Raw genomic sequence first — 72,089 nt, forward strand, 5'->3', positions numbered from 1 at the left:
TGGTGATTGTTCTCTCATATTGTCTATTCACTTGTGTTGGGCAGGTTGAAAACGTGTAAACGTCCATTTCCAAAATGCCAAACAAAAAAACGCGTAAGGAATACGTTTTGGGATATTATTAATAATTTCATTGAAGGAGAGTTCCATTTTCTTAATTTTGATGTAAGAATGAATTGATGTGTTTTAGGGTTCTCTTGCATTTACCTACTAGCTAGATGGAAAACGCGTTGCAGCCTAGCTTGGAAGATTTAAGTCATTTGTGCATGTGGGATTTGTGGTTCTATATCATAGAGAGCAACCACATGAATATTTCGGATGACGATTCATCATAGAGGTAAAAACTAGACAAGATTTGCTATATTTCTCAAAAAAAAAAAAAAGGACAAGATTTCCACTACGCGCTTCTGTTGGACATTCTTTCACTATCAGAAAAGGAGTGTAATACTTTGCCAAAAAAAAACAAGGAGTGCAATATATTTTTATTAGAAAATAATTCAATTTCATATGTGAATAGTCTTTATCATTAAAATAACAATCCAAAAAAAGAATTAAAAAAAATATAGGACATTCGCCGGCGGCAAAGTTGACCCAAAGGCCACATAATTATACTTTTATCGTTTAGCAGTGGCTAGGGCCTAGGTGTCTATCCTTTTTAGGTGAAAGAGATTGCTTAAATTCTAGAAATGAAGGAAATTCCCAGGCAATTGAATTCCTGGAAATTATTCGGTGCACTGAATCCTCCCCCTTGAATTGTGGCTCAAATTGTTCATGCACTCTTTCAAGAGTATACATGCAGTAAGGGCATCTCCAACAATGTAATCAAAAGCCAAAGCCATATGCAAAATTTGACTCCCCTAGTGTCATAACTATTCATTCAATTTTTTCATCTCCAACCATCTTTAGTCAAAAGCCAAAGTCATTTAATAAATTAATCATTTTAGAGAATTAATTAACTACATAATTATGTTATGTAATATATCGTCATTAATTGATTTTTAAATTTTTATGTATTTATTTTTGAAATAAAGCAACAAGTTTATTTCATAATTGAAAAACATAAGTGAAAAAGTACAACCAATAAAATATTTCTAATTTCTCCCCATCCATTGAGTCTCTTGAACTGGCACATAGAGGTCCAAGTTAGAGTCATCTTCACTATGTGGTGTATTTTCTTCAGGAGAAAAGGAGGGTTGACGAAATGCACCAGCACTAGAGCTTTGTTCCTCCCTCTCAATAATCTGTGTTTGCTTCCTCTCCCAATAACTCCTTTTTTTGGGTGTGAAAATTGACGGATCCACTGTCATTGTGCGAGCATCATCCGCGTGCTGCTAAGCTAATCTAGTCTCCTCCCTGAGTCGCAGCCTGTATTCGAGATCGCGCTCTCCTTGATCTGCAATCCTTTGCATTTGCAATAAGAGTTCACCTGTTTCGTCTTGCCTGGATTTTTTCTTAGCATCCTTCTGAGCTTTTTGACCTAGGGGGCGTGCATGCACATTTGAAGAGCTTGGGGAGTTACTCATGGGAGTGTCGTCCTCCAAGTTGATAGAGGTAGGAAAACTTGAGCTACCGACATTCATGCCTAGAGGATTGCTAAACTTTTTTGTATCCTTTAATATTGGCCAACAATGTTGAAACGTAAACTCCTCTCCTTTAGCTAAGGTACGATATATTGACTTAGCTTGTAATTCCTATAAATAAGAAGATATTAATCATCTACTATATATATTTATACGAAAGTCAATATACATAATATGCTAAAATAACCGTAAAATTAATTTTAAAAAGAAGAATTAAACGTCAAGAATAAGGATGATTACCTCGTCGGTGGCATTATCACCACTTCCTCGAAGAAGTGCCGCTTTGTTAAGAGCTTGACGCCATCAAGCGCATGCCGGTCTAATCTTTTTCCAACGACCGTCACACCCTCCTCCCAATCTAACCACGCCTCCGGCAGGCTTGCAAGTCTCGTATACTTCATGTATACGCTCCCACAATCTTTTTTTCTCTTGACTAGTACCCTTAGAGCCGTCTTCACCAACGGTAACTACAGCTATGCACAAGGCTATATCTTCAGCGTCCTTCCAACACTCTTGTCTTGGGTTAGGCATCTTCTAAAAAAATTGAAAGCTAGCTAGATGAAGAACAATGGTGAAAAAGAATGAAGTTTGGAGGAGATTGGAGATGTTTTGGAGTGAAAAATTATGAAGAAGAGGGTTGGTATTTATAGAATTTGTTAAAGTTACTGTTCCAACGGGCAAAAAATATTTTTCTGATTTTTTAGAAAATTTTCTTTTATTTTTACAATTTTTTTTGGGTTTAAAACACATTTACTTTATTATTAACCGTTGATTTTAATCCATACAATTTTTTGAACCGTCAGATTAGATATTCAGTAAATATATATTTACTTTTTCATTTTTAGAACCAATTAATCTCGGCCTTTCATTTTAAATTGAATTAATGATGCATGAATCTCGTCCGTTGGTTTGAGGACCGTTGGAAGCCCCAACGGCTTCTGTCACTGGAGGGGCCCAGTGTCGGCCACGGTACTGCGCGTGTAAGGAGCGTTAAAGGCTGACCGAAAGTTATTTTGTCCTTTTGCGCGTTTATGAGATTCAGATTCCCTCTGCGCGTTGCCTCTATCTTCCAACAAAAACCCATGTGCAGCTGTTAGCATTGAAGCCACCCTCAAGTGCAAGAGGTACAAGTTATAGAATAGGGGATTAAGTAAGGATGTCGAACCCACGAGGATTGGTAAATCCTTTCCTAGCTAGGGAAAACCTAAGGAAAAACTAGAAGAATATGCAAATGTACAATCACAAACAAAGGTTCACAAGTGAACCAAAGTTCATGGTGAGTATGTGCAAGATGGTGTGTAGAGATTTGATTTTGATTTTGAGATTGGTTTCTATTCAAATTGAGACAATGAAAGCAAGTAATATAAACTAAGCTAAACTAAACAAGTTGTTATCAAATGGATGGGAGTTAGGGCATCGGGTTTCACCTTTTGCCTCCCTTCCAAGCATTAAAGCAATTGAATATGAATGATGCAAAGCTAATTGTCCAACTACCCTCTTAGCATCCGGATAGGACTACTAAGGCTTAAACCTCTTTCATTTTATTAACTCACTAGGCCAAAAAACGAAACAGACAACAGACATTTTTCGTTGTGGGATATGGACAATGTCCGTTGTGTATCGGCGCGTTGTGTGATGAAAAATGGCACAACGGTTCTGCACCGTTGTATGACTTACAAACACTCAACATTTTTTTGTTATCAGCGTTGTGCCTTCTTTCGGCAGATGCCAGGCACAACTGTCGTGCAGCCATGCTGCGCATGGCAGGTGCATCCTTCATACAACAGAACTTGTTTACAAACTGTTGTTGGAAAGCTTAGTCAGACAACATTTTTTTGAATTTCACTGTCATCTGATTTCTATTCACACTTCAGTTGTAGAGTATGGTCGTTGCGTGACTTAGTTTTGGACAACATAGTTCAATTTTTACAGTTGTGTGATTGTAAATGAGAAGACATAATTTTTGTAAAACTATTGTGTGATATATAAAAATGCGTTCTATAGATACCCAAATTGATTGCCATTTATTAAAATTGGTTGTATGATCATTTTCATTTCCTGAATTTTGTGCATGATCAATGCTCAGTTTTACCTAATGAACATTGATCAATTGGAAACAAAACTGATTGCAAACATCAAATGATTAATCGAACTAGCTCATACTATAAACTTCAAATGTAAAAAAGAAGCATTTCCCAATCATCCAAACCAACATTAAAAGAACAAAAACATTCTAACCTAAGCATTCTAACCACAAGGGTCTTCACAATTGATTTTACATTCAACTTTTTGAGGTGTGTGTAGCATTGCCCACACCCAACAAACATGACCGGAGCTCCAAATATGTAAACCATGGAAAACGCAGCTCCAACCTACACAATACATTGATCCAGTTAATCATCATTTCAATTATATATAATCCAAGCAATGAAAGAAGGCATAAACTAATATCCAAAACTATTTACAGTTTACTTACCTCATCGTCTATAGTATCAAACGGTAACTAAGAAAAGTAAATCTTGTTATTTTCTTCAATGCTATATTTAATCTGCCACCAAACCTGCACTTAAGATAAAATCTGTAATTAAGACTGAATGTGCTTTCAAATTGACAAGAAAATTAGTAATTATGCCTCAACTTTTACAAAGCAGTATCAATGATCAGAAACAAGTCTCACCTTGCTGTTCATATACATTATCTAGTTCATACATCATATTAACTTGGGCACATAACACAAGAAAACTAAAGCATTTGATGTTGATGCACGAGACCAAATCTATCTACCTGTGCATTTAAAAAAAAAGTCATGTATTAACTTAGAAAGCAGGACAAGGTCTGTGCTGCACAATGTGGCTCCATGCAACATGAATCATCACAGGAAGCATTAAGCATATGAAAAATGCTTAAGAAAATGAGAAAGACAGAAACCTGCTATCAACTCTGGAGCCTACAAGGGACTGCCAAAATAATAACCCAGAATCTTATAAACTTATCTTTATCTATTGACCTGCAGGCATAAAGAAATTACGTTACTTTGGCTACAATTGAAAATCAACAAAATCATCTCTTATGAACTAATGAGTTTGTAACACTACAATGAATAGTCATAACAGATGACTTCATGCCTCTAAAACCAAGATTCCATTATTAATTAGAAAGCACAACATTTTAAAGCATATTGTCAAAACAAACGTCTAAAACATAAAGCCAATTGTCAATAAGTTCTAGCCTTCATTACGCTTCACAATGACACAAACCTAACTTTTCCATTTCAAATTTGAAAATGGAGCATAGAACAATTTAATGGCAAACTAACAGCAGAAGTAATCAAATAGATTCCTAAAGAAAATAACCTGGAAGGTCCTCTTGCCGTCATCAACCAAGGCCTTGAGCTAATGAAGCAGCTGCTGCACCATCTAACATCAATTAAAATTATTTCTATCAAAATTCCTACACAGACAAAAGAACTCAATCAGATGAAATTGATGCGTCTTCTTAGGCAGTTAGGAATTGGAATTGGAATTATACAAACCTAGGCATGCATAAGAAAAGATTCTGTATAATTACTATTTTTTATACAACACTTACATGTCTTATAAGTAAAAACCTTCAATTGCCTGAAGAAAAAATCAGGTAGATATATATAAGCGCATGCACAGCTTTGATTTAACACTTACACATTATCGAAAAGATAAGCTTTTCCATTCCTGCAGCGAAAAGACTGGAACAAAAGAAAATCATGGTGGTAGAATGTTTCCGTCATTGCTTATATCAAACATGACCAGTAAAAAGAGCATAGAATAATGTCTATCAGCAAGAAGTAGAAATATGTAAAATGAAAATAAAATTATTAGAAAATCAAAGAGATAAGACCTGTGCCTCTCTTATGGGGTGGATAATTAGAACATGTGCAACTTGGACCAAATTGTAGCATGAATTACAGATAATGCACTATTTTTAGCTAGTTATTCCTTCATGTGTAATTTTGTAATTAAACAATCGCATAGTAGTAGTTTTCCTACCTTACTGCACAATTTCTTTTTTACTTGATGCACAAGACCTGTGATACAACAAAGTCCAATAAACATTTCAACCGTCCAATATCGACATTGAGTCGATTAAAATCTGCAAATACAAAAACAAAATTTATAAGAAACATAAACATTATCATTATGTGTCATTTATAATATAATTAATGACAGGAAATCCAATTAGTTTCATACATTGTATGAGCCCTCTTTGGCTTATGTTTGTATTGAGTTGAAGAGTCATCAATAGATTGTATGTATATATACCTTGAAGTCCTGGAAAATTTCACGAATAAGCCTCTAGAATGGCAACTTCCTGATCAGGACAATTATTTTGTTCTTTTATTTTGGATGATTATAGAAAAAGGATTAGATGTTCTTCTATGTTAAGAAGAATATAATACTAAATCAAGAAGAAAGCAAAAGGAATATTGATAGATAATAAGCATTGCATTTAGATCAACACTGTCAAAACTCAACTTATATATCCTTCTCCTTCTTCTCCACCTATAATTGAGCAAGTTAATTATATGCATGCTTGAAGATTAAGGGAAGTAAATGCCCATGCTGTTGATACCATATATTTGTTGTGAGAAAACATGTTTTTGTCCTTGGACAAAAGCATAAATTAAAATCAAAGAAATTTAACCTGATTGTTTTGGTCTATCAATAGAAAGAATTTATGAATCCCAAGGCCTACATGTCTGATCTTTCCCTACTTCCATAGTTCCAAATTTAATCCCGTTTGTTCGCTGCTGCATTATAATATCAATGTGCAGCTACTTGGCTCTGACTCTCTGACCAAGAAAAACATGAACATGTTAAAAAATTAAACAAATCGATGCAATCTTGAATTTTAGTTGGTGTATATATATATCGGAGAGGATTCCATGCACCGTCGGTTTACTTGCACCAGCAGTGTGCAAGTCACGTGCACTAACAGTTGAATAACGACGTTAGTTGTTCTCTTACCTCTCTCACATTGCACAAGGGAATCTGAATTGGGAAGCTAGAAGGGTCTTCACCGATGAACGCAGGCGAGATCAGAAGGATCTCTAAGGCAGATAAACAGAGATTTAGTTTTATCTGGTTACTTGATCCAAAGAGAGATTTAGTTTTATCTGGTTATTTGGATCGAGTTGTGTATCCTGGATCTCGTCACCATCACAACCCATTCTCTCTGTTTCTTCAAAACTCTTTTTCAGTTTGAACTCAAAGAGTTTAGCCGGGATTTGATCGACTGAATCATTCAGATCTTGAATATACACAGGAAATCGAATTCCAATACTTGGCCAGCAAATCAAATATGGAACAAGCACAATTAGAGAACTGGAGACAAAATTGGGTGCGGACTTATATCCTAACCAGGAATTTAGTGGAAAAGATTTTCGAATTAGGAAGAGAACGTGTTGGGTTTCTTGCATGCAGTTGATGAATACCTAAATTTTGCAAAATCTCATCAGTCTTATTCAAATTCTGCAATACTCAAATTCGTACTTGCCTTTTGACCCAAAATTGAAGGTGAGACTTGTTCTGTTCTTTCCCCATTTAAGACGGAGACAGATTGGACTCTTTTATACTTCTCAGCAAGAGGAGCGACGAGGGAAGAACAGCTACTTGCAGTTTGCGGAGGAAGAAGAATTTTGCAGAGGAAGAAGAACTTAAAATTAGATCAAATGATTATAAGACAAAAAGTAGCCCGCTCATACTAGACAGCAACTTGGCATAGCGGTGGAGCCTATTATTAGTTATTGTGGGCTGTAAAGGTTCGAGCCTCGTAAATGGTTTTTTTATTTTTTTGTTCTTTTTCTTTTTCCGAAAGCTGCGTTTAGCTATCCAACCAAATTTAAAAAAAAAACAAAAAACAAAAAATCAGAAAGAGTAAGGCTAAAAAAAAATTTTCAGAAAAAGGAAGGCAATTCAGGTTCATGCATAAATTTTATTTATACTAAACACTAAAATGTGTAGCAAGTTAATTTCAATGGCGGATTATTTGGATTATTAGTTATTATCAATGAAACATCGAAATTATTTCCAAAGCCACTGAACCTCAAAACCCCCACCCCAAAACACAAATTGGTCACATTTTATTCATGAAAAGGGTTGGATCAGTATTAGGCAACAAATCCTAAACCCCAAACTCAATTTTTTTTTTTTTACACAGTATTTATTAACACGCTATAAATATATAGGTTGTCTCAATTTTTTTCGATTTCAAATTTTGATTATATTGATTGCACAAAATCCTTACATCTGCACTAATGTGATCTAACATATTTATTAGTTATATCGAAATGTATACCTTCTATGAGTAACAATGTGGAGGAAACAGACTTTAGCAAAATCGACCGTTGGATGCTATCATGATAAGAAGAAATTATTATAGTCAAAATTTCAACTATTTTTGTCGTTGTTTGGGTCTTGATCTATTAGGTCAACTTTAAACCCTAAACAGTACATAAAACTAATATGCTCATAACCACTCATTCGCACTTTCTTTTTTCGATCTGTCAGTTCTGATACTCTCGTGGGTATGAGCTATATCAACTAATGTAAAAATTTTGGAAAGTTTATATCCTCGTGGTTTAGCTCCCCTTAGGGAAGTATAAGCATATGAAGGGTTGATCACTTATTTGATGTCGGAATGTCGGCATATCGGGTTAATATTTTTACACAGTATCTATTAATACGCTATAAATAGATCGATTTCCAATTTCGATTATTTGGATCGCACAAAATCTTAATATGTCTACTAATGTGGTCTAATTTGTTTATTAGTTGTATCGAAAAGTATACATTCCATGAGCAACAGTGTGAAGGAAACATACTTTATCAAAATCGACCGTTGGATGTTATCATGATAAGAAGAAATGGTTATGGTCAAAATTTCAGCAATTTCCGTCGTCATTTGGGTCTTTGACCTAATCCTAAACCCTAAATACCAAATAAAACTAATATGCTCATAACCGTTCATTCATAACTTCTTTTTTCGATCTGTCAGCTCTCACACTCTCATGCATATGAGCTAGATCAATTAATGTAAAAATTTAGGAAATTTTATCTCCTCATGGTTCAGCTCCTCTTAGGAAAGTATAAGCGTATAAAGGGTTGACTGCTTTATTTGATGTCAAAATGACCGCGGACCGGGTTAATTTTTTCACACATTACCTATTAATACGCTATAAATAGATGACTAATGTTAAATTTATTGATTTTTAATTTCAATTATTTGGATCGCACAAAATGCTTATATGTCTACTAATGTAGTACAACTTGTTTATTAGTAGTATAAAAAAGTATACCTTCCATGAGCAACAACGTGAAGGGAATAGACTTTATTAAAATCGACCGTTGGATGTTATCATGATAAGAAAATATTGTTACGGTCAAAATTTTAGCTATTTTCGTCGTCGTTTGGGTCTCGATCTATTAGGTCAACCCTAAATACCACATAAAACGAATCTGCTCATAGCCGCTCATGCGTAACTTCTTTTTTCGATATGTCAGCTCTTGCACTCTCGTGGGTATGAGCTATATCAATTAATGTAAAAATTTAGGGAAGTTTATCTCCTCATGATTCAACTCCTCTTAGGAAAGTATAAGCGTATAAAGGGTAGACTGCTTCATTTGATGTCGAGATGACCGCGGACCAGGTTAATTTTTTTACACATTACCTATTATTACGCTGTAAATATATTGCTAATGTCAAATTTATCTATTTTCAATTTCAATTATTTGGATCGCACAAAATGCATATATGTCTACTAATGTGGTATGACTCGTTTATTAGTTGTATAAAAAAGTATACATTCCATGAGCAACAACGCGAAGGCAATAGACTTTATCAAAATCGACCGTTGGATGTTATCATTATAAGAAAATATTCTTACGGTCAAAATTTCAACTATTTTTGTCGTCGTTTGGGTCTCGATCTATTAGGTCAACCCTAAATACCATATAAAACTAATATGCTCATAACCACTAATTCGCAAATTTTTTTTTTTCAATCTGTCAGCTCTCACACTCTCGTGTGTATGAGCTATATTAACTAATGTAAAAATTTCGGGAAGTTTATCTCCTCGTAGTTCAACTCCCGTTAAAGAAGTATAAGCATATAAACGGTTGACCTTGTTTGATGTCAAAATCGAAACTATGATCAAATTGTCTAAATTTTTTACAACATGCATAAAGTATTCAAAATTCTTATCCAGCGGTTATTTTTTCCATTTTCGTGTGTCTCGATGGGGTTGTTATTTGAGGAATTTGATTTAAAGATAGGGTTATAAAGGAAACTATGGTTGACCAAGTAGATCAAAATAAAAACGAATACGAAATTGACTTAATTTTTTACACCAACATTAAAAATATTCCTAATTTCATATGTCTCGATGGGGTTGCTTTTTGATAAATCTAATTAATAAATTTAAGACCATGAAGGTAATTTGGGTTGACCAAAGGAATTGAAGTCGAAATATAAACAAAATTGAATGCATTTTGCACTAGAAGCCTAAAATATTATAATTCGAGTAAATGTGATGCAAAATATATATGCCAAATTTATTATCCGTTTTTTTTATTCAACTTTATCTAAGTAATGCAGTTATTTTTTAATTTAAAAGATAAAATAGGCTGAAAAAAATAATTATGGGATTAAATAAATGAAAAACATTGAAAGTGAGGAGGTCGAGCTTTCCCTAAGAATGCAGTTTCTTTTAATAATTCATATTAATTTTATTTTAGTAATGTAGTGGAAGGGCAAAAAAAAGACACAGAAAGAAATAATTAAAATAAGAACAACAAAAACGAGGTTGGGCCAGATCGAACTCACACAGCCAAGAAATCCTTAAGTCAGCCTTATCCACTGAGCCATCCCTTGTTTTTTGTTGAACTATTCTTCGAACTTGTATAAGAATGATCGATAAGACACAATAATCAAAATATAAATCTGATGAACTGTATACCCAGAATCCCACAAACCCAGACATTTAATCAATTTCTTCGACCTCCTCACCAATACAGTAGAGATTTGAGCGGCGAACAACGATGAGGCCATGTTCGATAAATCAAGAAACGCTTGAATAAACCTATGCAATTCCCTCGATTTCTCGGCTCCTCATCGCTAATGTCCGAGCAAAGATTGGAATCCATGAGAGACGAGCAAAGATTCTGTTCTTTGAGAAGAAGAACCTATACGCGCTCTATCCTTCCGCCTCAAACCCAGTTGACGGAAGGCCCGACGTTTCGTTTCCCGGCGGCCATGGAAGCAATGGTGCCGGCGGAGGAGATGGAGGGAGTCGCTGCGATTGGAGCCACGAAGATGAGGATGAAGACTGGAAACCCTCAATTCCCTCCCCTTTTCATTTTCGATCCGAGCAGATTTTGCGATAACCTCCTCTTCGATTGCTGCGTCCTACTTCCAGATAAATTAGATAAATTGAATATTTAATCATCTCATATGTCAGACACACTTTGATTAGCTTTTTTGAGGTTCAATTCCGTTAACGGCGTTAATATAATTGTTAGTGTCACGTGGACGGCTAGATTAAATGAATGGCTGAGATTGTATATTAACTGTCGGGTCACTTGCACCGTCGGTGCGTAGAATAATTTTCATATATATATACTCCTAAATATCTCTTTTTTCACCAAACTTCTATTTGTGGTAGTTATGGATTTCACTGCACAAACACAATTCATTGCCAAATAAGCAATTACACCAACAAAGAAACCCACAATTGAAACCAAGACACTGAAAACTTAAACTACTTAAAAAGAAACAATCAATCAACTCCCTATTACAAAACAATAATCATATTACCAATCAACATAAACAAAAGAATCGCAACCCATATAACAAACACAACCCAGAATTGCAAATTCACATGCAGCTACAAACCTTGGTGGCGAGCTGCTTCCTTAAAGCCTTTCCTCAAGTTGACTTACAAGTAGTTTGCTTAGTACAGGTCATCTGAAACACATAATCAAATTCGCTTTAATATAGATCATCAACAAATTACAAGTCCAAGCCATATCAAGAACAGATCTGAACCTCACCACAATAAACAATTACGGAAACGCTCAATAACCCAGTATTCTCCCTCACCCTCACCTCACACCCCTCTATCACAACATAGTCCTCCTCACACCTCCTTCTCTTTAGTCGTAACCAGCCTCCGCTTCTCTCTCTCCTCTGTGTTCGCGAACGGCGGCCTCCGCTGGTTGTTGCGAAAGTCGCTGAGATCGGCTTCAAAGCCTCTCTTCTTCCCAATACCCTGAACTAGCAAATCGAAGAACCTCTTTTTTTTTTTTTTTTTTCAGTATGAAGAACCCTAATCTCAAGTCGGGATACTGGAGAAAGGAGAATTACACACCTCTTAAAGTTTGAAAATTGGAAATCGAAGAAAAGAGAGGGTTAGGGGTTGCAACTCAGAGAATCGCAGAGAGGGAACTGAAATGAGAGAGAGGGGAAGTGTGGAAGTTTTTTAGCTGAAAACTCTCTAAGGCCAAAGTGGGAGTGGGAGTGGGAGTGGGAGTGAGAGATAGAAGGCTCGGGATTTTGCTCGAAGTGAAGAAAGGCTCGGGGTTTTGCTCTTAGACTTGAAAAAGTGTGTGTAATGGTGCCCTCGAGTTGTATAAGGCACCACGCATTAATTTTTTTTTTTTTTAATTACTCAGACAACATACAGAGTTATATATGTTGTTGAAGTGTAGCAAAGCTGAGGGAACAAAGATGGAAATTTCCCGCCTGTGCAATCAAAATTTCAGTTTTGGCGCTGAGGTTAGAAATTTCTCAATCACACAACAGAAATAGTTCATTGTGTTGTAGGAACTTGCAAGCATAACAAACCATTGAAGCCAAATTTACTCGAGAATGAATGCCATTTTGGAGACTTCTCCAAATTTTGCCACTCACTTGCTCGGCACATTAAAAACCATTGTATGATGATTTGCGAGTACACTCCTACAACACAAGTAACTAAACTATTGTACAATTTAGTGGCATCTAGGGTACAGTTTGGAGCCAAATTTGAGTCCATCTAGGAGGGAAATCCACCGCATTTTTTTTTTTTGATTCACACAACAGATTATTCTTGTAACCGTTGTGCAATGACCTTTTAAAAAAAAATTCAGAATTTTAACCACCTTATACAACGTAAGTTTAGTAACCATGTTGTGTGATTCACTTTCCCATATCACACAACGAAATTTTTTTTTTCGTTGTGTAAAAAGTGTTGTATGTTAAGGTTATTGGCCTAGTGACTCTAACCGGATAAGTCTAGAGCTAACAACCTAGAGACAAATTCAATTACCGGATAGGTCTCAATCCTTTGCCCCTAAATGCATAAAGCTTAGAGTTTAGGTAACCAAGCAAGCAAACCAATCCTATCTCTAGGTGATTTTAGCTCACTACCCTCACATGCACACATGGTGTGCTTTCATGCTCCCTTTTTTCCTAAAGGTAATCAATCTCTAGGAAAAACTTCATGTCATGGCAAACACATAACTCAAATTGATTAGGTCTAAGTAATGCATTCAACTAATGTGAGAATGACAACATGAATTTGCATCAATTTATAAACAAAAGCATCAATACAAGCAAGTTTGGCTAGGGCTTTCAACCCTAGCCCCAACTAGTTCACTACTCACACATAGTTAGATACACAAGCTTCAACATTCTATTAAACATCAAATACATAAAGAGATAGAGAGTAAAGGGTGACTATTGATGATGCCGGAAGATGTGGTGGAGATGGGTCTCCAAGAACATGATGTGGTGGTAGTCACCTCCTTCTCCTTGCTCCAAGCTCTTGATATTGGTAAGAATAGTGAAATTTGGGATCTCTAAGGTGAGTTGTGGTGTTGAGTGATGGAGGAAATGGAGGTTGTAGTGGTGGAAATGGAGGTTATAGAGGTGGAGATGGTGGTTTTAGTGGTGGAAATGGTGGTTTCTTCCCTAGAGAGAAAATGGATCTTGGATAGGATGAAGATGATTGAATGGAGTCAAGAATGCTGAAGAATTGGTATTTTGCCTCTCTTTGATCAGCTATGTGTGTCCTCTATGGTCCCAAAGTGTGCAAGAGATGCTCTTACACCATTGTCCCCCAAATGGTCCCAAATTGGTAAGGTGACAAAAGGACAAGGTGAAGGGAGATATTTGAATTTCAAGTGATGGGAGATTCTCACCACCATGGTCCTCCTTTGCTGGAGAAAAGACCCTCCATGAGTGGCGGCTCGCCGGAAAAATCAGCGGAAAAGTTGATTTGCAATTTTCTTCCAATCTCCGTGTCTTCTTCCCCTAGCTTCAAACCTCCGCATTTCAAGCCTCAAATAGTCATTTTATTCTCAAAGCAAGGTTTCCTACAAATAAAAGGAAATGGATTAAAAAGGGCAAAATAGCATGGAAGACAAATCAATTTTCATAATTATGGGCCACAATTGCATAAGTTATTTGTGACTCAACAGTAGCTGTGGCCCACCCTCTTCCGTCCTCAGCGAAAATGGCTTTCATTCCAGCAACCTTAGTCAAAATGACTCCACTTTTGACTAATAAGTCAAAATGGCTAAGCTTAGGTAATGGTTGGAGATGGCTTCCGGAAAAGCCAAAGCCATTTTGGCTTTTGACTACTACTGTTGGAGATGCCCTAATGTGTCTCTCCCAAATAGAAGTATAGAAACAGAGGCTTTCCTTTATTAAATAACACAGAATTGAATACAAGATCTCCTACAATTAGGGATGGCAAAAATCCCCAATGGGGCGGAGCTCCATTGGATATCCGCCCCTAATGGGGGGAGAATTCGGGGATAAATGGGGAATGGGGATGAGGATCTCCAATTCCCGCTATCTAAGATCGGGGATGGGGTGGGGATGGTATTATGATCTCCATCCCCAAACCCGCCCCAATGATATATACATATATTTAATTTATATATATACTAGCCCCTTAACATGTACTCCGCACATGTCGATTGGCTTTATTTTTATTTTTTAAAATTTAAAAAGTTACAATAGTTTATCTTCTGATGTTGAGAAAATTTCTCTTTTTTTCATGAGAAGTATTACAATTTTTTAAAATATGATATAGTCAATTGACTATCTTATCCTCATATAGAAATAATTTATTTATTAATATCTATATTATGGGAGGACATATATGGTAGTTCAAAAATTTAGCAATTCCATCAAGAATTGGCTTAATTATATAAGATATATATTTTAATTTATATATATATATATATTTTTAATATAAATTACAAATATATACATTTACTACTTTACTTTAATGGTGTTTGACTTTTGCACTCACTGAATTAATGATTTATGAATTTAATCATGTTTTAATTTTACTTGTTGTAGATTTTGATTTTAAAAAAAGGCAATAAGAGAAAAAAATTATTCTATTTTTTAAATTCTTATTGGGGATTTGGGGCGGGTTTGGAGACTTCGTCCCCAGTGGGGATGGGGACGGAGAATCTCCAATATATTTTTATTGGTGATTGGGGCGGGGATGGGGGTGGAGAATTACCTCGGGAATGGGGATGGTATTGTGATCCCCATCCCCAACCCGCCCATTGCCATCCCTACTTACATTGACAAAAACCTGAACTGAGTCATATATATAATTCTAATAAATAATGCGCCTTTCTCTACTATGGCTAGAGCACTCGGACTTGATATAATGAAGAAGGAACATGAATTGCTTAGTACAACCTGCCGAGAATTTATGTTATTTAATTAATCTCTTTAGGCAAAATAATGCAAGGATTAATTCAATAAATTAGAACCTTAATTAAAAGCAAGGCCCAAATCTTAAAGATTATCACTTGTTCAAGGCTTGACTCTGAACTCTATCATGCAATGAAAGTGTTGAGCATGGTCAATTTTTCCAAGTGAGACTGTCTCGATCGTATAATAAACTCAATCAACTACTGGCCGTGTTTGAGCCCAAAAGTAATTTTGGCAATATCCTTTAGTGGATCTAGCACAGCGGGCCGATACCTGCGGCCCAAAAATAAGCCTACGGGGGTTTGGGTTACAGCTTCGCCTACTCCGGAATCCATGAGGAAAACGAAACCTTATTGGAGTCAAGTAGCAGAGATTGATTAGGAAACTTCAATCAATAATCCTTCTACAACAAGGAACAGTCGAAACCCTAGGTATATATACCAGGTTTCAAGGACGAAAAAAGGAACCTCTCTCAAATCAATCAATCCTAGCGATTACAAAGCCTCCCCGGAGCAAACCTTCAACCTCGTTGAAACCCGGTGACCGCGATCCAGTCCCAGTCTCCCAGCGAGCCGACTGCTAGCATCACCAGATCAACCCGACGACCGTACTTCCAGTCCCAGTCTCCCCCGAGGTCGCATTCGCGATCATCCGGGAGAATATTGAAAATCATAGCAGGTGGATAGCTGCTGATTTGGCAAGGGAAAACGCGAGAGCAGATCGGATCATACGCGAAGCGGACCAGCGCATAGCGAAATAGACCAGCGTCTTTCCCGACAGGCAGAGGAGACTAAGCAGCAGATCACACAGACTGAGAATGCTTTGATGGCTCATGCTTCAGTTATCGCAGAACAGCAAAACCAGCGCTACAAGGGGATCATGGATGCTATTGTGAATCAAACCAAGCAAACAGCATCAGATATGGCAGGTCTTCGCAAAGATGGAGCAAATCTCGCAACCGAGGTGGCCATGCAAAGAGCTGAGTTGAACCAAGCTAAAGAAGTGTTGAACAAGACGTTAGGAGATCCTAACGCTATCCTCGGTTCCCTTGGCCAACCATCTGGTTCAAGTAAATACGTGCCGCCAAATCAGCGGGAAAAGGTTAGCAGCAGTACCGCTACACCTGCCGCGACCGCTGCTACCACTCAATTGAGAGGTAAGGAACAAGCCCTGGTTATTGGCGGCAGCAAGGAAAGAACTACACTGTCAGGTGGACAGACTGCCGGACAGAAACAGCAGGCATCGAAAGGTGTTGGAGCTTCGTCCGATTCCGCTGTGTTCATTCAGTACGACAGCGATGGAGCAGAGAATGTATACCAAGAGCTGCCAGGAAGCTATTATGGGATTGACCAGGCTGGTAACCCGATCAAGATAACAGCTTTGGCAAAAGAGATGCCTACACCCGCAGTGACTCTTCAACAACCAGCTACAACCCGTGTTGTGCAGATAGGGGAAAGAACAGCGGCTGTCAACCAAGCAATACCTGTGCAGGCTGTTCGCCATACAATGGCAATACCACCTCCTCCTCCTCCGGGTCCAGAATATGTGAGACGAGATGAGGTAGAGGAGATGATCAGACTGGCTAATCCTAGGGCCCAGATGGATGGGGTCTATGAGGGACCTTTCCCACCGCACATAATGCTCGCGCCTTTCCCTAGGGGCTACAAAAATATCATATTTTCTACTTTTTCAGGGGAAGACACCGAGAATGCGATAACTCACTTGGCCAGGTTCAAAGTGCAATGCGGCCAGTACCAGAATGATGACATCCTCAAGTGCAGGATCTTTGGCACTTCTCTCTCTGGAGCTGCATTTAGGTGGTTTTCCAAACTCCGACCAGGAACGGTGGCAGATTGGCCTGCGATGGAAAAGCTCTTTCGAGAAACTTTTGGAGCCATTGAGCCTGAGGTGGATTTGGCTTCTCTCACTCAGATGGCCCAGCAACCTACTGAGTCCGCTGTCGCATACCTTCAACGCTTCCAGATTCAGAAGGCCAAACTGAACGTGGTCCTGCCTGAAAAAGAATTGATCAAGTTGGCGATCAAGGGATTGGAACCTCGCCAGCGAAAGAAGCAACATGGCAGCATGATCCAGTCAATGGGAGAGCTTATCACAGAAGTTGGCAGCTTTGAACATCTTCTTAGAGAAACTGATGCGAGAAAGAATGCGTCCAAAGGGACATATGTGCCAGGAAAACATCGCACAGTTGCAGCCCTGCATTACCAGCCAGCTACTTATGACCCTTATTACCATCATCCTGAAGAAGAGCTGTCGCCGGAAGAAGATGAAGAAGAGGATATTGACATTGCTGCTTATGAGCTGACTGGGAGGAAGAATCCAGCCTTGAAACAATTGAAAATCTCCAAGGAACCTGTCAAGCTCAAATCAATAGCTTTCACTAAACCTGAGTTCGCGACATATACTTATGACGCCAATAAGGCGCATGAGATTTTAGATGAGATGATCGCTGCGAAGATGGTAAAGACCGACTTCGGACCTTTTCCGCGACCAGATCAGCTGAAAGGGAAGAAATACTGCAAATTTCACAACTTGTGGAATCATAATACAGCTGACTGTGTAAAGCTTAAAGACCAGATTCAGGTATGGCTTAATAATGGCAGTTTGCAGGTAGAAGCTCCAGTAACAGCCGCAGCGCTCGTTGACCTCAACCCTTTTCCTGACACTGGAATCAACATGGTCGATGTGAACTGGACCAAGCATCGCCACAGGAAACCAACCTTGGATTTGAGTGCAAAAGGGAAAGGAGTCCAAGCTGATGACGATAAGGTTCCTACAAAGAGAAAAGCTGAACCGGCAGGACGAGCTTCATCTGTGGTCCTATGCTCGCGGTGCAAGGAAGAGTGTGGTATCCAAGTGTCGCATGAAGAAGTGGAGCAGACGTTTCGTTTTGGTTCGCTCCCGCCCATCAAGTGGACTTCGCCGTCGCAAAACTATCAACCTGCTAGCCCAAGAGAAAAGGAGAAAGTGGAACCACCGTCATCTCCAAAGGATTCCAATCTTTTTAAGAAGCTGAGAGCGGCCGCGGTGGATAAAGAACACGAGGGGCAGGCTACGATCAAGCTTAAAGACATTCTGACTAAGCCTTATATTCGACCTGCTTCAACCGCTACCATCAAGGAAGGCAAGTGGTACACAAGGGAGAAGGGGAAAGCAGTGGAGATAAGTCCTTCCAGAAAAAAGAAACTGCAGCGCAGGTTTGGAGAAGCCAAGCGCGCGCTAGAAGCTCTGGACCAGGGCCTGATCAAACCTTCACAGTTGGTCAAATCGCCTGAGCAGTATCAGAAGGAGATGGAAGCACTTGCTGCCAAGCCATTAGTGGCCCCTCGCAGTTTGCGAAAGCAAGCGAGTTCAGCAACTGGGGCATCTAAGCCTAGTGTTTTTTGCAGGATCACCGACGAAAGAACACCTCCGCCAGCCAGAAAGGAGAACTCGCCGTCCAGGCGACCGCGTGTCAGGCGCCGGTTGTTTCGTGAGGAACCAGAAGCCAAATCCTCAGTTTTTGAGAGACTGGGGGCAAGGATAGGACTACCGACACTTTGCAGTGGAGACCTAAGAAAACCCAGAATGTAGTAGTTGCTCCCCTAGAGGCGGCCGTTGCTAGGGAACTAAAGTCAGTTTCCCCTGAGCAAGCTCCCGTGGTTCAGGGGCATGAGCAGTGTGAGGTAAAAGGCCTCACTGAGGAGTCCTTAGTAGACAGGTTGGCTAAACAGTTCAACTCGGATATCCCTGTCAACGAACCCAAGCTCAACCTGGAGGACGACATAGGTGACGTAGATACGTCCTGCAATATGGTTTATGTGCTCCCAGCGCGGTATGCAATACCGGTCGCTGCTCAGGAATGCGTGGGCGCTGAGGAATGTAATACACAGCCCCTGCAGGTCACGTCCGCGGTCACAACACCGGTAGAAGAGACTGTCTCTCTGGAAACAGAGGATGCCAACAGTAAAGAATTCTTCATGAGCTTCACTAGGCCAACGCCTGCTATGGTCCAGCACATGAGACCTTTATACATCACGGCAGACGTTGGCGGTACTAAAGTTAGCAAGATCATGGTTGATACTGGAGCTGCTGTTAATGTCATTACCACTAGGACCATGCACTTGCTTGGAATCAAGAAGGAGAAGATCCAGTCAACGTCTCTTACTCTTAAGAACTTCGCGGGGACTGTGACAAAGACCTTGGGATTACTTTTCTTGCGTATCAAGGTAGGCCCAGCAGAGGGAGTTTATGCTTTCTTTGTGACAGATTGCTATGCGGCCTACAGCGCTATCCTGGGGAGGGATTGGATTCACCGGAGCTACTGTGTTCCGTCAACCCTCCATCAGAAACTCATTATGTGGAACAGGGAGACAGATAAAGCTGAGGTGATCAAAGCGGATCCTCGTCCATTCCTAGTATCCGCAAACTATGTAGATGCCAGGTACTATTTGGAGCCTATCGCTCCATTGCAAGTCAGTGGCATCGATAATAAAGGCCGCCCTACAGGGGTGACGGCCTCTGAACTGGCACAGTGGGGGCTTACGCTGGCAAAAGAAGGCTTGGAAAGGCCCGGCCACGCTGTGCCCAAACCCTTGAACGATTAATGGATTACGACCTTCCAGAAGAAGGGATAGAGGCCCTCCACTCGTTGTATGAACGACTATCATCCTACTTCGTGGAAAGAGAGGCCTATGATGGAATCGCGACCTTAGAAACTGTCAATGAAGAACTCTCTGATCAGGAACATGAAGACGAGGTTGAAATTCAATTAGCTCCGGCAGCGTTGGATGATACACCTCCTAAGGTCAAAGACCCTACCGAGAAGGTTAATCTTGGAACAGCAGATGAGCCTATGGAAGTGGCTATCAGCGCTTACTTGGAGCCTAGCGAAAGGCAGAGGCTTATCGAGCTGTTATTGGAGTTCAAAGACTGCTTTGCAGAGAAATATGAAGATATGCCCGGCTTGTCACAGGACTTGGTTTGCCATCAGCTGCCAACACTCCCTGACAAGAGGCCTGTGAAGCAAGAGCCGCGAAGAATGAATTCAGAAACTCAAGTCCTCGTCAAGGAGGAAGTCGAGAAAATGCATAAATCAGGCATTATCAGGGTGGCCAAATACAATCAGTGGCTCTCAAATATAGTGCCTGTTCGCAAGAAGAATGGTAAGATGCGGGTCTGCGTGGATTACAGAGACCTAAATCTTGCGACACCTAAAGATGTTTACCCCATGCCTGTGGCGGATATGTTGGTAGACGCCGTAGCAGGTCACGAATTATTGTCCTTTATGGATGGCACCGCGGGATATCACCAAATTCCAGTCGCTGAAGAGGATAGACATAAAACCGCGTTCAGATGTCCGGGGTTCGCGGGCGTTTTCGAGTATGTGGTTATGCCTTTTGGGTTGAAGAATGCTGGAGCCACTTATCAGAGAGCCATGAACCTGATCTTCCACGATATCCTTGGAAAGATTTTGGAGGTTTACATCGATGATGTGGTAGTGAAATCCAAGAAGAAAGGGGATCATATCACAGACCTCAGGAAAGTCTTCGAGCGCATGCGACTACACAAACTCAAGATGAATCCTGCCAAATGCGTGTTTGGAGTTCAAGCAGGAGATTTCCTGGGGTTCATTGTCCATCAGAGGGGAATTGAGGTCCCTGAAGACAAAGCGAGCGCAGTCATCAACGCATCTCCGCCACGCACAAAGAAAGAGCTGCAGCGTTTGCTCGGTAAAATCAACTTTTTGAGACGCTTTATCTCTAACTCTACAGGTAAGATCCAGCCTTTCTCTCCTTTGCTGAAGCTACAGGGCCAGAGCGAGTTCGTCTGGGAGCATAAACACCAAGAGGCTTTTGATAAAATCAAGGCCTACCTGGCGACCCCACCAGTGCTCGTTCCTCCTAGGGCTGGATTCCCATTAAAACTATATATTTCCGCAGCTGAGGCTTCCATTGGCAGCCTGCTCGCCCAGGACGATGAGGACGGTGTCGAACATGCCATTTTCTATCTTAGTAGGACACTTACAGATTGTGAGACAAGATACACTCCGATGGAAAAGCTGTGTCTCACATTGTACTTCTCAGCGTGCAAATTGCGTCACTACATGTTATCTTTTACCACTTGCATCATCGCTCAGACTGACTTGGTCAAGTACATGCTGTCGCGGCCTATTCTAAGGGGCCGCATTGGCAAATGGGTATTGGCTTTATCTGAATTCTCACTACAATACGTGCCGCAAAAGGCAGTAAAGGGACAGGCTATCGCAGACTTCCTAGCACACCACCCTATCTTGGACATCCCCATAGTGAAGGAGTTGGAGATAGCAGCTGTGGCCGTAACTCGACCAGATTTGGCGCGCATTCCAGAGTACGCTATATGGCATCAAGCTACGATTTCTTTGCAACCCTGGGTATTATTTTTTGATGGTTCCAGAACCGAAACGTTAGCAGGGGCAGGGATTGTACTGGAAAATCCAGCAGGTGATCGTTTCTCTTATTCTTTCCAATTGGAATTCAAGTGCACGAATAACCAAGCCGAGTATGAAGCCCTTATCATTGACCTGGAAGTGTTATTAGAATTAGGAGTGAGAGACGTTCAGGTACGCGGTGATTCTCTGCTCGTGATAAGTCAGCTCCAAGAGAAGTACAGGTGCGCAAGTTGTCTGCTCATTCCTTATTTGAATCGCGCCATCGAACTTCTGGATCAGTTTGATGACGCGGATTTGGAACACATACCTCGCGAGCGCAATTTTGCAGCCAATGAGCTGGCTCAATTAGCTACAGGTATCACATTGAAGTATGGAGTTCGCGAGCGCATTCTGAAAGTCGAGCGCCGCACACTGCCTTCGTGGCTCGCGCGACCTGACCCACCGGATGATCCAGTCGTCGCGGTTCTCAAGCCTATTGACGTCGATTGGCGCATTCCACTGATTGACTACCTCAAGCACCCAGATCCTACAGCAGACAGGAAGACTCGTTTTCTTGCCTTGAATTATTTCCTCAGAGGTGACGAGTTGCGACGCCGCGGGGAAGATGGCATAGACTTCCGATGTGTCTATGGCCGCGAGGCCAAGCGCTTGATGCGTGAAGCCCACGCCGGAGTCTGTGGCGCCCATCAAGCGGGCCCTAAGATGCGCTGGCTTATCCGCAGATATGGGTATTATTGGCCCAGCATTTTGAAGGACTGTATCATGTTCGCGAAAGGATGTCAAGAGTGCCAGGCACATGGTCCGGTACAACACGTTCCCAATATTCCCATGCAGCCTATTATCAAGCCTTGGCTTGCGCGAGGCTGGGCATTGGACTTGATTGGGATGATTCACCCTCATTCTTCCCTCCACCACAAGTTCATCATTGTGGCCACTGATTTCTTTACCAAATGGGTCGAAGCTGAGCCTTTGAAAGAGGCTTCCGGTGCCACTATTCGCCAATTTATCTTTCAGAACATCATCTGCAGGTTTGGTATCCCTGAGGTGCTTGTCTCGGACAGGGGGGCAGCATTCATGGGCGGTGAGGTTGAAAAGCTCGTCAACGAGTTGGGCATCTAGTTCGTTCACAGTACACCATACTATGCTCAGTCCAATGGTCAGGCAGAGGCCAGTAACAAAATCATTCTCACCATTATAAAGAAGATGCTTGCTGAAAACCCTCGGTTGTGGCATACTACATTGTATGAGACTCTTTGGGCTTATCGCATCTCCAAAAGGAACCCTACCGCTACAACACCCTATGCACTAATGTTTGGACATGACGCCGTCTTACCCCTCGAACTCAATGTTCAATCCTTGCGCGTCCAGGATCAACATCACCTGATTGGCGAAGATTATGTTCAAGCAATGTGGCAGGAGCATGAGGACTTGAGCGAGCAGCGATTAGTGGCTTTGGATACTTTAGTAATGGAAAAACAGCGTATCGCTCGCGCCTATGATAAGAGGACGCGTGGCCGCAGTTACAAGGAAGGGGACCTTGTTTGGAAAGCAGTTCTGCCCTTTGGCGAGAAATTGACTGGTCGCAGGAAATGGACTCCACGGTGGGAAGGACCCTTTGTTGTTCACCGCATTCTGGAGCGCGGGGCCTTTCACCTCAAAGATTTGGATGGCGAGCTCCACCGCAATCCCATTAACGGGCGTTTCCTAAAGAAATACTACCCTAGTGTTTGGGAGTTTGAAGATCCACCGGATCCACCTTCTTCTCAGACAGGGGGGCAACTTTAGTCTCCCCAGGTTCGCTTCATCTATATTCAGGCCTTTTCTGTGGCCTTCGTATCCTGTCCTTGCTTCACCTACGCATACTAGGGGGGCAACACTCTATACATTCAGGCCTGATTTGAGGCTTTATTTTTTGCGAAACAATTTCGAGTTTCTTGTTATTGTTGTCAATTTTTCTTTTCTTTGACATTATGGTGTTAAGAATGCATGTATTGGCCTATACCTGAGGCCTTATTTTATACATTGATTTGCAAAAGTGTTTAAAACTTTCATTCGTAAAGTGGCTTTGCGGCCAAGAGCAGTACAAGGTGCAAATCAAAATAATTACATTTGCGGTTTACAAGGCCAGAAGTGGCCTAGAATAAAAACCATAAAGTTACAGATCTATTAAGAGTTTCTGGATCTTGTGGCAGCGAGGGGGCTGTGCTCGGGCATTCATACTCTCCCTCTCTTCACCCACATGCCTCCTCTGATTTGAGTCGCAGCCGCTACCGTCTATACCGGACAAAAAGGAAGGAAATAATCCATCGCAACCCTCTGGTTGGATTATCCTCCGGGATGGAGATGGTCTTCACGGAGAAGTGCGACTCACAACCACATCTACCTCCAGGGAAAAACATAAGTCACGCAGTCTGTTCCCGGAGGTAGGCTGCGAATGAAGGACAGCCGGCCTCGAGTGGCCTTCCTCCCTTCTTCCGCCTGCTCGACGCGAGGCAATCTGAGGAGAGGGATCCCTCAGAATCTGGTTCCGCCGCGTCGGGAGCACCACATGTTCTTCAGTCTAAATGAAGCCGGTGGATTTCACCGCGACTTCCAGAGACCAAAGACATGAGGTTGGACCTGAGGTTAGGCCATAAGACCTACCTAGGTATTGAGGTTAAGCCATAAGGCCTAGGAATTTGAGGCTAAGGCTGATATCGTGAGGAGAAGATTGTAGAAACTGGAGGAAGAGAAGTAGAGACTGCGATACTATTTCCGGGAAACCCATATTCATTTGTGTATATCATCTCTCCAGAGTGCAGGTATTTATAGTGCCAGTCTCAGTGGCCTTGACCGTACGATGGGCGGTTGTGATATTCTCATTGCCATCAATGAGCGTATCAATTGGTGTTAAATGCTAAGATCTCGGAAATGAAGATAATTGAAAGCGCGTGGGAAGCGGGGCAGTCTCCAAGGAGGTAACCGCTTCATTTCGAGATTATCTTTTCAATCTTTTCAAACAGTTTTAAAAAGCATTAAAACGAATTGAAGCGCTGAGCAGTTTGAGAAGATAAGTTGATTTGTATTTGGGCCAAGCAATGTGGGCTAAATATTAAGATTAATAATAATATTTTTTCATACAAAACATGGGCTTAATTCTAGAGGCCCAAAAGTCTGCGGCCTGCATGGGTCAGGCGAAGGAAAAGTTCATCTAAACGAAAACTAGCATCCGCAGCAGCTTGCGCAGCTTGTTGGGCTACCACACGAGCCTGAGCCAATTCCTGGGATAGCGTCTCGAAGGCAGCGAGGGGTTGTTCTAACTGAGGCTCCGCATGAGTAAGCCTGGTAGTAACGTCAGTTAAGCGGGCTTGAAGAGCCTGAATCTGGGACCTCAAGTGGTTCCTTTCGAGCGTCAGTTCCCTGATGAGGTTAGCTTGATCACCCAAAAAATCGCGCGCGGACTCTGTCTGCTGGTTAAGGTTCTGATAGTGCGTCTCAGTCTGCCTAGCCTGCGCGTTCGCGACTGCCCGTTCATTGAGCCCTTGAGGAAGCTTTTGCAGCAGTTGGTCGACTTCTTGGAATTGATCCTCAGTGATGGCTCCTTCGCGGAGAAGTACCCTCAAATATTCTAAAACTCGCACGGGCGCACCAGGAATCAAGATATCAGGGCCCAGGAGGCGACGAAGGCCTTCTCTAGCCTCATCTACGACCCCAGGGGGAGTCACTTCAAGTACGCGAGCTAACCTTTCCAGAGTGGAGGGAGTTGGTTGCTCAGCGACAGGAGCCTCAGGAGGCTCAGCGACAGGTGCTTCCTCGGGCACCGGGTCAGGAAGGACTCCCAATTCTCCGGCTTCAGCGACTTGGGGGGCAGGGGGAAGGAGTTCCTGACCAACCATATTAGGTGCAGGCTCAGCAGCTTCTGCTTCTACGTCTTCAGTTACAGCGTCCTCAGTGTGGAAGGCATTTCGATTCTGAAAGAAGGTAGTGTCAGAATATTTAAGCCAGGAAGTAATAATGAATTTATTGGTTAAGGGAAATACCTCCTCGGTTGTGGGCTCACGCACAACGACCTCTGGCATTGCCTCTGGGATGGCTTCGCTGGGAATAGGAATTGAGTCAGGTGCTGTCTGCTCCAGAACAGGTATATCGTTTGGTTCCTCGCGAGGTGCATCCGGTAGCGCGCTACCTTCGACCTCAGGTGAACTATCCTCTATGATCTGCACTGGGATCAAGACCAACTGTGCATCACTGGCAGCACCCGCAGGAGGTGGGGAGTTGTTCAGGATAGTTGACGCTTGGGCTTGGGAAGCAGATGTGCCTTCACCAGCGGCTGAAGATCCTTCTTCAGTGTGTGTCGAGGACCTGTGGCGAACCTGCAAATGAGGATTGTTACATGGTCGCGTAGAATGAAAAGAAATTGCTAACAAGTATTGAATGTGCTTGTGTCTTACCAGTCGGTCAGCGATTGGTTCATCTCCTGCCCATAGGTCAGTTCGAGGATCAGAACGACTTCGTTTCCGAGCTGAGAGGGCGGCGATCTGTTGGAGTCAGAAGGTTAGGTTTGATTTGTGGAGGAAGTATGATTTACTCAAACAGAAAGTTCTTACCGTCTGCAAGTCATCGTCATCAGAGGAGGATTCTTGGTCTTCAGGCTCTGTCATCACTGCCTTTTGTTTCCCAGACTGGCCAGTGGCTGGGGAGTTGTTCGCTGCGCGACTGCCAGAAAGTGGCGCGTTTCCCTGGAATAGCAAAATTTGAATTAAAAAGGGAAGAGCAAATGAACAAAGTACAAAACATAAGTCAGGATACTTACCTCTTGAGGGGGTTCGCGGATTACGATACCAGCCTGGGCCTGACGTGGCGCTCGCGCGGGTCGCGGAGCCGGCTCAGCAGCGGGAGGAGGAGCTTGTGCAGCGTCTTCCGGAACGCGAACAAGTAGATCGACATCGGCAGTGTAGGGGTATCGCAGTTCCCCGAAAATGGCAGCGAATAGCTCATCATGCTGTTGCCTCCAGCAGTTAACCGAAACTTCTGCCCACCATGCCTCGTATCCTTCCTCAGTCCCATCCACAGAGTCAATCTCTTTAGCCCAGTCAGGGAGATCAACCAATGCGAGTGTGCTTTGTGCTGGAGGAGGTCCAGAAAGAGGCCCAAGTCTACGCCAAGAGGTGTTATAGTTCCAGGCATCATACAGGGGGAATGGCACTAATTGAACAAGGCCGAATTGGCGAGCGAAGTGGTTGGGAGCGTAAAGCTCGTAACTGAGTTCGTCAGCGGCGATCCTGATGTCTGAACATGAAATCGCGCGGCGAAAAGCCAAGCGCGCGCGATCACTGTAGCGAGAGGCGCCCGGGAGAAATCCGTGTTCAAGCGGAGCTGGAAATCTTCTACTCAGCACCAAGTCGCAGTATGGCATCTCGTGCAGGAGGTACAAGTATGTGAAGCACTCACAATAAGGAGGCGAGGTGTACCTTTCATCGCGACTGAGCCATCGTCCCAGGAGTTGATCAGAAGGTGGAAGCAATGGGATGTCATCGCGACGAAAATATGGGAAGTATATTTGAATCCAGAAGTCTAGAATCCAAAAAGGGCCAGAAATGCTAGTCTCGAAGGGATGCATGGTGGCTTGGTATAAAGTGCGATAGAGGGCACCCAGCACTGGTTGTCCCAACCCCACGCGGCGACCGTTGTAGAGGGCCGTGGCCAGGAAGGTCCAGGCACCAGTGGGCTTACAGGAGGAAGTACAGAAGATAAACTTACAGAGCCAGTACTCCAAGAAAGCAATCCCGCCAGTCGCATTGTGCTCCTGGCGGTAATAAGCCAACCACCGCGGATAGGAGCCGCTATGAGCGCTGCGACCATGTTAGGCCATGGTGGAGGTAAAAGTATCGGAGTCGAATTGGCCATGCAGATAAGGCTCGCTGTCGATGGGTAGGCCGGTGATGGTGAGAATGTCCAACAAAGTGATGCTCATTTGGCCAAATCGAAAATCGAAGGTGTTGGTGGCGGTGTTCCAAAAACAGAGAAAGGCAGCGAGTGGCGAACGATTGCCACCGCGCCGAAGACAGAAACAAAGATCGATAGTATGGGTGATACCTGCTGCGTTCCAGCGAGCCAGATCTCGAGCTCGCGTCTCACGATACCAGGAAAGCTCCGCCGCACTGATGAAAGAAGGCCAATGCCCTATTTTTGATCGATGATTAGGGGCACTCCAGCTGGTAAAGTCCCCAGGAGTCCTTCGGAGGACTGGGATGGGGCGGCGAACAGGTAAGCCATAGAAGGCGATGGCATCGGCCGGGAAAGAATCTCGCGGCGTTGGACCCAGTCCGGCATTGTTATTCGAGAGTCTGAGAAGCAGGGGCCTCTGAATAATGGTTTGGAGGACCAGGCTGGCACCGATGTTGGTTCCCCAAGAGCGGGCGGCTTGTTCATTCAGTTCTTCTTCTTGATCGATGACTATCTTTTTCGGGGGAGCCATTTCTGGGTTTCAAAGAGAAAAGAGGTGTGCAAAGGAGGGTTTTTCTGGGTTTAGGAGACTAAAAGAGTTTCTGATGTGACAGGTCTGAAGTGGCTGCGGATTTAAATAAGAGATTTTGTGAGGGAAACGATGCGACAGAAAGGCGTTTTCGCGAGCGAAAGGACGCAACCCTCATTAATGACATCGTTTCAAGCATTGAACGCGTCGTTTTAGTCCCCTTCAATCAGTTACATTGTTATGGGCCTGATTTCGAGGCCTGGGGGGCAATGTTTGAGCCCAAAAGTAATTTTGGCAATATCCTTTAGTGGATCTAGCACAGCGGGCCGATACCTGCGGCCCAAAAATAAGCCTACGGGGGTTTGGGTTACAGCTTCGCCTACTCCGGAATCCATGAGGAAAACGAAACCTTATTGGAGTCAAGTAGCAGAGATTGATTAGGAAACTTCAATCAATAATCCTTCTACAACAAGGAACAGTCGAAACCCTAGGTATATATACCAGGTTTCAAGGACGAAAAAAGGAACCTCTCTCAAATCAATCAATCCTAGCGATTACAAAGCCTCCCCGGAGCAAACCTTCAACCTCGTTGAAACCCGGTAACCGCGATCCAGTCCCAGTCTCCCAGCGAGCCGACTGCTAGCATCACCAGATCAACCCGGCGACCGTACTTCCAGTCCCAGTCTCCCCAAGAGCCGACTGCGAGCGCAACCGCCACCGTTACTACCAGCGAAGCAAGGGTAACGCCCTCGCAACCCAGCGAAGCTAAAGTCACGCTTTAGCGCAACCCCGTGCTTCTCCCAACTTCCCAGTGATTGCTCTGCTTAGTCTACAACACTAAGTATCGATTCGGTGAACGCAAGAGACCACAACCAAAGTCCTTATCCGTAAGGCAAAAGTCCTTTTCCGAAAGGCTAGAGAAGAACCCTGTGACGAGGTTGGTGCTCTCCTCGTCCACATCGCTTGAAGAAGAAGTCAGGTCAAGGGACTACCCCAACGACTGCACCCCGCGGTGCTGGCACGCCTGCGCAATCACACGCTCAAAAGAGACAGTTTGCAAGCCAACTGATTTTGGAGCCAAACAGGCCGGAACCACTGCAAGTGACCTAGTGGTTCTTGCCTTGTTGGATGTGCTCCCAAACCTAGGTTCGAACCCCGAAGCTATCAAAGTGGCTAGGCACTGTGCTGCAATGCACAGTTGGAGCATTTCACATGCGCCGAAGGGGTTTATCTTGGGCCTAGGAAGCCTTTGGGTTCCCCTTGACAAAGTCAAAAAAAAAAAAACTACTGGCCGGATCACTTCCACCATAAGATTTCCGATCGCTTCTTCTTCTTCTGCAAAGTAGGGTCTTCATTGATGGAAGAAAGCGATGGCTTCTTCAAGATTTTTCTTTATTTCTTGTTATGTGGAATCTGAGCTACTTTCAAATTTTGGGAGTATGAGTGAGTTATAAGTCTATTGCTATTTATCCACGTTTATCATGACAGTTAATTAAAAAAATAATAGATCACCGTAAAACTTATATGAAGATTATTCTATATCATGAAGCTAATAACGTTGCTAATAGATCAGCAGCCTCAAGTCCTCAACTAATTCTTCTAAAGGTGAAAGACAAACCTAGAAAATATTGGATATTAATGCATCATGCATGAATATGGTCAATATTTTCTAGTTGCCGCAATAATCAAACACTGAGAAAATGGTGATGTTTCAGAATCTTTTGGGGTCACAAAATCATACCCTACTTAGATTAAGAGTGTCAACGAACACGGTTTAATTTATCCATCTCATTGTCTTATATGTAGAATATTTAAGTAACTAGAACAGATGACAAGCGCTATAGTTTTAGCATATGCAGTCGATCTTGTAAGAATTATATTGAGAAAATTACATATAAGTGCATTTCGAGCTCTTGTGTATTCATGTTTCATTCATATGCAATCGACCGACTATTTACATGCATTGTTAGCGTGAGATTTAAGATGAAAAACAACAACAACAACAACAAAATTACAAGTCATAGACTCATAGGCAATTATATTGTAATGATCTGATACTCTAATATACACCACCATCATAAATATAAATGAATGTTGAATGAGAGTATGTGAACACAGAGGGTTGACGGACCTTCCACATCTGTTATGAATGGTGTGAACAGAGAAAGTTAATTGATGGAGCTTCCCACAGCTTTTAGTGTTTTAGATTTTGCCTATACCAACATTCAAACTCTTTGTGGAAAAAAAAAAAAGAACATTCAAATTCCCAACTGAGTCCAAAGTAAAAGGTTGTAGGGCCAATGTGTGCCCCACTTTTCAAGCCACCAAAAGAAATATAGTGGGAAAATCTTTGACTGGAATACTGGACCAGGAGGAATGGAAACACTAACCCTAGCGTAAGAAGCTTTAAACCTTAAATAAATTAATTATTAAATTTTTCTCAGCATATAAATTATTGGACTGGAAATTGGGTTGAGGGGATCAATTAATTCTTCAACATTCTGATTGAATATAACTATTCTTCAACATTCTGATTGACTTGTCTTATGCAGGAGTACACCGATGAAGAAATTAGAACTGCTATCTTTCAAATGCATCCATCGAAGAGTCCAGGCCCGGACGGTATGTCCCCTTTCTTTTTCCAAAAATATTGGCATGTGGTGGGTTTTGATATACGTATGGCAGTGCGTAGCTTTGTGGAAACAGGAAACATACCGCCAGCCACTAACTTCACCTATCTGTGCTTAATACCGAAAATACAAAAACCCTAAAGAAGCTGCTCATTTTCGGCCAATTGCTTTAAGCAATGTTATATGTAGAATTTGTTCCAAGGTTGTTGCAAATCGACTCAAATTTTGGCTTCCCCATATCATCTCTCCTCTGCAAAGTGCATATGTACCAGGGAGAATAATCTCTGATAACACATTGATTGCTAATGAGGCCGCGCACTTCATGCATAAACTTCGTCAGCAAGTAACTAGTTTCTTTTCCTTGAAACTAGACATCAGTAAAGCTTATGACCGACTAGAATGGCCGTACCTGCAAGCTATCCTGACTAAACTAGGATTCCATCCAAATTGGATAAACATGGTCATGAACAATGTCACTTCCGTAAGCTATTCTTTATTGGTACAAGGAGAGCCAACTCCACATATATTACCTACCAGAGGAATCCGACAAGGTGATCCACTATCACCTTACTTGTTTATTCTCTGTGCAGAAGGTCTGTCGGCCCTCATCACAAATGCTATGCAACGTAATTTGATTCAGGGAATGAAGATGTGTCCACAAGCTCCCACCCTTCATCATCTATTTTTTGCAGATGATTCTTTGCTTTTTGGAACAGCCACTACCACAGAATGTCTTGCATTTAAACACATCCTCAATGTTTATGAGCAAGCTTCGGGCCAAAAAGTAAATTTCCAAAAGAGCAGTATGGTCTTTAGCAAGAATGTGAATATGGATCTCCAAGATACTCTGGCATCCATCCTTGAGGTAGAAAGGAAAGAAGAACATGATAAATACCTTGGCTTACCATTGAGATCGAGTAGGGAAGTCCAAGATAGCAAAATTTGCCTACATCAAATAACGATTATCCAAGAAGCTAATCAGCTGGAAGTCCAAAATCCTGAGTTGTGCAGGTAAGGAAATTCTCATCAAGGCCGTAGCTCAAACAATGCCTCTTTACGTCATGAACTGTTATCTGCTACCAAAAAGCCTCTGTGATGACATCCACCAACTATGTGCTTCATTCTTTTGGGGTGACATTGATGAGAAGAAGAAAATTCATTGGAGAAGTTGGGAGAGGCTTTGCTTAACCAAACAAGAAGGAGGTATGGGTTTCAAAAACATTTATGCTTACAATATAGCTATGTTTGATAAGCAAGAATGGAGAATTATCTCCAATCCGCAATCTTTGGTCGCAAGGTTATATAAGGCTCTATATTTTCCACATTGCTCTTTTTGGGAAGCTGCTGTAGGAGATTCTCCTTCTTTCTCTTGGAAAAACATCTTACAAGGCAGAGCTGTACTTCATGCTGGTATACAATGGAAAATTGGAGATGGGGAGCAAGTTGATATTTGGACTGATCCGTGTATCCCTGTACAACCCTCGTATGGACCTGTTAGACCTCAACATAAGTCTTTGCACAAGGTGGCAGACCTAATTGATGACAAGGCACCTGTAGGAGATTCTCCTTCTTTCTCTTGGAGAAACATCTTACAAGGCAGAGCTGTACTTCATGCTGGTATACAATGGAAAATTGGAGATGGGGAGCAAGTTGATATTTGGACTGATCCGTGTATCCCTGTACAACCCTCGTATGGACCTGTTAGACCTCAACATAACTCTTTGCACAAGGTGGCAGACCTAATTGATGACACATCTAGACAATGGAAAGCTGAGTTAGTTCATAGTATATTCCCCAATGACATTGCCTCAAAAAAATTTTGCATTCCTCTTGGTCGTAATCCATGCCCAGACTGGTTAGTTTGGAGTCCGGAAAAAAGGGGATATTACTCCGTTAAGTCTGCTTATTGGATTGCAAGAGTGGATGTTATGCAAAACACTCTCACTTCTACATCCAGTGGGGATCCATACAAAGATCTTTGGAAGAACCTATGGAAAGCTAAAGTGCCCGGCAAGGTAAGCATTTGTGTTTGGAGAGCTTGTAATAATTTGCTCCCCACAAGAGAAAGGCTACTTACTAAAGGGTATGATGGAGACACCAACTGTTTACTCTGCGATCATCGAGTGGAAGATGTGGTACACCTTTTCTGCAAATGTACAGTGGCAACAACTATACTCTCAGCAGCTCTTTTTAATCTGCAGGGCACTATTTTACTATCTCTCAATTTCAAAGAATGGATATTAGAAAGAGCCTTAACATTGAGTGCTCCAAACTTTGCACGATTAATGATGATAATTTGGGCTGTTTGGAAAAACCGAAATAACATGCTATGGTCAGGCACACAGCAAACTGCTCAAGATGTGTTACTAAGCAGCTTCTCATGGCTCGATGAGTTCCAGACAGCTCGAGGTGGAGTCAAACAACCGAAAGCCCATCTGCGGCCTAGATGGAAACCTGCTGAGAATGGAGCGTTTAAACTGAACGTTGATGCAGCATTCTTATCCACAACAACCAAGGGAGGCATTGGAGGAATTTTAAGGGATGCATCAGGAAGATTTGTAGCGGCATTTGCTAGTCCAGTGGCATATGCAGCGTCTCCAAAACAATGTGAGCTTAGGGCAATTCGAGCAGGACTTGATTTACTTGTTTCTCTTCAGATACAGCATGTGGTTGTAGAAAGTGATAATACCATGGCCATCGCTGAGGCTCTATGCACTGACCACACTCTTTTGGCTAATGGGGGCTTAATTGATGACATACAGAGTGCCATGCAGAAAATTCCAAATGTTCAAATATGTCATCAACTACGATCCAGCAATATGGTAGCACATCGACTTGCTGGAATAGGCTTTGAAGCTCTATGCCATGGCCATCGCTGAGGCTCTATGCACTGACCACACTCTTTTGGCTAATGGGGGCTTAATTGATGACATACAGAGTGCCATGCAGAAAATTCCAAATGTTCAAATATGTCATCAACTACGATCCAGCAATATGGTAGCACATCGACTTGCTGGAATAGGCTTTGAAGCAACTAATGGTTGTATATGGATAGGTCTAGCACCTGCTTGTATTCGTGATGTACTCCATCACGATTCTCAGTACCTCCATTGAGGTTTTGATCTAATATAAATTCGTTCTTGATTCAAAAAATATATATATATATATATATATATATATATATATATATATATATATATATATATATATATATATATATATATATATGAAGACTTGTTTTGAAGTTTAAATTATTATGCCAAACTCAACTTCGAAATCATCACTCATAGTTATTTCTTTTGAATTTCTTATCTTAAAATGCGCTAAAGTGCTAAATCATTTATGGAGAATTTAGAATTTCAAATAAACGAAAACGTACAGAGCTCAAACTATTATGATCAACTACCTACCAAACACCAACCGGTCAACTAGAGAGAGAGAGTGGTAGGTTAAGAATCTATATTGGGAATGAGATTCAATTTACACAGAAATATTGCCACTGACATCGTTGTCAGTCTGTTAATGTCAACTAATCGAAGTTAAAAGAAGCTATTACTTTGTACCCAAAAAGAAGTTACCAAAGCTTTTCTGCCGGAGAAAGAGTTACCAAAGTTCCCGTTTGTCATCGAAGTTTCTATCTTTCCAGAATTGAATTTCAAGCCAAAGTCTGCATCTTTCCAGAATTGTATAAGAAGCCAATGGCAAACAGAGAGCTGTACGAAAATGAAAGAAATGATGTAGAACTGTTAAAAACGAGTTACTGTCTCATTTACAGAACCAAGATATTGGTACAGAGATTATGATTGATACAAAACTAGAATCTCATACAAAATTTACATCACACTACTATGTTATACAAACCTCAATTTTCCTTCTTGAACCCCCAACCTCAACCTCATCTCTACCCAAAACTTGTAACCCTAAGTTACTATGTACATAATTAACACCACCTACAACCTTATTCAGGGAATTCCTCACAAAAACCTCAACTCATCAAATTGGGGGATCAGGAACGATCAGATTGAGCATCGGAGCAATACCCACTTGGGGTTTCCGCCGGAGTTTGGGAATTGGAGCTCAAGAACCCTCCATCTTCTCCGGCTGGCTTCCGGGCAAACGCACCCAACATCGAAGCCAACGACTTGAACAAGCACTTGAATATCTTGATCTTGACCTGCCCTCTCCGGCGAAGGTAGAGGCTTTGCTTGCGGGTTTTGGATATGGTGTTTGGGTTTTCCATCGAGCTTCTTCGAGTTGGGTGTGGGGATTTTGAAGATCAAGAGAGTGTGGTCTTGGAACAGAGGAAAACAGAGAGACTGAAAACAGGGAAAAACAGAGTAGAGTAGAGAAGCTGCAAGTTCCTTTTGCTTTTATTTTGCTAGACTTGAACCCAACATCGAAGCCAACGACTTGAACAAGCACTTGAATATCTTGATCTTGACCTGTCCTCTCCTGGGAAGGTAGAGGCTTTGCTTGCGGTTTTTGGATATGGTGTTTGGGTTTTCCATTCGAGCTTCTTCGAGTTGGGTGTGGGGATTTTGAAGATCAAGAGAGTGTGGTCTTGGAACAGAGGAAAACAGAGAGACTGAAAACAGGGAAAAACAAAGGAGAGTAGAGAAGCTGCAAGTACCTTTTGCTTTTATTTTGCTAGAGAGAGATAATCTATTGCTGGTGAAAGAGAGTGTGAAGGAGAGAGTGCTTTAAGGATGGTGGAGAGTGTCCTATTTATGATTGCAATTTCTTGGTCCCCAAGTTTCAAATTTGACAAAATATAAAGCACTATCGGCAAATAAAGGCAAGCAATGGCTCTTATTATGTCTTAACTTGACTGCTTCATAAAATGTTACGACAATCGTACCAGTAACATGTACTTGAAGTTGACTTGAGATGCTTAACTTGCTAAGTACAAGCAAGTAATGACTCTCATGTCTCAAATCGATTGCTTCATAAAATGTCACAACAATCGTATCAACAACAAAATTAGCTTATCTAAACATGTACTTGAAATTGACTTGAGACGCTTGGCTTGCTAGCTACAAGATATCTCGAACTAAAAAACCATTCATATACATTGTAATACAAGAGTTTTAGTAAATTCATACTGCACTTTGCTCTCTCCTAACTTCTTGAGAGCCTTGAATCTTTAGTACCTTGAACCCAAACATGTCTATTTAATCCGGTCATTATTGTACAGTGGAATTAGATCCATCTCATGATAAAAAAATGTAAAAGATTGTAGTTTTCTTTTGCTTGTCTCAATCGAAAATTATTAGTTAACAATCTGACTCTCTCTCTCTATCTATAACCTTCCGTAATTCCAATCCCAAAACGTGTAAACGTCCAAATGAAAACCGCGTAAGGGCATTTGGAAAATTTATGTCATTGTATTGTGGGATTTGTGGTTCTAGATTAAAAACAGCAACCAAATATATACGGACCTATTTCTGAGGAAGATTTCATCATAAGGAAAAAAAAAAACAAACAAACAAAATTTGCTATAAACCAATTTGTATAATCAAATCCAATACGCGTTTTTCTTCTTCACCTAAGAAAAAGAGTGTTACAGATTCTGTAATCCAATCTCATACCTCAACTGCCTTATCAAGTCATCTCAATAGTTTGTTTAGCTGAAACTGTGAAAGACATGGATGTGGGGCTAATTCTAGTAATGAAGGAAATTCTCAGACAAGTGTGGCTCAAATTGTAATGCGTCGTTTTTTTTGGGTATATAGTAATATGTCTTTGTCAACTAGAAATAGAGTTTCTCTTTATTACTAAATCGAATTCAAGATCTCTTATGTGTGCCAGAAAAACTTATGTTATATATGGATATAATTCTAATAAATAATGTGTCTTTCTCTACTAGGGCGGAGAGTTTGGATTTGATATAATTGACGGAACATGAATTGCTTAGTACTCATGCTAAGAATTAAGGTTAATTAATTAGTGAATCTCTTTAAGCAATTAGTTAACCGATGCTAGGATTAATTCAAAATAATTAGATAGAATTTTTTTTACATGACCTATGGGAGGATACCTTAGTATATTCGAAGCAAGTTTTCAAGAAGCTGCTTAAGTTTTGCAGTCTCTCATACTTATTGTAACCTACTGTGTGTAGAATACTTGTTGTGAATGGGGCCATAATCTTTTTTTTGTTGGGTGTGTGAGAAGCATACCAAACAGACTTCAAGATATCCAATGAATGGGGACTTTAAAGTGACATTTTGTGGAGTTTGTTAGAACTGAAATCAACCAGCTGCAATTGAAATAAAAACGAACGCGTTATTTTTTTATTTTTTATTTTCTTATATGAAAGATATTTAGGTCTTCCAACTCATGTGGAAAGATCAAAGACGGAAGCTTTTGAGTATCTGAAAGAAAAGTTGTCCAAGAAAGTAGTGAGTTGGCGTACTAAACTGTTGAGAGTGATGCTGACAAAGAGATTCTGATTAAAGCAGTGGCGCAGGCAGTTCCCATGTCTGTTATGAATTGCTATCTACTTCCACAGAGCATGTGCTATGATCTCCATCAATTGTGTGCGCAGTTTTGGTGGGGTGACTCTGATGCACAGAAAAAGATACATTGGCAGTCTTGGGAGAGATTGTGTACCCCAAAGAATGAAGGTGGTATGGGATTTAAAGATTTACACCTTTTCAATTTGGCCATGCGGACCAAACAGGGGTGGAGGATACTCAAAAATCCAACATCACTTATTGCTCAAATTTATAAGGCTTTGTACTTTCCAGAAGACTCGTTTTGGGATGCAGAGCTAGGTCAGCAGCCCTCCTTTCCATGACGCAGTATTGTTGAAGCGCATTCAGTTTTACAGGTTGGTACAAGATGGATGGTTGGTAATGGGGAAGATATTCGGGGAGCATCGATGGCTACTGGCAGATAGGTATACCCTTCGACCATGGTCACAACCTCCCTTGCATGGACCTGTTTTTGTCTCGGAGCTTATTGACCACAAGACAGCTGCATGGAATGATAGATTAATTGATGAACTCTTTTCTCCTCTTATTAAATCTATTCCTGTAAGTAGTCATCTTCCTAGAGATAAAGTGGCTTGGCATCCGCATAAGAGAGGAATTTTCACCACAAATTCAGCATATTATATAGCTCGAGACTGTTTGAACCCAAAATAACATTTTGGGCTAAATACAAATTACTACCCTATGGTTTAGGTCCAAAATCAATTCAGTCCCTGAACTTCTAATTTCATCAAAAACACCCCTGCACTTTCAATTTTGATCTAATAGGTCCAATTTGTTAGTTTTCCGACAATTGAGTTATTTAACTTGTTAACGTGGCTCATATATGGCCTATGTTTTATGATGTGGTGTCGAGGTGGTCTGCATAGTCAATTTAGGAGTGAGTCCTACTATTAAAAATAAATAGTTTTTCAACAAATAATCCAACTATAACTTAAATCCATAATAGAATATTAACGAATTGGACCTATTAGATCAAAATTGAAAGTGCACGGGTGTTTTTGATGAAATTAGAAGTCCAGGGACTGAATTGATTTTGGACCTAAACCACAAGGTACTAACTAGTATTTAGCCCTAACATTTTTTCCCGACAAGGGGGACTCGAAGAAAACTGGGCCAATATACGTGGCCCAAGCTATATATTTTCAATAAGTTCGGAATATATTGATTAGAGGCTAAATAAAACCTACTTGGAGATCAGATGGAGCATATGGAAGATCTTTGCAGGCCTCATGGTTGTATTTGACTGGGATTCATGGTTGTCTTGGTTACGTGCATATCATGGCCTTAATCAATTAAGGAAGGTGGATCATCCCTTGATTCTCCTTAATTGCATGAAAGAGGCAGAAGATGATTAAGGCATAGCATGGTGGGCCATCAGCTATTTGCTGCCAATATATATATGCAAGGAATTATGGTGTTGAACAATCATGCTTGCTCGCGAATATCAAGGAAGATATATATACAAGTTAATTATGCAAGCTGCATGGCTCAGTGGGTTATATATATATATATGCATGCGGCGAGCTACGAAGTTTTCGCGAAGGCAATGAAGACGTGCATATCCTACAATTCGCTGAAGAGGAAGATTACGTCCAGGACTCTAAAAGGTAATTAATCTTGTCTAAAAGATTGCTATGACAGAGTCAATCTCTTATTATTATACGATATCTAGACTATTAAGAGTTTTGATTTGATTCAAGGCCAATAACTGTGGCCTAAAATATAGTGTTTCATTCCTATTTGGAAGGTGGATCTACAGCAAGCAGCCTATATATAGAGGCTTTAACGATACAACGACCGACAACTCTTCAACCAATCTCTACGATTGCCCAAGTCTCCCCGGAGCAGCCTCTCTTACCGGTGACCACACCCCAGTCCCAGTCTCTTCAAGAGCCGACTGTCAGTGCCACCAAACTAACCCAGCGACCGTGCTTCTAGTCCCAGTCTCCCCAGGAGCTGACTGTTAGTGCCACTGCCACCGTTACTTCCAGCGAAGCAAGGGTAACGCACTCGCAACCCAGCGAAGCTAAAGTCACGCTTTAGCAAACCCGTGCTTTCTCCTAACTTCCCAGTGATTGCTCTGCTTAGTCTACAACACTAAGTATCGATTCGGTGAATGCAAGAGACCACAACCAAAGCCCTTACCCGTAAGGCAAGAAGTCCTTTTCCGGAAGGTAGAGAAAAGAACCTTGTGACGAGGTTGGTGCTCTCCTCGTCCACATCGTTTGAGAAGAAGTCAGGTCAAGGGACGCCCCGACGACTGCATCCCACGGTGCTGGCACGCTCGCGCATTCAAACGAGAGAGTTTGTACCAGACTGATTTTGGGAGCCAAACAGAGACATTGCCTATAATAGAGTTAATTATCCCCCTTTGTGGATGAGTTCCAAGTTTTATGGAAGACAATTTGGAAGCGGCTAAAGTTCCCAAGAAAGTTGTCGTTGGAGTTTGGAGAGCTTACCAGAACATTCTTCCGACTTGAGAATGATTATTAACAAAGGGATATGAGGGTGAAACTGGGTGTTTGTTGTGTGATTGTCCTTTGGAATCAATAGGGCATGTCCTAGCAAATTGTCTGACAACTTGGGCATTGCTGGGTGAGGTTTCTCTCCAAATCACTTGTCCTGTGACACCAGTATTCATCTTCAAGGAGTGGATGTTGGAATGTGTTAACCGAGTATCATTGGAGCAATTTGAGAAGTTCATGATGTTCTTATGGGCCTTGTGGACGAATAGAAATGCGGTTTTGTGGGAGGCGAAACCACGATTGCCAACAGATATAGCGATTGCCACGATGAGATGGTTCAATGAATACAAACTTGTACACGCCTCGTCTATTCCAGGAGTGAAGGGGATTCAAAGGTGGACTAGTCCGGCTGAGCATGTGTTGAAATGCAATATTGATGGGAGCTATAATTATCATCGGAGGAAAGGTGGAGTGGGATGTGTCCTTCGTGATCACAAGGGAGAATTTTGGGCTGCTCTGACGAAAGTGGTACATAATGCCAATTTCGCATTCCAGGTTGAGCTTTTGGCCTTAAAAGCTGCAGTCCAGTTTGCTATATCACTGCACCATGAACCGGTACAGTTTGAAACTGATTGTTTACAACTGATCCAAACTATCAATGCGGAGGATGAAGATGCTTCAATCTGTGGTCATGTTATAAATGAATTCAGAGCAATGTTTAGCAATTATCCTATGTTTTCTCTAGCTCATGTTAATCGTCGAGCAAACAATGTGGCTCATAATCTTGCTTGTACGACTCCTCATTCAGAGCTCTCTCATTCTTGGTTTTTGTATGCTCTTGAATTTATAAGGGATGCCATCTTAAGCGATATTCATCACTAATTAAATGAAAGTATTGTTTTTCAAAAAAAAAAATGGTCAACACAACATTCGTTGTTAAGGTGGCCGTGGCCTCATCAAAAATCTTTCTCGAATAGAACAAATAAAAAAAAAAAAATCACCCATAGCACTAATTCATACAAGCAGCTAACAAAATCTATCATCTCCGGCAATAGCTTGTTTTGCCAAGGTGTGAGCTACCATATTACCATCTCTATCTATTTTCTTCCACAAGACTAAATCAAGAGTTCAAGCCAAAAATATAATATAGTTTGAAGGATCCATCACTAATTGTCTTGAAATATTAGTTTCGTCCCATATCTCATATAATTTTTTTCTAACTAGGAAACATAGATCCAAATTAAACTATACAATTCGATCATGGTTAAATTTCACTTTAAAAATATCATAGAATTGAGATTTGAGAACCTCGTAGTTTCTCAGTAACAATCATGGAAATAATATGTACAATTGCATATATGCACAGAGTGCATCATGCTCTCACAACCTCGAGATGATACAAATTTTGACTTAATTAGTTGTCAATCATTTTAAGGTAAAAATCATGTATAAACATTACAACACATGAAAATAAAGGTGTGAGAAAATTGGTTCAAATCAATCGAAACTAACCGAAACTTTTGGTTTGGTTCAATTCTTCTTGTAAAAGAAACAAAAAACAGTTTGTCACTGGCGTAACATGTGAAATATATCATATGTGATGAGAATTTTAAAAAAAAAATTAACAAAATAGTTGACAAAAAGATTAGGGTGTAATGACGAAATTGTAGAATCTATATTATTAATAAGAGAAGAGGTGTTGTAATACCCCAGAAATTCGTTATTAATTTATGATGATTTTCCGAAATTCATTAAGTCAATTATTAGGACGATTTCGAGGTTTGTGGATGGAGTGGAAGTGTTTTGGACGAATAATTACTTGAAACGTTTTATTTTTGAGAGGTCAAGCAGTTGACTTTTTATTCGTTGAGTTTCTCCAAAAACTTCATTCATGAAAATCGTAGAGCGCGTCAATACAAGTTCGTAGATATATGGCACCCGTAAATCAGAGTTCGTATGAGAAAGTTATGGTTAATAGAAGTTATTTTCATTTTCAGAAATTTTAGTATAAATAGAGAATTTTCGGAAATATTTCACAAAAATCAAAAGTTTCCGTTTTACGCAATTTCCAGAAAGTTTCAGAAACCCAAACCCTCTCTAGCTTCCGGCCGACCTGACCCGTACCCGATATTCCGACCCGACCGGCTTTCATTTTTCTGGCAATCCCCGACGGTGAACCCAACCCAAATCACCTCGCCGGCACTTCCTCATCCTCCCTATGGTGGCCGCTTGCTTCGATTCACAACCACGCGGCAGATCGAAGCTGCAAATATCAGCGGCGATTGACCTGTCCGGAACTCTCTCCTCCGATGACTGCAGGACTCGAAACCGATTGCGTTTTGCTCCTGGTAGCGTTCTCTTTCTATCCTTGGTGGTGATATTGATCGATTTGCACAAGAGGAGCTCTGATTCTCAGTGAACAGTGGATTTTAGCTTTCGGCGGCGATCTAGGCCGAATTGGCTCAAGTCTCAGGTATTAAATTTGATCATAGTAGTGTAAACTCCATTTTGGACCGTTTGATTGAGCTAGTTTTGAGTTTGAGGAAGCGGCGAGTGGAGCCTACAACTAGTGGCGGCTCGTCCGGCCTCCTTTGGGGCAATTGTTTATCATGTTATTATCTACTCATCGATACGACCGTTTTGATATATGATTTGTAGCATTTGGAGATCGTTTGATCATGCTAGGGTTTTTTCGTAGTTTTGATTCTCTTCGGTTTTCGATCCGTGAGGATCTGACCGTTGGGTCGACTTGTCGTTTGGATATATTGATCGTAAGAGTGTTCTGGAGACTTTGGGTGGTCGCAGATGAGGTTCTGCCTCGATTGGCGTTACTTTTGGGTTTTAGTTCAAATAAGAGATTCAAACTTTAATCACTTGTTTCAAACTCATATGCTTTCTTACCACAAGTGGTATTAAGATGTGACTTTGATGTAATTAGATACGTGGAAAGTGTGTTGAGTGGATTGCGGCAATTAGTGCTTATCTCGGTTTGTGTGTGAAGACGCAACGGGATTCAGAAGTGAGTAGTCTCACAATGTTCATTTAGGAACGAAGTTACCTTATAGTTTTGGGACTTACTTATTCAACTGCAAACTATATTTGGTATTAGTAGCATTCTAGAGCGAATGACTATGTGTGTGTGTGTGTATATGCAAAATATATATATCCTTGTGAGTATGATGAAGCAATATGCATGATTGTGTTCATATTATTGTTTTGAATGTGACTTTTCGGGAAACAACATCGCGGAAAAAGATGTTTTCTATTGTTTGAAAAGTGTGGAGATTGGTGTGACATTTTTGAGTCAAGTGTGAATTATTTTAAATGTATTGGTCTTTGTACCAAGATTCACAGATGGTGATCAGGGAAGGGGAAATCTTTTATGAGATTTGTGTAACATTTTGGGTCCAGTGTGACTCGCATAATGTTTTAGTCTTATCGTAGACGGTGAGGAAGATTAGGAAATCTTTTATTAGATTTGTGTAACATTTTGGGTCCAGTGCGATTCGCTTAATGTTTTGATATTTGTCACGGATGGTGATCGAGATTGGGTCACAAATGGTGACCAGAATTTGGTCACAGATGGTGATCGTAATCAGTGTAACATTTTTACGTCGTGCGACTTCTTTAAATGCTTTGACCTGTGGAGATCAGGTCTGAAGACAAGTTGGGTTTGAAGATCGAGGGTCACAGATGGTGACCAAGACATGATATCAGGAACCAAACCTTTAACCGGGTGATTGGTTACGATAAGTTAGAGCTCTAATTTGTCTGCAAAGGTACTTCATGGAGGTAACTGCGGGTTACCGGAAACTCATGAGTACGTATTTTAAAAGAGAGTCTTGAGAGTAGTCTTTCTTTTATTGTCCTTGAGGGACTTTGACTTTCATATTTGAATTGTTAAGTTTTCAATCAATATGATTTGTCACGAAGTGACACGTGTTTTTTTTTTTTTTTTAGAAAAGGATGTTGAGTTTTTGGAAAAAGAAAACATTGTGTGAGTTGCTTCCTCAAGTTGATTTGAGGGGATTTATCGCAAATTGTGTTAGTTGCTTTCTCAAGTCGATTTCGGTGAATTTCTCGTGGATTGTGTGATTTTGTAATTCGCCTTTAAGCGTGAAAATGATTTCAAACACTACTTGAAATGGTTTTGTTTTGAACTATGATCATGAAATTGAATGTTGATTTGATGTTTGAGCATATGGATTTTGTCATGAGTGGACTTGCTGATGCATGCTATTGAATGATGCGAAATTGATAGTTGATGCTGTGATATATGCTTATTTACTATTAGGTTGAGAGGACTTAAGCATGTGTTCTGTTTTTGGTTGTTGAGTTTACTCATATAAGCTTGCAAAAGCTTACTGGGTTTGTTGTTGCAACCTCGTGCACTAATCCATGGTGTAGGGGTTCATCTTGCAGGTTAGGGTGAACGTGGCTGAAGCCATAGAACTTCCTTGCCGTTGCAGTGGTAGGTTTATTACCTAATTGTGTACACACTTGTTAGCCTTCCGTTGTGTAATGAGTGTAGTGTGTGCAATTACTTATTGAATTGATGTTTCAGTTTAATTTGTAAATTTTGTATAATGTAATATGTGATTCTAAAGAACGAGTCTGTATTCACATTGTGGGTTTGAGACATCGTTAGTTGCCTTTGTTAAAGGAAAAATTTCACAGCTATAGTGTTGATGTCCGAACCATCATGCCTGGAACATTTGTATATGATTTAGTTATATTATTAGTTGTGATTGAAATTCGGGGTGTGATAGGTGTTGTTAGCCAAAATCAAAAATTTTGACAGAAATGACCCTAAAACATTAAAAAAAGAATTAATTAGATCACAGGTACAATTATAACAATAAAAAATAATTTTTTTATTAAGAAAAATAGATAAAAAATGATCCCATAACCTTTTTCTCTCTCTCCATTATATTCTCTCTACAATAACTTTTTCTTCTATTATATATTATCTTTAGGGTGGTTCTATTCAGACCTTGGACCTCTCTTAAAAAATTATGCATATAATTTCTAATTTTACCCTTCTTCCACCTCTATGCCAATCTTATAAAAGTTTGTTGGCGAATCAACCTTCACCATATACACCACCCAAGTACCTAATTTCGCAGTTCTATTGGGACCTCCAAATTTGTTCATTTGACCTCACTCTATTATGAATTATTAAATGACATATATAACCTACTATAAAATTACTATTAAGGACAATAATTATACCAAAAAAATATTATATTTATTTTATGTAGACTTTCCAATTCAATAATATTAGATTGTATTCCTTATTATTTTCCTTATCTATTTTCATTTTCCAATTTCACTACATACTCATTAAAGCATTCATATATATTTAATAAGAAGTAAAAATATGATTAAGATCATATGACATTATCTCCCTAGGTGAAGAGCATCTCCTTCACTATCGATTAAACTGGGAGAAGATGAGAAGAAAATAGGGTTTATGTATGACCTATCTGCTCTCTGACCTAGCTCTGCTAGGGTTTGTGAGCCGTCGTCCCTAGTGGACGTAGCTCTATACCTTCTCCTATCCATGGATAAATCTGCAAGTCTTGGCCTGCTTTTCTTCTCTCTATTTCCTCTTGTTGGGGCTGGTGTTTTGCTGTGCTCGTGGGTGGTGTGGACAGGTTTGTTTGCCAGTTCTGATCTGGTGGATGAATTGGTGTCTGTCGGCTGCTGGTGTCGATGTGAGGATGATCGTGGTGGTGGTGTGATTGGCGGTAGTGGCGTTCGTCGGGGGGCGCCAGATCTGCGGTTTTGGAAGGCTGGGAACGAGGTCCTTCATTTGGATCTCAACTGCCTGGGTGTGCCTTGGTTGAGGCATAGTGGTCGTGGTGCAGATGGGACTGAGGCTGTTGTGGTGTCGGGTTTGTCTTGCCGGAAATGGAATTGGGTGTTGCACCTCACGTATCGGGTCTGGGACCGGGGCAAGAGAGTCCGGATTTGGGATCCGGGCGGGTCGGGGGCTTGGGCTCTGACCCACTCTCAATTTTGGGTTTGGCTTCCGACCCAATTTCGCAATTGGGCTTGGTTTCAGGCCCACTCTTTTCATTGGGATTTTGTTCAACAGTTGGAATGGCATGGGGCCCCTACTCGCTACTGGTACTGGATTTAGGACCCAATGCTATGGTATTTGTTCGTGAAAGATCGTCTGCCAACATGGCCATGTTCTGACACCCTTGGCCGGCTTCAATCTTTAGGTGGGAGAGTGCCTTCATTCCGACGCCAAGTTGATTTTTGTCAATTTGTGCGTTGGGGTTCGATGGGTAGTCAAACCACCGACTACTCAATTCACTACACGGCTGCAATTCGTAGTGTAAAATCAGCGCTGCGTCTCGACGTTGCTGCTCTTGCATTTTTAATTCTTTGTATTTCATATGTAATTTTTGCATCTTTTCCTTTCGCATTGTTTATTTTCTTTTTTATGCCTATTGGCATGGTATCGTTGTAACCTTTCAATTTCAATAAAGGGCTGACCTCATTTTACTAAAAAAAAAAGATCATATGACATAAAAATGTATGATATATATTTTGAACGCATATTGGTGAGGGAAAACCAACACACACACACACACACACACACACACACACACACATATATATATATATATATATAATTAATCACTTGGTACAAAAAATACCGAAAAAAAAAAATAAACATTAAAAAACGAATGATTTTTTTTTAGAATAAAAACAAATGATTTCTTCATTTTTTTTTGTTGCACAGCTAAAATAGAAAAAAAAACATAATAGTTCATGGCATTTTCTTATTGATTAGACATTAATTTTTGAAACTCAAGCTTGATTAAGAAATTTTCTAAAAAAAAAAAAAAAAACTTGATTAAGAAATGTATATTTAGTTAAGATTTATAGAGTGATTAAATCATTGAAATGACTAAATTTTTTATTTTAAAGATAATAATTTGTTTGTAAATTATATGAGTGAGGTTATTTGAGGAAGTTTAGTGAGGTTTAGTGAGTAAATTTAGTATTTGAAAATTTGATAAGAGGTGTGAAAAGCATAGAGGTCAAGTGAGTAAATTTAGAGGTTCCAATAGAAAAACTCTTTCGCAGTTCACACCACCTAATTCACAATGCTATCTAGCCCATCAACATCTATTCCATTTTTATTCGTCTCTTGAAGGTTGTCCATTGAATTATTTCAATAGTAAGATTGGCAAAGTCCTTTTCCTTTTTTTTTTTTTTTTTTTTTATGAAAAGAGGTCAGCCCATTATATATATTCAGCAAGCAGTACAAAAACGAAACACCCCTATGGGGTCTACAGAAAGAATCGTTCCTTAGGGAACCCTAAACACCTATTCTAGAACAAGAATAAGACCCAGAACACCCACCTTTTAAGAAATTAACGCACCTTTATTCCAAACAAGATCAAAATCCTTCGAAGTAAATAGTAAAATGAATCCTCAGAGAATATGATCTTTGCGACCTGATAAAAAACTAAAAACTATGAATGGAAGATGACAGGTCACCTTCCATCCCCTCCCAACTTATGCAAGCCCAGCAGACCCACCAGTAAGCATTAGCCCACAGAGCCCCATCCCATATGGCAATTACGAAGAGCACCCCAAGAAGTATTAAGGGCACCCCACCACCACCTCCGACTTGCCTCCCCGCCGCAAAGCTCTGGCATAGAGCCACTACTAGGCCACCACGACCAGACCGATTCCTATCCCAGCCGCCGACATCACCAATGAAAGCAGATCGAGCCAGACCACCGTCCTTCACCATTAGCAGATCACTGCCCTTATCTCCAAAATCAACAAGGCCAAAACGCCCCAGACGGAATCCGTCGAGCCGCAGCAGATTCTGCGCGACCATTCCTTGTTGACAGCGGTGTTTTGGGCTCGACAACCAAATTTGTGTGCCACTGCCAAAGCGAACATCATAGGGCAGAAACCCTCTCCACCTCCAAGGATCGATCCCGCTATTTGCTGTACCACCTTCACCCAACTTATAAGGATCCAAAGTCATATCCAAACCCGAATCTAAAAGTCTTCCACCAAAGCTGCAAACACCGGGCAGAAAGAGGAGGAAAAGCAAAGAATAGCATGCAGAAGCGCGCCCCAGAACAACGCAAGACACGCCTGATTGTGGCAAGAGCCATAGTTTTGGGAAATTTGTCGAAGACGAGAGGCCAACGAGTAAACCCTAGCAGAGAGGCTAGGTCAAAGTTTTCTTTTCCTTTGAACCATATTCATTCAATAGCATAGACTCGAAGCCTAGAAAGTTTAATTAATCTTTTCCACACAATATTCCATTTCAAGCTATGCTAGTAGTATATATCTATCTTTTAATTTAGTTATCATTATTAGCAGGGAGTCTCAATCTCTCGGTTCAAAGTTCAAACTCATTCCCACTCCCTCATACATCTAATTCACTATAACGAAAACTCACAAAATTCCTAACAAATTTATGTTATCGAAATTTTCAATCTTTTTTATGCAAGAAAACAAATTTAGCTGCAAAAACGTTTAAATCATAAGGGTGAAAAAAAAAAAATTCAAATCATCATAAAAAAAAAAGAGATGCAGCGAGATCAAATTGGCTGGGCGTTGAGATGAGACCAATGGAAATTGACGGAGGCCGGGTCTGGGTTACAATCCCGGCACAGGTTGGCACATCGCCGGCCAGAGTCGGGAGTTTGCCGCCGATGGTGGTCGTTGAATTTATTTTCCTTAATTCATAGTCAAAGGGCATTGTTGGAATATTGTATCCAAAAAAAAAAATTAGGGTGTAACGAGCCCCTCTCATTTTCTCTCTCTTCTCGGCAGCTTCACTTTCTCTCTACTTCAGTCTCCTCTCTTTCACTCTCTGCGTGAATCCATGGATCTGAAACCCTAACTTTCATCAATCTCTAATCTCCTCTCCTTCTCTATTTTCTTATCCTCTCTGCTTTCCCCCCAAATAAAAATGGCGAGGAGATCCGGAGTTTTACTCCGCCAATTGCTCGGGAATCAAAGCAACCCAGCTCTTCTTCACTATCACAACCTTTCTCCTAATCCTCTCCAAACCCTAACCCTAACTTCAATTCCCTCCGCCTCCAAATCCTTCTCTACCTTCCCGCTCGATTTTCACTACGAGGACGTATTGCGTCAGGATATGCTGCTCAAGATGAACTACGATAACGTTATGCAAGTTCCTCGCCTCTGCGAACTGAAACTGTTATCGAAGGCGCCGGAGATTGGAAAAATTGCGATGGAGATTTCCGGCGGACAGAAGTTTCTGACGCAGAAGGATAAGGATTTGACGGCCAAGGGGTTTAGGGGCGCCAATTTGGTCAGCCACCGAGCTCGGCAGACCACTCTCCGGAGAATCGGAATGTCTAATTTTCTGGTGAGAAGCCTGACGGTGATGTCTCTTTTGTCTTCTCCGGTTCAAATTCGGAAGAATTTCATTCAGTTTTCGATGGAGACGGAGTTTATAGAGTCCTCGCCGGAGCTTGAGGATCATTTCGAGATCTTTGAACAGATTAAAGGGTTCAATGTGACTATTGTCACTTCGGCCAGCACCAAAGATGAGGCTTCACTGCTGTGGAGCGGCTTTTTGCAAAAGGATGAGGTGAAAGTCTAATGGCATTACTACTTTGATCGATCATGTCATTTGTAACAAAAGCTCTGTTCGTTTTCTTGGAGTTAATCTTTGGTTTACGCTTCTTGTGCAGATAGCTGATTAATATAAACAAGTGTGTCCAGTGATTGGAGAGCATTCATAAGGTGTGGCATTGCAATCTCATCTTCTGTTTGTTAATTTCGATCAATTATTTTTAGTTGTATTTTGAATTGTTGGAGGCCTACCTGAAGATTAAGGTCTGGCTAACTTAGTGTGTTGTCAAATATTTGAAGTATGACCCAAAAGATTGGAAACTGATTACGTGGGTTATTTTCTGAAATGGTTTCTTGCTAACTAGTATCAATGTAAGTTTTTGAGAGGTAGATAATGTTCAGAATGTTAAGTTTCATCCAATGAAGTTTAGGTTTGTAAAAAATGGAAGTGATAAAAACAAAATGTAAATGAATTAGATGTGTGCCCGCACATATGAGGTTAGTGAGATTAGAACAAGGCTGATAAGAAATAGGTTTGGATTTTGATTTGGTCTATTGTCTTGGAGTTCTTCTGTTACTTTTACACTGACACTTTGTATCTTGATCTGAAGTATGGGTGTGTTTCGATAGAGAATTCTAGGAACTAAATCACCTTTACTTTTGGAATGTACGAGACAAATTCTATTTATTTATTTATTTATTTTTGGTCAGTTTCATACTCATGTAGTTATTATTTCCATACTCTAATAGTCTAATTATTGTCCCAGGTGTGCTTGTAGGGAACTTATGTTACAAATTCTTGCTATGACCCTTTTAATGGACCTAATGCTGTTTGTTCTGTTTGTGGAAATTTGAAGAAACATTGGAGAAGTTGAATGTTAAGTTGTTAAATGATTAATACTCATCAATTTGTTTGAATGCAAATTCCACACTTATCTCCAGTGATTTAACTGCTAAGTGTGTTTTAACCCATTGCTTTTTGAATACAATTCTAAAGTTCAGTTGTATATCTTACCATTTCCTACAGTAGTTTAGAAAAGCTTGAAAAGGGCAAAGCAGATTGTTCTAGGCTGACTGTATATGGTTTAGCTAGGGATGGCGAAAATCCCTTCTGGTTGGGTCCCCATTGGTTCTGCGACCTTAAAGAGGGGGAAATTGAAAAGAATTCGGCTATAACAGGGATGGCGAATACCCAATAACACTTGAGACTTTAGTATTAAAAATGTAGGTATATTATTTTGTAACTTTTGAACCCCTAATTACTGAGATTTAAATTTGGAAATGTAGATTATGAGAAAATAGAATGGAACTTTCATCATTCATAACTTCCACATCTTTAGAAAGCTGCTCGTATCTTTTCAAAAAAGAAAAAGGAAAAAGAAAGCTGCTCGTATATGGTTTGGTTTTAGAAAGCTTCTCCTAAAGTCCTAATGCCTTTTTAAATTGTTTTTGTAGGATTCTTGCATTGATGCAGAGAGATCACTCTGTTCGTTTATTTGAAACTATGAGGAAGCTGTGGAGTTGTAGTTGAGAGGCTAGTTGTGGTTAGCTTTATAAGATTCAGATGATGCAGGCTTTTAGCACCGATGGTCGACTTTTTAGCTTTATATACTTCTCGACTTGAATTTGAACTTTAACTTTCAAATAAATGATGAATGAGTTGAGTTGAATCAAATGATTTTCTCTTTTAGAATTTTGGATATTTGGAATGGTGTTGAAATGAATGTACATACCCTGGTTTTGGAATCGGATGGTACTGTAATCCCATCCCCAACCCACCTGTTATTATTCCTAGTTTCAACCCCTGCTTTCATATGAAAACAGACATACTTTACTGATTATATCAAAGCAAATCAGAAGCCTGCTGTATTCTCTTCTGCTAGAAGTTACAGTTGGAATGTCAGTACGGGTGAGTGAACTCTGCCCGGAATTGGCATACACTTGTGATTAAATGGCCGTCCGCATGCAAGGCTGGATGTGGCATGTCCTAGTTCTACCTCCCCCATTCGATATCGTGGATGAGGCGTCTGGGTTTTTACGTAAGCCACATTACAGCTGTAGCCTGTAGGTCCAGAATGTTTGCTGCCTAATATTTTGGTAGTTTATAACGCATTAGATTCATGGTATCTTTGACTCAATAACACGAACTAATGGACTAGAATTTCTTGTTAGGGGCAGACAAAGAAAAGTCTTTTATTTCCATCCAAGTATCCAACTATAGAAAAGGTGTTTAGGTAGATCATCCCCTGGTTTAACCCAAAAACAAACATTTCATCTAGAAACCAACGTCAAAGCCTCATCCTTATCCTCAATGAACAATATCAAAATTTTTCTTAAATCAAGTAGCCAACTAACTAGTCTACCAGTCTGGAAAATCAATTCTGTTTTTGCTACTTAGAAAAGGATGAACTCTGCATATAGAATCTACCGCCTCAGCTTGCTCAGATCTTTAACCTCGGCAAAGATCTGAACCTGAGAATCAAGGCGGCGCCGATCGGCGGCTTCAGAGAGTAAAAAATGACTTTGGACTTGGTTCAGGGGCACAGAAACTTGCCGGAGTTCAAAAGTAACAGCAAGAAAATCACAGAAATTGTTCCTTTGAAAAAGTGGTTCCTAAACAACCACTTACATCACACTGTTACAATAAACAACCCCCAATCTCCCCAACCTCCATAACCCCATAAACTTAAGGAGAACAAAAAGAAATAAAATAATGAACAAAATTATTTTCTACACCACCTAGCTATAACATCAACAAGGAGTTGCTCAATTCATGGAATTGAGTTGTCAGGACAGGAACTTTCGGATTGAGCATCTGAGGAGTACCCGCTCCGCGGTTCAGCTGGAATTTGGGATCCATCTTTCGGCTTGCTAATGAACCCACCCACCGCTGAAACCACTGATTTGAATATCTTGATCTTGATCTGCCCTCTAGGAGGAGGGAGGCGTTTTGGGCGGCGGTTGGAGTTGGATTCTGGGCTTTCCATCTTCTTCGAGCTGGGTATTGCCAGCTTTAAGAGGGTGTGAGACAAGTGGAGAGAGAGAGAGTATGAGAGGGAGTTGGTGTGAAGAGAATGGATGAGGATCCTCTCTTTAATAGGACAATGATTTGGTGCGGAGGAGTAGCTTGATCTCCACGTCTGAAACTGTTCATATTAGTGTGTGTCGTATACTCCCACCAGTGACTAGGCAGCAGCCACCGAAGTCAGAAATGGAATATTCGGGCTATATTTATCACATGCCATAAACAAAAATGGACAAGACTGGATGTTCAAAAGCTTTAAATTTTCGATGATTGGCTGATCTTGCTAGCCTTAGTTATTTAGATGAGTTTCTTGTGATTATCCAGAATGTATTCTACGAGGATTTATGTAATGATGCTAGAGGTCAAGATATTACGTCTCTCTCTATGTCTAATTCTAATATTAATATAATAAATCAGGTGTGGGGATGAGCCTCCCAGCTTGGTTGGGTTCCAAATCCCTTTAAAAAAAAAAAAAAAGCTTTAAATTTTCGAAACTAATGAAATGTTCGAAATTTGATGATATGATTAAAATCAAAAATATTTTTAAAATTAGTTTTTAAAATTTCAATATTAGTGATCGATGTTTATCAAATTTTCAATACTTGAAATTTTTATAAATTCAAATTATCAAAATTTTCTGTATTTTTATAAATAATCAACGTTTTTCATATGAGTTTTTTTATTAGAACCTTCAAATATACTCACTTGACCTCCTATGCTTTTTACACTTCATATCAAATTTTCGAATGCTAAATTTACTCACTAAACCTCACTAAAGTTCCTCACTCATATAATTTGCAAACAAACTATTATCTTAAAAATAAAAAACTTAGTCATTTTAATGATTTAATTACTCTATAAATCTTAATTGCATATCCATTCTTTAATTAGATAATATAAATCTCTTTTTCAATAAAAAAAAATTAAATACAAGGTATTGAGTTTCAAAAATTAATTTGTAATCAACAAGAAAATAACATGAACCAGAAATTTTTTTTTTTCTGTTTTAGCTGTGCAAAAAAAAATTAAGATTAATAAGTTTTTCTTAATGTTTATTTTATTTTCTCTATTTTCCATACCTCATGATTAATTATTTAAATATTTTTTTAGTTTTTTTAATTGCTAACTCATTTTTTTGTTTTTGTTTTTTGCAAATATAATGGATAGACTTAGATTTAGGTTATAATATAATTTATTTTATTTTCCCTCACCAATATGCGTTCATCATGTATATCATACATTTTTAAGTCACATGATCTTAATCATAGTGTTAATTCTTATTAAATATATATAAATGCTTTAATGAGTAGTGTAATTGGAAAATGAAAATAGATAAGAAAAATAATAAAGAATGTAATATAATATTATTGAATTGGAAAGTCTAGAAAAAATCAATGTAATATTTTTTTGGTATAATTATTGTACTTAATAGTCATTTTATATTAGGTTATATATGTCATTTAATAATTCATAATGAAGTTGAGGTTAAGTAAGCAGATTTGGAGGTCCCAATAGAAACACTCTTTTCATATAAACCAGCAACTACGGTTTAACTACCATTTAGTCAAGTAGTAAATAATTTTTCCAACAAGATGTTTATAAAAGTTTCAATTTCAAATCCTCTCGTCTGTTGATTCGAAGAAAAAAAAATTGATAGTTATTTGATTGTTATCCAATAAACGAGTGGCGACAACAAATAAATTACAATTAATAAAGGACATGATTTCCTTTGTTTTGGGGATGAAGGGGGATCACAGTGTCACACTATCAAGGACGACAAGTAGGGTATTCCTAATGGAGGGTTCAGGATCGAGTCCGCTTGAAATTAGTTTTCTTATCAAATGTATCTGGATTTAAGTCGATTGGCACCCTTGCCGGGCTTATAGTCCCCTATGATCGGGTATGGTGTTCAAGTGATCTAGGCAACGGACAAAAGCTATCACGGTAAAACTTGAAACGCAAAGGAGGAGAAGAAGCCCAAAAACGCAAGGAAACCCTACCTTGTGTTTTGTCTCCACCCCAGTTGGCCAATATACATTTTTGATACTATTTTTGCATTTGATGTTGATTGTGCAACAGTTTCTCTATTTAAAGAAACTAGTCTATTATTAAAGCAAAGTTAAATACATAATGAGTTGACAATTCATTAAGTTCTAGAAACTCTTAGCTGATTATTAGTTCTCTAATTCTTTTGATTATCCAATCAAACTCCTTCTGTATAGATTATCAACTGAGATCGATTTCAGTATAATTTTTCCAGTGTTTAAGCTGTCGCGCAACACGGTTTATGTGGAAGAGTATAATTAATCTTGTGGAGTTGGTATTATAATCAATTACTCTAAATAGGATTAATTAAATTTAGTTTATTAATTGGCCTGCAACAATAGAATACATAATCAATCATAATCACAACATTCTGACTAGCTCTGCTAGGGTTTGAGAAACTACCTCTTGCGGCGGCTTCTCGTATCTCCCCATTGCTTGTCAATGGTGGCCATGGAGGCCTCTAGGCTGCTTATTCTCCTTCTTTTTGCTTTGGGTAGCGATGATGTTGGGTTTTGGTGATATTTCTATTGCAGATGTGGGTATTGCAACTAGGGTTGGCGGCGTTGATTGAGTGGTATGCTCGGTGATAACCCGAGGTGGTTTTGGTCGAGATGGGGTCTCGGTTGCTCGGATTGCAGAGTGGATGAAGGAGCTCGAAGATCTGAGCGCTCCATGTGCATGGTTCTTGATCGCGATCGTGGGCAATGGGACCAGTTTGGGTGTGCCCGACTCTTGGGAGGATTTGACGGCGGCGGGCATGACGGTGGGGAAGGTTTCGGATTTGTACTCTCATGTAGAGGGTGTTGGTAGCTTGAACGCTGGCAGCAGCTTGTGCGGCAGCAGTAGTGGCAGATACGGCGACGGGGGTGGCTGTTCAAGCAGTGACATTGCCATCTGTGGCGGTGCTGATTCTAGGGCTTGGGTGTGCGACGGCTCAACTGCTAGGGCTTCAAGTGGGTTGAGTGTTTGGGCTCCAAACAAGATATTGGGCCTAATATGGGCACAATTGGGTCCTGGTTTTTTATTTTTTATTTTTATTTTAAAAGTGGGCTTTCTTATTTTTTATGAGGAGGCTTTAGTTTCTTTTCTGTCTACTTGAGTAGAAAAGATCACAAAGTAAAGAGAGACCCTGTTGGGCTCCGATCCGTTGGGGCGTTTTTTTAATTCCTCAGGGCTCTACTTTTCTTTGTTTGGGCTTAATCCTAGAAGGTGGGTGTACTAGGAGATTACTAGTTTGGTTTGCTCTTTTAATTAGGGTTGGCTTTGTAGTAGTTTTTACGGAACGGTTCTTTCTGTACCCCCATAAGGGGGATCGTTTTTGTACTGCTTGCTGAGCTGCATAATAGATGACCTCTTCTATTCAAAAATAGAATACATAATCAGAAAATGAAATCTAGCCAAGATTATATTAAGGAATATCTGCCAACATAGAATAAAGTCGATCGAGTCATATGCATGCATCATTTAACTTAATGAAATCAATAATTAATAATGAGATACTAGTCACTGTCGAGTTAGGGAACTCATGATTTATTATATCATGTGAGAGTGCTTGAAGAATCTAATCAGGCAATATTTGTTGGCTTTTCGTGCTCTTGAAAATGTCATTTTGATTCTTCTGAAGGTACAAATAATTATATTATGTATCATCTTATCTTATTACTGATGATTGGTTCTATGATATAAGATTGATGACTATTGACAAATCCAAACGACCCAACGAGGCATAACAAATCAGCCAACATTGTCACATAGATAAGTTGATTAGATTTGCACGAAAAACAAAAAAAAGCTTAGATTTTAATGTGTAAATTATGAAATATCGAAAGTCGTTAGAGCAACTCCAACAGCTTCCCTATAATTTCTATATTATAAGAAGGATTAAATTTTGTTTAGTCCCTGTACTATGACTCTGTCATCGTTTCAGTCCCTGACATTCTAATTTAATCTAAAAAGTCCCTGTGGTCACAATTTCCATCTAATAGGTCCTTGCCGTCCAATTATTCCGTTAACAGGCTGACGTGGCACAACCTTAATTGAGTGCCACGTCAGCAATTTAACGGCCCAACTTGACGGAATCTTAACGGCGAGGACCTATTAGACTGAAATTATGACCTCAGGGACTTTTCAGATTAAATGAGAATGTCAGGGACTGAAACAAAAAAATGGTCAGAGTACAGGGACTAAACATAATTTAATCCTTATAAGAAAGTAAATATCAAAGGTTTAGCCTCTTTTTCTTCTCCAACTCCAACATATTCTCTATTTTACAGCAATCTTTAAAATCTCCATAAGAACATCTTTAGCAATGGCTAGCCATTTTTTAGTCATTTTAGCTAAAATAGCTAAAAAGTCATTTTAGCTAATGTCAGGACCCACCCCGGAATTACCCTCCTAACTCCAAGATGGACCTACGGGGCCCACTTTTCGGGAAAATTCGACAGAACTTCCCCTAAAAGTGGACAACCCTAAACCTGCTGATAACACTTCTAAGTAAAATAAATTTCAATGCTTGAAGCCACCCTGCTTCCTAGCAACAATTTGCAAATTTTCAAGTATAAACACCGTACTACTCAAACATAACCACATATATAAATTACTACCCAGCAAATCAATCTTTCAACTTCCTCCAATATTATACAACTCCCAAACACTCATAATTATACAAATGTATAAATCCAACCTTTTACGGTACTCAGAGCAATCTATAGAACACACTCGAAATATGATACATAAGGTAGGTTAATAAATAACCTACTGAGGATAGATAACAAAGGTGGTACTAGTCTCCACTCCTAAGCCGGTCAGCAACGCTGCAATCTGGGCAATTGAAACCAAAGGGCCCAGGGGAAAGTACATAAAAACGTTAGCGTGAGTGGACAAAATAAATAAGCATAACGGAAGAAAAGTTTATACTTTCCCACAAATTTAAATTTATAAAATTTCGATGCATGCAACGTTTATAAAACATATTTCTTTAAACTCAAAAACTCGTGAAAAACATACCAGCCCCGCTAGTCAAATAACGATAAAATATGGGGAAGAAATTTCACCATACGAAAGAAGGGAGCCTCCCAGGCTTGGGTCGGAGTGTCCCACACTCTGGAGCATCCCATGCTCTGCTCTTACTCACCCACAAACACACAGTAAGAAGGGAGGAGTACTAATAGGCTAGCTAGCAATAAAATATAGAGACCCAGGTATGGTGGGTAAAAACCATACGAAAACTGAAAACCAATAAGGCTTCCCCAACACCTCACAAGAAAATACATATGCCAATGACGTGACCCCGCACGCCAAAAATATTCTCGAAATCATAAATAAATAAGCGAGGAATAATATATAATATAATTCCCTCGAGAAATCCCATTTCCAATAATATTCCTTAAAATCTTAAAATCGACGAATAAAATTATAATCTTAAATTCCGGAAATACTTCGGAAAATAATTCGTCGAAATCACATAAATCATAATCTCCATAATCGAAATCATATTCCCGAATTCAAATCATAAATACAATTCCAAATATAGCCATTTATATACAAAACCAAATTTAAATGCTCGATAAATAAAACGATAATTAAACAAATCAGTAATTTCGAAGTAAATGCATGCATCATTATTTAAAAACAAAAGTCCACTCACAGTGTACGGCTAAGCCTGCCGTCGATCCGAACCCTCCTCGAGGGAATCCTCCTCAGGTCCTGTACAATATAACGTTCGTAAACCCATAATTACTGGATGGAAAACTATATTACGATAAATAAAACCAAATCCTAACATTATCTTTATTTGCCTAAAACCTCCCAATCTTCTTCACTAATGTCATTCCCTTAATGTATGGGCTTTAGGGCAGAATCAAGGAAATCCGATGGATGGATTCCTTGTAATTCAATTAACAATTTCCACCCTTGAACAAACATCAAAATCCATACACACTCTTCTCCAATTCGATCCCAAAACTGCAATTATGAAACTAAATGTATTATTGACTATTTAGCTCAACAACAGAAGTTAAAGACCGGCCAAACACCGTCTCACGCGCCACCAACAGTGGAGGCACGTGGCACCCACGCGCCGGTACCAACCTCCACCACCGGCTACCAAATTCCATGTATAGCAACAACTCAACCCACTGATTAATTTTCTCAACTACAACACATCCAAATTTTACCTGGAAATGGTCGAATCTGGTCGGTGAAGATAACCCAGAAATTCAAGAACCCTAGCTTGTCGATTCGGCCTCTACACAGCAAATTGGAAAGCAAGACCTTAGGGGAAATGATCTCCGTCGAAAATCGAGCCTTCGACGCCGGATTGGTGACCGGAGATGGCCGGAATCGCCGGAAATCGGCAAAAATCGCGAACTGCTACAGTAACCTTCCCAGCTCAAAATCGAGCTCCTCCGGCCAAATCTCCACAAAATACCACCACAGATGCGACAAGGGGGAGGAGACGAGCTTGGGGATAGCCGGATTCCGTCTTGGGTCGGTCGGAGGGGGAAGAAATCGAAGGAAGAAAATCGGGGCCGAAGGGGAGGAAGAGTCGGGGAAGAAGAAGAAGAGAGTTACCGGCTAGCTAGGTAGAATTTCCGAAAAATGGAAATTTACCAACAGTAACTTCCATATATATATTAATTACCATGAACAGTAACTTCTACATTTTTGGCCATAACTCTCACATACTAAGTCCGATTTTTACGCACCACATATGCACGCGCTCGGTTTAAAGTCCTCTACAACTTTCATGAAGGAAATTTTCTCATAAACGACCCCAAAAAAAAGTCAACCTTTTAGGGCCACTAAAATATCGATAAAAAGTAAAAATTGAAAGTATTCGACAATTACCGTCCAAATAGTGAGTAAATCGTTAATTCTAAGTTCGGGACGTAACAGCTAAAGTAGCTAAAAAGTCATTTTAGCTAGCCACTTTAGAAATACGTCTGCATCAGTGCTATCTATTTTAGATAGTTTTGAATTTATATCATTTTTTATATGAAGATTAAATAGTTTAAATATATTTATAAATTACATAAAATAACTTAAAATGAATGTTTTAAATTATAGAGAGCCTCATCTCGCTCTCTATATTTAGGAGGGAGATAGCTAAAAATTATAATGAAGAGTCACTTAGGAGTCTGGTGCAGCTGCTAAAATAGATAAAAAACTAAACTAGCTCTCAAAAATAGCTAAGGAGCCAAAATAGAGAGTCTGTTAAATATGCTCTAAGTATTTCCTTAAAATTTTAGAGATTGCTGTAAATTTAGAGAATTTGGTTTTCTCTTTCCTCACTATTCCTAAAATGGGGATAATTATAAGGAATCTGTTAGAGCAAAAGAGACTCATTTTTCCCTAAAATAGAGAAAAATCAAAATATGGGGAAGTTGTTGGAGTTGCTCTTAATTAAATTTATTATGCATAGCAAGCCCAAATCTAAAGTGGTTCATGATCGTCCTAATATCAAAGAATGGAAGAAGGCGAAGAAATTGGAGAGGGATGAAGCAAGGTAGTCTCTTATACATGAAGGAGATGTTGTAGATTTTTAATAAATTTTTATGTTTGATTTTTTTCGAAATTTTGTATATGTTTCTAGCTTGCTTCATGACTTAAAGCTAGTGGTGGATTGCTCTATAATTACGGGGATTTTTATTATTATTTTATAATACCATTAAAGAATGATTGACGTTACTCTAAAACCAATTTTATGTGTAACAACTTCATGAGTTCATGCTATGGCTTATATTTAAATTATTTATCACTAATACGTAGTAAGTTGAAGATTGTTGTTTGATTGATGACATGCTAGTATTTCCTCATCAACTCATATATGCCAATTAGTTAAGAAGTGTCAACGAACACGGTTTGGGTATTAATCAATTGTTAACTTCATATAGGTTGGATATCTACACAAATAAGAAGATTGCTAGAGTCATATATAGATACGAGGGTCACATCAATTAGACAATATGACTACAGTCATCTGCAATTAAATCTGGTTTTGAAAACTTTGTCAGCAAATACAGAAGTGTCAATTTGAAGAGGAATAAAATGAGCAAGTTGATATGTAAACAAAACGCGTTCTTTAAAATAAGATATCAGATCTAAATCATATTCTTTTGGTCAATTTATAGAAGAAGAAAAGAAATCCTTCAAGCTAGTTCAAAGAGGTCATGTTGGGCTTCTACATGACTCCGCCCCACGGTTATAACAACTTTATTTACCTTTTACTCATGAAAAAAAAGGAAAAGAGATTATTGAGGAAGGATTAAGGGGTTCACTGATTATTAATTTTCTCATTCATTAGGCTGGATAATACCAGTAAATTAATATAAGATTAATTCAACCATTTCTCCATCAGCTACTTGTTTTGTATCATTTTATAACAGATGAATTTTTTTTTTCTACAAAGCCATCTGAAAGAATCATCACTTAGCTCGTATTTTTCTTAAGTGACCTTCTCACTGTGAAAAAAAAAATAAAAATAAAAATAAAAATAAAAATAAAAAATAAAAATTTAGCAGTCCTCTCACCGTCTGCAAAGATGCTAAAGGCCCAAAGCTAAATCCAAACTTTTATTACCATGTGGACCAAAGCAACCAACCCCAAATTTCAAGTTTCCCAACACCCAAGTAGAGGAGTAAGAGGACCCAGTAGGCCCAATTTGGCAAAACCAACAACCATTTCTGGCTCAATGATAGATTGCTGTACGTCAAGGGACCCAAACACGGTCACACTGCACTTATCATCCAGCTATATGGGACTTGCAGATCCATAGAGCACCGACTATTTATATATACCTCCATTGTCAACCCCAATGTATTTATTGAAGAAATTAGATGAACCTACTTAATTGATAGTGCCAGCATGTAGAATGCTTGCAAGTACGCCTTAACACTAGGATCTTTTGGGGTCTTCAAGTACGTCATGCTGCATGCCCTCAGAACGAACGAGTACTAGTTTGTATGTTGCATAAAAACAAAGCAATACATACGTGTATGTATCGTGAAATTTTTTTATATATTAATAAGTTTTTATTATACCAAAAAATGAAACACCTAAGTAGGTCATTTTTTGCTTAATCTTTTTAAATTTCATTTATATTAATTCATTTGTGAATTCGTGTTGATACTATATATGTGTTTGAAACAAGGAGTTGAAGTGGAATACCCTTTTCCTTATATTTCTTCCCGGGTACGTGAGAAAATAGTGGGATTAGAAAGAGGAGAAAGAGATTTCGTACACTTCAAAATTCTAGGTCAATTCAAACTAAATTCCAATTATGTTCAAAAACTTTGAAAGACATATATGTCTTGACTTTCGATCTGCAATTGGTATTGGCATGGGTTCTTATTTAGTGGAATAGTACATGATATAAATGTACCAATGACTTAATGTTGTTGAGTATACATAACTTTTTACTTGTGACATTCATCATACTGTACAGAGGGATGAGTAGGTGCTAGAAAACTAAATGGAGTAGTAATTCACTACAACAAAAAACCTCATTTGCGAGGAACAAATTCCTCGCTAAAAACAGACATTTCGTCGCGGAAGTACTTCTGCGAGGAAATTCTTTTCGTCTTCAATTTGTCGGAGAATGCTCGTCAAGAAAAGCTTCAGCGACGAAAAAACAATGTCCTCGTCAAACCCTTTTCGTGATGAAATTTATTTGTCTCGCTGTTATTCTATAGCGACAATTTCTTTCCTCACTCAAACCCATACTTTTTTCTCGTTAAAAAAGTTCAACGATTAGAAAATAGTCGTTAAATATATTTTCCGACATACTAGATTTCGTCGCGAAATTAATTATTTCCTCGCCAATGATAACCAAAATTAAAAAAATGTAAATAAATAAAATATTTAAACTACTTTTTCTGCGACGAATTTTCGTCGTTATAAGCTTTGGGTGAGGAAGCTTTTTCTCGTTGTAAACTGTTTTCAGCGAAGATATTTTGTTTCATTGTACCATGTATTCTTTCAGCGAGAAAAAGTTTTCTCGTTAAAGATACTTAACAACGAGGAATATGTTTTCCATCGGCGTTGGAACTGTAGTTTCTGGGACGAAAATATTTTCGTCGTTATAAATAGCTTTGGGCGACCAAGTTTTTCTTCGCTATAAACTGTTTTCAGCGAGGAAATTTTGTTTCATCGTAAAATGTATATTTTCAATGAGAAAAGGTTTTCTCAATAAAGATACTCAACAATGAGGAATGTGTTTTTCGTCAGTGTAGGGACTACGGTTTTTGGGAGAAAAATATTTTCGTCGTTATAAATAGTTTTGGGCGAGGAAGTTTTTCCTCTCTATAAACTTATTTCAGCGAGAAAATTTTGTTTCATCGTAAAATGTATATTTTCAATGAGAAAAAGTTTTCTCGATAAAGGTACTCAACGAGGAATGTGTTTTCCGTCAATGTAGAATCTACAGTCTATAGTGAGAAAATTTATTTTCGTCGTTATTGATTTTAATCTATAGCGAGGAAATTTATTTTTGTTGCAGTTGTCGTCTTATTACGATACGACCTGTCAGCGATACATATTATTTTATTCAATAAAGAGGATTCTTATTCAAAAATAGTTAAACAATAAACAAAATAATAATTCATAATGTTGTCTACCATAACTACTAATTGGAATAGTCTAAAGTCAATACTGAACTAAAAATGATCCAAAAATCAATGAACTTGTTTAACTAATACTAAATCCTAGATATGCATAACTAACTTGATGCTTGTTGGTTCATAAAGGTTGCCATGAACTGCTCAAACTTTTTGCCTTGCTCCTGCAATTCTTGGATCAGCACGTTTTGTGCATCAATCTTTTCTTGTTGAGCCTTTATAGTATCTTGGGTCTCTCCAAGTTTATCTTCTAACTCTTTATTCTTCTCAGACATTTCATCTAGTGACGATCGAGAAGTGCTAGATGGTGGAGGCCTAGGACCAAAACCACAATCCTTGACATAGCCTGATTTTACTCCAAGAACCTTTGCACATATTTCATCATCATTCATAGTTCGAGTCTCATCAGGAAGGGTTGTCTCAGTTCGCATCTTAACCATTTGATCCTGCAAATAAAACAAAATACATTTAAGTGTGTATGTTTAGTTCCTAGTAAATCAAAATAATCTCCTGTAATCTATAGGTATATTCATCATCTTAATCTATGTAATTGTTTTTTATATAAATACATATCTACGTATGAATATGCATATATAGTTATACATCTATAATTCAAGTTATATTATATACATCAATAGGTCACTTACCCATAATTCTTTCGCTCCAAAGTCCCAACCTTTTTTAATGCTTTTGTACTCCATTTCAAAGCGTTCAATTGCACTTAGCATCTCCCCTGATTGTGCAGCCTATTGCATCAAACAAACAAAAAATGTTGTTAAGACATGTATAATAGATACAATATATTAATTAATAAAATTATATAGATAACTTACAATCTGTTCTTGATGCGACATAAAAGACTTCGACCCTGCTTTATGGTGATATTTCAAACGTGACCTATTAATAGAATTTTTATCTGAAACAGTCTGGAAAGTATAACATATCAAATGATTATTTTGGAATTGTAATTTTATGATCTTATCATTAAAAAGCAAACTGAAATGTAGAAATTATTAACAAAATTAGTGTATTATTAACAATGCAACACAATGAGTACCTATAGTAGATCCTTGGATATCGACTGATGTCCTAGCATCATTCAACCCTTCAGTTGTAGCATTTATTGATGGTTGGTTAGTAGTTTGTGCCAGTGCATTCATTGAGTCACCTGTTATAATCAATGTAATTTTAACTTATGATTTTTTTTTTTTTTTGGGAATCAAGTCATAGGTTGAAATAACTTAAAATTGCAGTAGTTGTTTTAGACCCATAAAGAATATATATAACCTAATTCAAAATGGTCAGAGTCTAAATTTTGGACCCATAAAGAATATATATAACCTAATTCAAAATAACTTAAAATTGCAGTAGTTGTTTTAGACTCATAAAGAATATATATAACCTAATTCAAAATAACTTAAAATTGCAGTAGTTGTTTTAGACCCATACAGAACAAAATGATTACCTTAAGATCTTTTACTTGAGCTAAATTTTGGAAATGCTCCAGACTCTTTCCTGCACAAAAATATAGGACGAGTCAAATGCAAAGATGAACGACCATTTCTAAATTCATATACATACTCAACTATATAACTATATAGATTGTGAAATTTTTAGTTGAACATTTTCCACAGGCCAAAAGAGAGCAAAAAAAATTCTTCATTGCATTATCTGTACCGCATAAAACATACAAAAAATTCGTTGGTATCTGAACTGCGATATGATTCGACCCTTGAAAACCATATATTTCTATAGTAAACCACATGAAGTCTAGACACTACATCTTTCCCAGAGACCTGAGAAGCCTCAGCCTATCCACAAATAGTCAAAATCAAAATCTTGCGTAATTAGGGCCAAATCATTATGGCCGGTGATTTACGTTTGACAAAGAAGATCGATGAAGAAGTAGGAAGAAGCTTCAATTCTTTGTCAAGACAAGTTTGTAAGAAAACCATAGTAATAGTTTCTGAACCAAAAAGCTTTTTTGTTTTTTGGGTGAGAATTGAATCCCAATTCGATTCAATCAAAATTCGATCCAATCCCAATTCAATTCAATCCCAATTCGATCGAAACCTATGCTGTGTTCTTGAAAATAAGATTTTTGTTAATCAAACTATACAATAAAGATGTATAAGGAGGAAGAAAGATGAATGTAGTCTTACCTGCAGAGATCAGAGCTTCAAAGATGGGAGATGTTGAGAGGGAGGCTCAAAGACCGTGAGAAAGGGAGGCCGTGAGAGAGAGAATTGAGTTTTGTTTCTTTTAGGTTTTACCTCTAATTTTTTTCCTTTTTAGATTAGCACTTCTTTTTTTTTTTTAGTGTTTCTAAATGTACCCAGCAAATCTCTTAATAGACCCAGCAATTAGTTATATAAATTAATAATTATTACTTTTTGGTTTTTATTTATTTTGTATGTATTTTTATTTTTTATGAATTGTTTTGTGATGATTTATTTTAATAAACTACACTTTGTTATCTAAAATTTGTCCGTGACATAAAATTAAAATGGTAAAAAGAAAAAAAAATGGAGAAATTGTATAATTAAAGCTCTCCAAGTGGACGTCGAACGGTTTTAGGAAATCGCCGAAATTTCTACCACTATCATATATTTGTATGCGGACAACATCTGACGGTGAATTTTAAAGAATTCTATTTCCTCCTCCATTTTGCTCATGGAGGGTAACAAGCCTAATAAACAAAGTTATACTACAGTACTAGGCATATAAGGATTATATGCAATCAAAAATTTGTGAAATGGAAATTGATCAATCTGAAAATTCCCATATGTTTATTCAACAGTGATAGGTATTGTCTGAAAAAAAATTAGGCCGATCTGCTGTGAATAAGGCACCCAACGAAGCGGTCAACGCTTTGCACACGCAAGCTTCCCTAAGGGGAGCGGCACCATGCGCCAACAAACGTTCCAGAATTTTTACATCCGTAAGTAGACCCCCCTACCCACGAGAGTGTGGGAGCTGAAATATCGAAAAAAATGAATTGGCAAGGACCGGTTACGAGCATATTTGTTTTATGTTCTATTTAGGGTATCGAGTTGACCGGGTAGATCGAGGTCGAACTGAAGAAGGAAATGGCTGAAATTTCTGCCACTACCATTTATTCATATGCCAACAACATCAGACGGTGCATTTTTAAAAATTCCATTTCGTCCTCCATTTTGCTCGTGGAGGGTAACAAGCGTAGTTTTAAGTTATATTACATTACTAGGCATATAAGAATTATGTGCGGTCCAAAAAATATGAAATGGAAATCGATCAATCTGAAAATTTCCATATGTTTATACAACAGTGATAGGTATTGTCTGAAAAAATTAGGCCGATCCGCCTTGAATAAGGCACCCAACGGAGCGGTCAACGCTTTGCACACGCAAAATTCCCTAAGGGGAGCAGCACCTTGCGCGGACAAGCATCCCGGAATTTTTACATCCGTAAGTAGACCCCCTACCCACGAGAGTGTGGGAGCTGAAATATCGGAAAAATGAATTGGCAAGGACCGGTTACTAGCATATTTGTTTTATGTTCTATTTAGGGTATCGAGTTGACCGGGTAGATCGAGGTCGAACCGAAGGCGGAAATGGCTGAAATTTCTGCCACAACCATATATTCATATGCCGACAACATCTGACGGTGTATTTTTAAAAATTCCATTTCGTCCTCCAGTTTGCTCATGGAGGGTAACAAGCCTAGTTTAAGTAATACTACATTACTAGGCATATAAGAATTATGTGAGGTCAAAAAAAATCTGAAATGGAAATCGATCAATCTGAAAATTCCAATATGTTTATACAACAGTGATAGGTATTGTGTAAAAAAATTAGGCCGAACCGCCGTGAATAAGGCCCCTAACGGAGCGGTATTCTAAAAATTCCCATATGTTTATACAACAGTGATAGATATTCTGTTTTAAATGAAGCGAAAGGAAAATCTGACGAGTTTGAGTTTTATTTCTTTGTTTATTCTGAAATGTTGAATTTGATGTATTTTTTTAACGATTTTTATGTGCTTTGACATACATTTTTGGTGGAAATTAGATGTTTGATTGGAGAGTATCTTACTCTATTTATATTTGATAACCAAGGGACAATTTTTAACTCCCTGTACCAATTATGCAGGGCTGCAGGCATATGATAAAACGGAGTAAAGAAGCTTTCATTGCATTTAGAGAACCATTGAAGTCCAAGTTCGCTGCATATAAGTTGTATTAATAATTTACTTTTGTTCTAAGTTGTAATTGGGAATGTTCCTATACTTAATTTGTATTCTCCGTCTTTTTATTTCAATACATTAAATCGGGCGTGGGGATGAGCCTCCCAACTAGGTTGGGTTCCAAACCCCTTAAAAAAAAAGTATCATATCTTTAAAACTTCTTTTGTTAATAAAGCCCGGCTCGACCCGAAAAAGCCCGCCTTCCTGGGCCGGGCTTGGATCTTGCCATTTATAAAAAAGCCCGGCCCGACCCGGCCCTCTATTTTTAAAAAAGGTAATAAGGCCCGGCCCGTTGACAACCCCTACTATTGAGATACAATCCAGAAATATATCTTGAATTGAAACAATACACCATGGAGTATGCTATTGAGATACAATCCAGAACTATAAGATGAAAAAGAAACTATTGAAGCCCTGCTCTCAAAAGACAAAAGATCAAACTTCAATCGATCTCCAGATTATGACAAAATTTCTCAATCATATATGGATCATGCATATTAATATGAGAATCTCTACGATTTTTTTTTTTTTTTGGAAAATAATCTTTATAGACAAACTACATATGAAACTTAACCCAAAGATTCTTGAAGATAACATATTTAATCTAACTACAGTCTCTTCCTGAAACTACAAAGAAAGGTCAGCACTCCTTTATAAAAGTTCATGAAGATTTGGCTGAATATAAAGGAACTAACTAGTTAGATAGCTAGTATTGCATAATCAATATTCAAATAAGCAAAAGGTACCGTGACTTCTTTGTTTAATAAAACCATGATATGCATATATGCAATCAATATACATCAATTGGATCCATACCCGGACTCGAACTTCACAACGAATCAATGTTATTGTATAATGGATATGATATAAAGGAAAACTTCAATTGACATTGAGAAACAGAAAAGCCAAAAGTAAAATAATATCAAGTTTGAATTTAGCAAAACATATTGTCATTGAATAGAAGAAAAAGAAAACAATAGGATGTAAGATGTTTACCCACACAGGAGAGTTCTAGAGAGAGCTGCTATGAGAGAAACATTATGTTAGGGTTTGGTCGTCATCTATTTATAATATTGATTTTTATTTTATGTATTGTTTTTCTTTTTGTGCCAAGCCAAAAAAGAATATGGTAGCTAGGCTTTGTTTTAGTACCGCCAATTCCCCCCCTTAATTATAATTTTTTTCCCACCAAAATCTACAACCACAAAATCGTTATTTCCTTGATAATTGTTTTTTTTTTTACGAGGAAATAGTTCTAGTAAAAGATAGACTTTTAGGGAGGAAACTATACTTTTGTCGCCATTGAATTTGGAGGGTTTTACATAATTTTCCGCTGAACAAGTAACGAAGAAATCGTTATTTCCTCGCTAATTGCTTCTTTTCACAAGGAAATAGTTCATCGTAAAATACGGGTTTTTAGCGAAGAAACCATAATTTTGTCGCCATTGAATTTGCCGGGTTTTACATAATTTGCTGCCAAACTAATAATGACGAAATCGTTATTTTCTCGCTAATTGTTTCTTTTCACGAGAAAATAGTTCATCGTAAAATACGGGATTTTAGCGAGGAATTCATAATTTTGTCGCCATTGAATTTGGCGGGTATTACATAATTTTCCGCCAAACTAATAACGACGAAATCGTTATTTCCTCGCTAATTGCTTCTTTTCACGAGGAAATAGTTCATTGTAAAACACGGGCTTTTAGCTAGAATTCATAATTTTGTCGCCATTGAATTTGGCGGGTTTTACATAATTTTCCGCCAAACTAATAACGACGAATTTGTTATTTCCTTGCTAATTGCTTCTTTTCACGAGGAAATAGTTCATCGTAAAACACGGGTTTTTAGCGAGGAATTCATAATTTTGTCGCCATTGAATTTGGCGGGTTTTACATAATTTTTTGCCAAACTAATAACGATGAAATCGTTATTTCCTCGCTAATTGCTTCTTTTCACGAGGAAATAGTTCATCATAAAACAAAGGATTTTAGCGAGGAATCCATAATTTTGTCACTATTGAATTTGGCGGGTTATATATAATTTTCCGCCAAACTAATAACGACGAAATCATTATTTCCTCGCTAATTGCTTCTTTTCACGAGGAAATAGTTCATCGTAAAACACAGGATTTTAGCGAGGAATCCATAATTTTGTCACTATTGAATTTGGCGGGTTTTACATAGTTTTCCGCCAAACTAATAACGACAAAATCATTATTTCCTCGTTGAATGTCATTTTCGCGATGAAAAAATTCCTCACCCTAGTCTCATATTTCCTCGCTAATAACATGATGATTTAGGAGACCAAACTATGGTCACTTTTAGTGATGAACAAAAATATTCGTCGTAGAAAGTGGTGTATAGTGAGGAAAATATGTTTCTCATAGAAAGCCTAATGACATTTATTGAGGAATCGAAATATTCCTTGTAAAAAGTGACATTTACTGAGGAAAATAAATTCCTCGCAACAAACTTGGTCGCTAAAAAGACTTTCTGTTGTAGTGATTCTGATTATTTTTCGGGTCGGAATGAGGGAATCATTCTGGGATGTGAACAGAAAAGTCATATGAGCTTTATATTACTTGTGAAAAGTTAAAGGAGCTAGAGAGCCTTTGATTTTGATTTCTAGTGGCACCACACGTTGTTAGCTAGGCTTCCAGTGATAATTGTAAGTGTTTATGCTTGTTATACTTTTCTTCACTAAGAAGAAACCAGATCAAAGTATGATTACAGAAGATTATATTATATATAATGTTCCTATTGGCTGCTGCTGCTGCTAATGATGATGATATACAAAGATTCCTTTGCCTTTGTTAAGTTGTGTCTTCGGGGACCCAAATTAGGTGATGATTTGCATTACTGTAAGGTTAGGATATTGGGGACCATCTGTCACCGACCATATAAACTGCCATAGAAACTGCTTGACTATATAGCGGTATTCCCAGTCAAGCAGATAAATCCAACGACCTGATCTGCTGGCGGGTGCTCGACCCTTGTTCAAGGTTAGGCTCATCTAGGTCAATGACATGCGCTGACTTTGATCATTCGAAGATCAAAGGACGAGAGAAGGTAAAGACTTGGTCTGCAGCCTCTTCCGCATAAGGAAAATATCACCGAGTAGCGCACTAAAAACTTAAACTCGAGTTTTTCAGGACTCAAATGTGTTTTTCTAGTTGGGGTTCATACCACTATTTGATATGTTAATTTTTCACTAGTCTCCATTTAAGTTGCTTTTGTTTTTATAAAAGAAAATTAAGAACGTAATGACTTGACAAGTGATTAAGTTAATAGATTCTGACTCTAATTCTTTAATTCTTGGGATGACCCTTAACCGAACAAACTGATGTTATACAAATCAACCACTGAGATTGAATTCATTTTAATTGTTCCAGTGTTTAAGCTGTCACGCAATGCGGTTTATCTAGAAGTTTTGAGATAGTATAATTAATTTTGTGGAGTTCGAGTTGGTAAAGGAACATCCCCACTCTCTTTAATTAGTATAACACTAATCAATCAACTTTAATTAGCTGTGATTAATCCGGAAGCACATTTAGATTATCAGAAAATGAAATCTAACAAGGACTTTTGACTTTTGAGGCTTTTAGTACTTAAGAAAATCCAGTACCAAACTGAACACATATAATATATAGAAAGCAGATCGATGATGAAATGGTATTTCAAATCAATAATTAGAAGATACAAACGAATTCAGGGAACTAATTTTTGTTAATCAGTCAGACTACTCGGTATTTGTTATATCAATCCATATATCATATGAGTTAAAAAAAAATATTGAATCTAAGCAATATTACTTTGTTTGGTGCTTCTGAAAATGTAGTACATATGATTCTATAAATAATTATTTTATCGACATATCTTATTACTAAAGTTGTGTGATGATTGATGACTATTGCAAAGTGTAAACAACGTCACAAATAAAAGTTGTTTACGTTGTTGAGACAAGTTATGAAACTGTGATATTTATTATATACTGATTTTCCATTTATTTGAATAAAAATTACAATTTATATGAATCAAAATTACAAATTTACAACACTATCTATAGTGAATAACATGAACGGCTCCAATGCTAATGGTCGCATTGCTTCGAGGCTTAAGCAGAGCTTGTTATCAATCGTTCCTCCCTTGTTCCAATGCCAGTAAAGAACTTGTTATTGATTAGGGGTATAGCTCCGGTTCGTTTTGAGTGTGACTCATTGTTGCTGCAACTCCTTTGCTTCTTGTTACGTTTTTTTTTTTTTTTATTCGACTAGATCAAAGACTCAAAGTAGGAACAAATAAGATTCTATTATTACTCTTATACTGTTGCTGCTGCAAAATTATAGGGATCCGGCTTCTCTGCTATAAAAAGTATTGCTAGGATCTGCTTGGATAATTATGTGAGCGCGCCATGTCAGCCCAACTCAATCTAATAGCTATCAGACTGACAACAAATATGGATAAGAAAAGGGCCATCAAGCACACTAACGTCTACGTTAGCAAGTTCTGGTTCCAAAATTGCCGAACCCAGATGAAGGTATAGTCTCTACTCTATACTCCTTAATTTGGTTCTTTTACTTTTGGTACTTTCGGTTTGTTAATCAAGTTGTGTGCTGATGATGTTTTGGTCGTTTTGGGTGTTTCAGACTCGACTTGAATGGCATGAGAACTCTTTGCTGAGGCAAGAGAACGATAAGCTTCGAGCCGAAAACATGTCAATCAGGGATGCCGGCCATGAGAAACCCAGCTTGCACAAACTGCTCCGGGCTCACATAATAATCCAAGCA

General features: G+C 39.2%; 2 protein-coding genes and 2 long non-coding RNA genes across 5 annotated transcripts; 2 read left to right on the top strand and 2 right to left on the bottom strand.

The window, feature by feature from the left end:
• Window positions 1–5,651: 5,651 nt before the first annotated feature.
• Window positions 5,652–12,125, bottom strand: LOC133728288 (uncharacterized). The gene is made up of 3 exons (XR_009855774.1): window positions 11,660–12,125; window positions 11,502–11,573; window positions 5,652–6,402 (listed from the first exon to the last, which is right to left on the bottom strand). It is a non-coding gene; the product is annotated as an uncharacterized LOC133728288 (long non-coding RNA).
• Window positions 12,126–38,880: 26,755 nt separating this feature from the next.
• On the top strand, window positions 38,881–40,681 carry LOC133730459 (uncharacterized). The gene is made up of 2 exons (XM_062158043.1): window positions 38,881–38,941; window positions 39,888–40,681. The coding sequence occupies exons 1-2, from the start codon at window positions 38,881–38,883 to the stop codon at window positions 40,679–40,681; spliced, it is 855 nt and encodes a 284-aa protein (XP_062014027.1).
• Window positions 40,682–48,580: 7,899 nt separating this feature from the next.
• On the top strand, window positions 48,581–51,095 carry LOC133732761 (large ribosomal subunit protein uL5m). Of its 2 annotated transcripts, none has more exons than XM_062160346.1 (3): window positions 48,581–49,409; window positions 49,513–49,564; window positions 50,161–50,831. In XM_062160346.1, the coding sequence occupies exons 1-2, from the start codon at window positions 48,762–48,764 to the stop codon at window positions 49,522–49,524; spliced, it is 660 nt and encodes a 219-aa protein (XP_062016330.1). In that variant the 5' UTR covers window positions 48,581–48,761; the 3' UTR covers window positions 49,525–49,564; window positions 50,161–50,831. The 2 variants fall into 2 exon arrangements, with proteins under 2 accessions (XP_062016330.1, XP_062016329.1); XM_062160345.1 differs by lacking the exon at window positions 50,161–50,831 and adding an exon at window positions 50,849–51,095 and having other exon boundaries at window positions 48,582–49,409.
• Window positions 51,096–63,081: 11,986 nt separating this feature from the next.
• LOC133728975 (uncharacterized) lies at window positions 63,082–64,224 on the bottom strand. Its single transcript, XR_009856160.1, has 3 exons — window positions 64,137–64,224; window positions 63,913–64,005; window positions 63,082–63,825 (listed from the first exon to the last, which is right to left on the bottom strand). It is a non-coding gene; the product is annotated as an uncharacterized LOC133728975 (long non-coding RNA).
• Between the last annotated feature and the right edge of the window lie 7,865 nt (window positions 64,225–72,089).

This window comes from Rosa rugosa, chromosome 2, assembly GCF_958449725.1.
Source record: "Rosa rugosa chromosome 2, drRosRugo1.1, whole genome shotgun sequence".
Classification (NCBI taxonomy): Eukaryota; Viridiplantae; Streptophyta; class Magnoliopsida; order Rosales; family Rosaceae; genus Rosa; species Rosa rugosa.

What these genes read in the sequence shown, in the direction of transcription:
- LOC133730459 (XM_062158043.1), top strand. Translation starts at nt 38,881, where the DNA reads ATGAAGACGTGCATATCCTACAATTCGCTGAAGAGGAAGATTACGTCC. An exon ending in TACGTCCAGGACTCTAAAAG is followed by an intron (nt 38,942 to 39,887) that starts GTAATTAATCTT and finishes TGGAATCAATAG; the next exon opens with GGCATGTCCTAGCAAATTGT.
- LOC133732761 (XM_062160346.1), top strand. Translation starts at nt 48,762, where the DNA reads ATGGCGAGGAGATCCGGAGTTTTACTCCGCCAATTGCTCGGGAATCAA.